Raw genomic sequence first — 67023 nt, 5'->3', positions numbered from 1 at the left:
ATTCAAAACGCAGCTCAGCTCCTCCCTGCTCTTTGTTCAGGCAGAGGTGTCACCTGCCAGTTGTAGCCCCAGGGTCATCCTTAGCCACTGGGAGCTGCTGCTTGCCTCGGACATCCAGCCTGACTCACACATGCACTCCCCCCACTCCATCACATCTCTCCCCCCTTCCAGACCGAACTGAGCGGGGTCACTTAGCCAGTGACCTGGGGAAGTTCGGGGCCCTCCCTGCGTGACAGGGCATCGGCTATGGTGTTGTTGTTCCCCTTGACGTGGACCACCTCCATGTCGTAGTCCTGCAGGAGCAGACTCCACCGCAGGAGCTTGGCGTTGGCCCCTTTCATGTGATGCAGCCAGGTCAGGGGTGAGTGATCGGTGTACACGGTGAAACGCCGTCCAAACAGGTACGGCTGCAGCTTCCCCAGCGCCCACACCATGGCCAGACATTCCTTCTCTATGGCTGCGTAGTTCTGCCCCCGGGGCAGCAGCTTCTTACTCAGGTACACGATGGGGTGTTTCTCCCCTTTGTCATTTACCTGCATTAGCACCGCCCCCAGCCCCACGTCTGAGGCATCGGTGAACACCAGGAAGGGCTTGTTGAAGTCTGGATTTGCCACCACTGGGGCCCTGACCAGAGCCTCCTTCAGCGCGCAGAGGGCCTTTTGGCACTGCTTGGTCCAGACCACCTTGTCAGGCTTTCCCTTTTTACACAGCTCTGTGAGGGGGGCTGCGATGGAGCTAAAGTGGGGCACAAACCTCCGGTAGTACCCCGCCATCCCAGTGAAGGCCTGGACCTGTTTCTTAGTCTGGGGTGTGGGCCAATCTCTGACAGCCTCCACTTTAGCTGGCTCTGGCTTTAAGCAGCCGCTGCCCACCTTGTGGCCCAGGTAGGTCACCTCAGCCATTCCCACCTTGAACTTCCCTGCCTTGATAGTCAGACCGGCCTTCTGGAGTTGGTCCAGCACTCGCTTGACCTGGGACACATGGTCCTCCCACGTCTGGCTGAAGATGCAAATGTCGTCCATGTAAGCCAGGGCAAAGCTCTCCATCCCTTTCAGTAGCTGGTCCACCAGGCGCTGGAAGGTAGCGGGTGCCCCCTTGAGGCCAAAGGGCAGGACCACGAACGTGTAGAGCCCTACAGGGGTGATGAAAGCCAACTTGAGCCGGGCATCTTTGTCTAATGGCACTTGCCAGCACCCCTTGGTGAGGTCTATGGTGGTGAGGTAAGGGGCTCCCCCCAGCTTGTCTAAAAGGTCATCAGGCCTCGGCATGGGGTAGGCGTCCGAGACAGTGATGGCGTTAAGCTTGCGATAGTCCACACAAAACTGAACAGACCCATCTTTTTTAGGGACTAACACCACGAGAGAGGCCCAGGGGCTGGAGGAGGGTTGGATCACCCCCAGAGCCAGCATGTCTTCAACCTCCTGCTCTATGTCCTGAGCCGTCTCCCCTGTGGCTCTGAATGGCACACACTTGATAGGGGCGTGGGTGCCTGTCTCTATTCGGTGGACAGCTAGGTCGGTGCATCCGGGTCTGTCAGAGAACAGCTGTTGGTGTGAATGCAGCACCTCCTTGATCTCCGTCTGCTGGGCAGGGGTCAGCTGGTCTGAGAGGGGAATAGACTCCAGCAAGGAGCTGGCTCCAGTCCTTGTGAGTAAATCCACCAAGGGATCATCCCCCTGCCCCTCCCAGTGTCTGCACACGGCCAGCACCAAGTTCTCTCTGTCCCAGTAAGGTTTCATCATGTTCACATGATAGACCAGGTGGCTGTGGGCCCAGTTTGACAGTTCCACCACATAATTCACGTCATTCAGCTATTTGACAACCTTGAAGGGCCCATCCCAGGCCGCTTGCAGCTTGTTCCGCTGCACAGGTACAAGGACCATCACTTGGTCCCCGGTGGCATAGGCTCGGGCCCTGGCGTTACGGTCATACCAGACCTTTTGCTTCCTTTGGGCCATGGAGAGGTTCTCCCTGGCCAGGCCCATGAGCTCGGTGAGTTTTTCCCGGAAGGTCAGTACATACTGTACCACTGACTCCCCTTCAGGAGAGGCCGTCCCCTCCCACTCTTCTCTGAGCAAGTCCAAGGGTCCCCGTACCCTCCTTCCGTACAGCAGCTCAAACGGGGAGAACCCCGTGGATTCCTGGGGCACCTCCCTGGATGCAAACACCAGGTGGGGTAAGTACTTGTCCCAGTCATGGGGGGTATTGATTCATGAAGGTTTTCAGCATCTGCTTGAGAGTCCCATTGAACCTCTCCACCAGCCCATTGGTCTGCAGGTGGTAGGCTGTGGCCCAGGTGTGCCGGACCCCACACTTGTCCCGCAAGCTTTGAAGCAGGACCGACATGAAGCTGGACCCCTGATCTGTGAGGCCTCCTTGGGGAACCCCACTCTGCTGAAAAAGGACAGCAGTGCATCTGCCACGGTGTCAGCGTCGATAGAGGTCAAGGCCACTGCTTCTGGGTATCGCGTGGCAAAATCTACCACCACCAAAATATATTTCTTCCCCGAATGCGTTGCCTTGCTGAAGGGTCCCACTATGTCTATGGCCACTTTCTGGAAAGGCTCCTCTATGATGGGCAGTGGCCTCAGGGCAGCTTTCCCCTTGTCCCGGCTCTTCCCCACCCTCTGGCAGGGATCGCAGGACAGGCAATACAGACGGACAGCTGCAAAGATCCCTGGCCAAAAAAAGTTCTGTAACAGCCTTCTCCTGGTGCAGTGGATCCCCTGGTGTCCTGCGAGTGAGATATCATGGGCTAGGTACAGCAGCCTGCGCCGGTACTTTTGGGGGACTACCAGTTGCCTCTGGACCTTCCATGGCTCCGCTTTGCATCTGGGAGCCCACTCCTGGTACAGGAATCCCTTTTCCCACAGGAATCTCTCCCTGCAGCCCTCCCCCAGCTGTGGAGCTGGGCTGAGACTGGCCAGTTCCCTCAGCTTCTGCAAGGAGGGGTCTCTCTGCTGCTCTGCCTGGAATTCTTCCGCTGGGGCAGGGGCGGAAGCTACTTCCCCATCCCTGCCTGGCTCCAGAACCCCTGGCCTGTGAGATCTGGTTTTTGGGGGCCCCCTTTCTCTCAGGGTTGGCCCCTGTGGCTCCTGTGACTTTGGCTGGGCCTGTACCACTGAATCTGGGGAGCGCACCCTTCGTTTTCTTTGGCTACGGGTCAGGACCAGGGCACGAGGGCGTTCACCTTGCAAGTTCTCCAGGTCAGCCCCCATCAGTACATCCGCCAGCAAATGGCTGTGCACGCCCACCTCCTTGGGGCCTTCCTTCTTCCCCAATTTCAGGTGCACCCTCGCCATGGGCACCTTGAAGGGAGTCCTGTCAATTCCTGTTACAGTCAGGTGGGAATTGGGTATCATGCGGCCTGGTGCCACCACCCCAGGTCGGGCCAGCGTCACGTCGGCACCGGTGTCCCAGAACCCTGTGACCTTTTTCCCATCTACCTCGAGGGGTGTGAGACACTTGCTCCTCAGAGGCAGTGCCCCCCCCCCCGGCTTTAAACTGACCTCTGAGAATTGGGTCCCCCTGAGGAGCTGGTCTGTGGGGTGGACTCGGCCCAATCCAAGAACACACTGGCAGCACCACCCGCCTTGGCCGCCAGCCCCTCTGGCTTCTGGGACTCCACCCAGTTGACTCCATGACCCCCCGGCCTGCTCAACCTGTCTGGGAGCTTGGGGCACTGGGCTGCTCTATGCCCCTTTCACCCACAGCAATAACAGCCTGGGTCTTGTTGTGTCCCTCGGGCCGGCTGCTCTGTCCAGGCTCTGCTTGGCTCTCTGGGGGGTGGGTGGCCGGCCCCTCTTTCCTGGGCTCGCCCTAGAGGTGGTCCCCTCTGTCGTACGGTCAGGAACCGGTCTCTCTGAGATTCTCGGTCTCTCCGGGACTCCCTCTCCCTCCGGGACTCTCTCTCTTTGTGGGGCTCACTTTCAAACATGGCCCGGCTATTTGTGAAGTCATCTGCCAGTTTCCCTGCATTGTGTGAATCCCCAGGCCTCCGGTCCATGAGCCGCACCCTCAGGTCAGGTGAGCACATCTCGTAGAATCGCTCCACGACCACCAGCACGATCAGGTGCTCTACGGACTGCGCTCCCATCCCGAACACCCACTTCTGGTAGTATTGCTTCAGGCGGGTGGTTGTATCTACATGGGTTTCCTCTGGCCTCTTCTGCGCCTCCTGGAACTTCTTTTTGTACATCTCCAGAGTCAGCCCGAACTTATGCAGCAGGGCCTGTTTGAACCGTTCATAGTCCCCAGGCTGCAGCCCCTCCAGCTGGCTGAGCACCGCTGCGGCCTTCTGGCCCAGCAAGGGGGTGAGGTGACGGAGCCACTCAGCTGGGGGAACCTCGTGCAGCTGAAAGGCTCGCTCAAAGGCGGTAAGGAACTCATCCATGTCCCCTGGGTCCTGACACTGGGCCAGCACACGTGTCTCCAAGTGACTGGCCACCCCGAGCCGTCTGTCCCTCTCCCCGCTTACCGCAGCTGGGGCCTCTTGGCGTCTCGCCTCTGCCATGGCCCACTCATGCTCCCGCTCTCGCTCTCTCTCCTTCCGCTCTTGCTCTCTCTCCTCCCGCTCTCGCTCTCTCTCCTCCCGCTGTCTCTTTTGTAGCTGGCGCTCGTGCTCGCGCTCTCTTTCCCGTTCCTGGTGCTCCAGTTCCTTTAATTTCACCTCGAGTTCCAGCCGTCGCAGCTCTGCAGTAGGGGACTCTGCCCGCGATGGACCACTGCTAGCTGAGCGCGACCTGGTGGGCACCGTGTGTGTCTGACGGCGTCGAGCCCCCGCTTCTGTCGGAGAATCCGAAATGCTTCCCGAGGGTGACCGGCCACTTTGTGCCGGGACAGGCTCTGCCCCCCTGGATCGGTCATTCTCTTCCATCTGGGCAATCAGCTGGGCCTTGGTCGCCTTCCCCACGGTCAGGCCCCTCTCTCTGCACAGCCCCGCTAGCTCTACCTTCAGGAGTCGGGTATAATCCATCTCCCCACCGTCTCCCGGGGTATCCACTCACCAGCAGCAGCTGCAGGAATTGCTCTGTTCCCCCTCTGGCTCTTGTGAGGCTCCTTCCTTCTCTTGCACTCAGTCAGCCACTGCTGGGAGCTCATCCGTGGGTGCAGTGCATCCCACTCCTGACACCAGTGTGATGGGGTTCAGGGTCCCCCTGCACTGCACCCCGTCCGCTGGCAGGAGTGACACTCACTCAGCAGGTACAACAGGAGGTTTATTAGACAACAGATGCCCAGTTTCTCACAGAAGCGTCAGTACAGCAGTCAGAGATAGTCCTTTCAACCCGTCCTGGGGAGAAGACCCCGAGGGGTGCCCCTCTGGGGTGTAGCTTCCCCCCTCGCCAGGCTGGCTGCCTTCCAGCTCTCTTTTCCTCTAGCCTCTAACTGCCACCCCCAATTCAAAAACCAGCTCGGCTCCTCCCTCCTCTTTGTTCAGGGCAGAGGTGTTACCTGCCAGTTGTAGCCCCAGGGTCATCCTTAGCCACTGGGAGCTGTTCTGCTTGTCTCTCACATCCAGCCTGAGTCTCGCATTTGCACTCCCCCCACTCCATCACAGCCTACACCTCCAATGTCGCTGCTGTTCTGCTTGTCCCAGCTGAAAAAATGATTAGCAATGGAGGCAGTAAGCCGAAGGGAAACACAACGTGTGTGGGAGTGGCACAGCTTCGACATGAGGAGGGATTAAAAAGATGGGGCCTGTGTCACGTGGTTGGACTTTTATATTGTGTCTGGTAGCCATGTTAATGCCCCGTGTGGCTATTGGCCCCAAATATTGTGCTAGGGGGCCGTGTGAGGTGTCTGTGGAAAGCTGATGATGTCCTGACTCTCTGTGTGCTTCTTATAAGCCTGTGTCACGCATGTAGGTAAAGTTCTAGATTTTAGCTGTGTAGCTGTGGTAGAAAACGTTTCAGGGCTAAGCTTCACAATAGGAGCAGTTCAGTAACACTTTCAAGACTAACAAAATAATTTATTAGGCGATGAGCTTTCGTGGGCCAGACCCACTTCTTCAGACCAGAGCCAGACCAGAACAGACTCTATATTTAAGGCACAGAGAACCAAAAATAGTAATCAAGGTGGACAAATCAGAAAAGTTATTTTCAAGGTGAGCAAATCAGAGAGCAGAGGGGCAGAAGGAGGCTGGGGAGTTAAGAATTAGATAATGCAAAGTATGTAAAAGAGCCACTATAATGAGCTAGAAAATTGCCATCCCGGTTCAACCCACATGTTAATGTGTCAAATTTGAATATAAAAGAGAGTTCAGCAGCCTCTCTTTCCAAAGAGTTGTGAAAATTCCTTTTCAGTAGAACACGGACTTTCAGGTCATTAACAGAATGGCCCTCTCCATTAAAGTGCTGGCTGACCAGTTTGTGAATCAGGAGTGTTTTATGTCTGTTTTGTGCCCATTAATTCTTTGTCTAAGGGAGTTTGAAGTCTGTCCAATATACAAAGCATCTGGGCATTGTTGGCACATGATGGCATATATGATGTTAGTTGAGCAACGTGAGAATGTGCCTGTGATTTTGTGAATAACCTGGTTAGGTCCAGTGATGGTATCTCCAGAATAGATATGTGGACAAAGTTGGCAACAAGCCTTGTTGCAAGGAAAAGTTCCAGGACTGGTGTTGCTGGGGTATAGACTGCGGTTGCGGGTGAGAATCCTCATAAGGTTGGGGGGTTGTCTGTAGGAGAGAACAGGCCTGTCACCTGGGGCATTCTGGAGTGTGGGTAGGTTGTAGGTCTTTAATAATTTGTTGCAGTGGTTTGAGTTGGGGGCTGTAGGTGATGACCAGTGGTGGTCTGTTATTGGCTTTTTTGGGCCGATCTTGGAGTAGCTGGTCTCTGGGTATTCGTCTGGCCCTGTTGATTTGTTTTTTTACTTCTCCTGGTGGGTAATTCAGGTATATGAATATTTGGTAGAGATCTTGTAGTTTTTTCTCTCTGTCAGTTGGATCAGAGCAAATGCGATTGTACCTAAGGGCTTGACTGTAAACAATGAATCTAGTTGTGTGTGTAGGATGGAAGCTAGAAGGGTATAGGTAAGTATAGCTATCAGTGGGTTTCTGGTACAGTGTGGTACTAATCAGGCCATCCTTGATTTGTACTGTAGTGTCCAGGAAATGTATCTCTTGCGTGGAGTAATTGAGGCATAAGTTGATGGTGGGGTGCAGATTGTTAAAGTCTCTGTGGAATTCTTCTAGTCTCTATACCATGGGTCCAAATCATGAAGATGTCATCCATGTATCGTAAGTAAAGGAGGCGTAATAGGGGATGAGAGCTGAGGAACCGTTGTTCCAGGTCAGCCATAAATATATTATCATGTTGTGGGGCCATGCGGGTGCCCATAGCAGTTCCACTAATCTGGAGGTATAAATTGTCCCCAAATTGGGAATAATTGTGGGTGAGAACAAAGTTACGGAGGTCAGACACCAGACTGGCTGTGGCGGCATCAGGGATGCCTGATTGCTTGTAATCTGTCTTTGTGTGGAATATTAGTGCACAGAGCTTCTACATCCATCGTGGCAAGGATGGAATTATCACGAACTTTTCCGATGTTTTGTAATTTCCTCAGGAAGTCGGTGGTATCTCGGAGATAGCTGGGAGTGTTGGTGGTATAGGGTTTGAGGAGGGAGTCCACGTAACTGGATAGTCCAGTGGTAAGGGTGCCAGTGCCCGAAATGATAGGGCGTCCGGGGTTCCCAGGTTTGTGGATTTTGGCAAGTAAATAGAATAATCCAGGCTGGGGCTCAGATGGTGTGTCTGAGTGAATAAGGTCTCGGGTAGCAGCAGGGAGTTCCTTAAGCAGTTGTTGTAATTTCTTTTGGAATTCCAAAGTAAGACCAGCGGAGAGAGGTCTGTGAAATGTGGTGTTGGAGAGTTGTCTGGCTGCCTCCTGTTCATAGTCTGACTTATTCATGATAACAGCAGCACCCCCTTTGTCAGCTGGTTTGATTATGATGTCTGGGTTATTTTTGAGACTGTGGACAGCATAGCGTTCAGCATAGCTGAGATTGTGTCTCATTTGGCATTGTTTGTGTGTAATGTCAGCCTGAGCATGGTTGCGGAAGCATTGTACCTAGAAATCCAGACTTTCACTATGACCTTCGGGGGAGTCCACAGAGAGTTCTTCTTCTTTTGCTGTTGGGGGTGGGGGGGGTGAGAGAGTCAGACTGCTCATAGGTGTGTTGGAAGAATTCCTTTAGACGGAGGTGGCGAAAGAAGGCTTCAAGGTCACCACAGAATGACATCAAGTTCGTGGAGGAAGTGGGGCAGAGAGAAAGACTACGGAATAAGAGAGACTCTTCTGCTGGGCTGAGTTGGTAGCTGGAAAGGTTGAGAGTATTGTTAGTGGAGCTGTCGTTCTTGTAGTCGTAGCATTCTGAGGTATGAAGTAATGTAGAAAGTTTACTGTCTCTTTTTTTGTAGGAAGTGGAAGTGTGGTTTATAGATTTCTTATCTAGTATAAGTAAAGCCTCATTCTGTGGTGTATTGCATGGATGCCTGGGGCTCTTTTACATACTTTGCTTTTTCTAATTCTTGACTCCTCCCCCCTCCTTCTGCCCCTCTGCCCTCTGATTTGCTCACCTTGATAATTTTTCTGATTTGTCAACCTTGATTACCATTTTTGGTTTTCTGTGCCTTAAATATTGAGTCTGTTCTGGTCTGGCTCTGGTCTGAAGAAGTGGGTCTGTCCCACGAAAGCTCACCTAATAAACTATTTTGTTAGTCTTTAAAGTGCTACTTGACTGTTTTTGTTTTGATAGTGTATAGTGTGGAAGTATAACATTGTATAAGTATAACGTTGTGTAAGGGGACATGCTGGATACATTGTATATGAGAGGGACATGCCAAAACATGTTACGAAGTATCTGAGGGAGCACACGTAGGGACAGTTAGCTTTTGAATGGAGAAGCAATTAAGATGGAGCCAGCAGGTCTAAGAAGCAGGCATCAGAATGGAAGGTGTGAAGGGCAATTAGTTAAGTTAACTGGAAGCTGTTAAAGGAGATTGTTAAGGGTGGCAGGTAATTGAAGATACGTGACTGGTCTCAGGGATCTCGAAGGGTGGTGACTAAACTCTTTTTCTTCTTTTGTCTGTAACTTGTCTGTAACTTGTTCTCCAAAAAACTGTATAAATTAAGAGACACAAGCCCCACTCGGGGGGCTCACTTCTAAATGTATTAGCAAAGTGGCTTTGCTCATAAAACAGAGTGGTCTGATAAATTGTGAGTCTGAGTCTAACTTTGACAATAGACTAGCACGGCTTTCTCTGTCTTACTATTCACTATGGGAGGTATGAACTCAGCCCCAGCCAGGACATTGGGCTGAACAATAGGGTGGAAGCCAGGTGCTCAGACACCAAATCCACATTCCAGATGCTTGGGACATGTCAAAAGGTGGAGCCCAATGGTCAAGTGACCTGGGCTGAGACAAAGGAACAGATCCAGTTCAGAAAGCTGAGACTGTCTCCTGGGATTCATGCACAGGCAGTTTGCCACAAGATCCCACCTGGGTCAGGTGGGGGCAGAACCTCAACGGACTATGGGAAGAAGAAAGGGCTTTGTCCCTGGACAGAGATGAGAAGAGACAACACAAGGGAGAACAATGGTGAGGACTTAGCAGTGTCCATCTTGGATCCTTTGTCTCGTGGACTCCAAGGGCCCATGCCCAGCAGGTGGACCCCAGCGGCCGGATCTACAACGCTCCAATGACTGGATCTATGTGACCTGAAATGAACTTTCAGAGACTTTCAGGAATCAGCAGATAACATCGCTGGCTGCGCCAGTAGTTCTGAATGATGTGTGTAAAGTATCGTTTTACCCATTCTTCTCTCTAACCCTGTTCTTTCTTTTGTACATTCATCCCTCGCTATACCAAGCACAATTGGTTCCCAAGTTTCTACTTGTAGGCGAAAACTCATAACAGCGACACTAAATTCCCATTAAAATACGCATACAAGTCTCAGATCCGTTGCAAGTGCTTGTAACTTGACATAAACCGGTTGAGTTTAGGTACCTTTCTGATGTATTTGAATCATTTGGCACCAGAAGGAGGATGTCGGGTATGTGTGTAGACCAGGGATTGCCAGCCTATGGGGCGGGACCCAAACGTGAGTCACCATTAGATTTGTTAGAGGTCGCCAGCTGGGCAGTTCCAGCTGCATGTGGCTGTTAAAGAAGCCATTTGCAGTTTCTTAACACTGCTGCCTCACGCAGATATCTATCAGTAGAGATAGCTGCCATTTCCAGCACCTATCTCTATCACTAGGGATAACAATTCCCTTATGCCTAGGTGCTGAAATCGTAACGCTTGAGTTAATTGGTTTTAAGGACTGTTACCTGCTAGGAGCAGGAGGGCTGGCAGAGTCACCCAGCCTAGCAGCCCCAGTGAAGAGGCTGCAAGAGGAGGAGGAGTGTCTAAGGCTGGGGCCATTTAGGGATTCAGGAAGGGTCTAAGCCTGGGGGCAGTGTGTGTCATCAGTGGAGTCTAAGGCTGAGGGTGGCTTGGGCCTGCTGGGGGGACTCTGAGGCTGGGGGTGGTATAGGGCTATTGGGGGTTATGTAAACCGGGGGGGCAGTGTGGGGCTGCAGGGAGCATCTAAGGCTGAGAGTGGTTTGGGGCTGCTGGGGGGTTGCAAGCCTGATGAGAGTGTGGGCATGCAGGGGGTTGGGGCTGCTGGGGGGAGTTTAAGTCTGAGGGCAGTTTGGGGCTGTGGATGGGGTGGTTCAAACCTGGGAGAGGGTGAGGTCTGTGGGGCAGGGGAACTAATACAGTAAACCCTGGAGTTACCCAGGGGTTGTTCCTGCAACTCCTGCATAACTCGAATTTTTCTGCAAGGGGAGTGGAGCCAGGAACCGCCAGGGCTGGTCAGTTTCCTGGCTCCCAGAGGGGCAGGAGCTGGGAACCAGGGTCAGGCTGGTTCCAGTCTCCCCATGGCTTGTGGGACCAGGAAACTGATCAGCTCATGGCTGGTCAGTTTCACATTCCACTCAGTGCAGGGGAGGGAACCAGGCTAAGAGCCTTCCCTCTCTCTGCTCCCAGCCACAGGGCTGTCAGACAGCTGTATGTCTGAGGGAAGGGACAGAGAAGGCTCCAGCCACAGGGCTGTGGGTCTCCCCGTCCCCCAGCCAGGGACCCCGCGGCTGGCTCATATAAGCGGGGGAAGTTCACTTGTTTAGTGAAAAAAAGTAGGGGGGTGTGTGTCCCTTGTTTTAGCGTGTACTCGTTAGTAAAGTGCTCGTTAAATGAGGGATGAGCGTATTAATACATCTTTAGATGTGAGATATAAAGAATTGGCGAGGGTGCTGCTTGGGTAAGATCCAAGTATATGTTGACCGGGGTGTGGGGCTGAGCCCTTTGGGGGCTGGAAGAATCTGTACTGTGCTGGTGAAACAGGCTTAAGAGCCTCTGACCCGCGTTTGGGGGCTGTTGGTCCGGGCTGGCAGAGCAGCTGGGCAGCCTGTGGCTTCTGGCTGGCCGGTGGGGCGGGCAGAGGTGCTGGGGGGCTGGCTGGATTTGCCCTGTGGGAAGGAAGCCCCAGCCGGGGGCTGTGCGTGGCCTGGATCCTGCGCAGTGGTGCCCTCGTGGCTGTGCGCCGGACCCCGGACCCCGGACCCCTGCAGCGCAGTGGCCGTAGGAGGGACACCCGAGGACGCGACTGAGCTCTGCAGAGCCAGGGCTGGTGCGGGCCGCTGGGGTCACAGGGAGCGGCTCCCCCCGGCGCTGCGGCACGAGAGCCTCCGGCCCGGCGGAGCCCGCGCGCAGCGGCTCAAGCAACCCAGCTGCGGCCGCCCAGAAGCCCGGGGCCCGCCGCGGGCGGGGGAGGGGCAGGTCGCGGGCGGGGCGGGGCGGGGCGGGGCGGATGCCCCAAACAAAGATGGCGACACAGGAGGCCGCACGGCGTCGGGCTGCTTCCGGTCAGGGCGTGGCGCAGAGGGTTGTGGGGCGGCGGGAGAGAGGCGTTTCCGGTGTGGGCGGGAGGCTGATGCCGAACGAGGGATTCGGGCAGGCGGGAGCCTCCGGGGCGCCGGAGCGGGGTGCGGGGCCGGCGGGGCCGGAGCGGGGTGCGGGGCCGGAGCGGGGTGCGGGGGCCGGCGGGGGCGGAGGGGCCGGAGCGGGGTGCGGGGCCGGAGCGGGGTGCGGGGGCCGGCGGGGGCGGAGGGGCCGGAGCGGGGTGCGGGGGCCGGCGGGACCGGAGCGGGGTGCGGGGGCCGGCGGGACCGGAGCGGGGTGCGGGGGCGGAGGGGCCGGAGCGGGGTGCGGGGGCCGGCGGGGGTGGGGGCCGGTGCGGGGCCCGGCGGGGGTTGCGGGCGCCTCCCTCCCCCTGCCCTGCGCTGCGCTGCGGGCGCGGGCGGCAGCGGCCGGGCGCTCTGGCCCGACAGGCGGTGCTGCGCCTCCTGCCTGGGGAGGTGTTTGCTCTGGCTGGGGCCCGGCACCAGCTGCCGCTCTTGGCTGCTCGGTGCGGGGCTGGGCTGCGCTGGCACCCAGCGTTTCTCCCGCGGCCGCGCTGGCTCACAGCCGCTGTCTCACAGGGCGCTTCCCCCATGGCTGCCTCACCCGGTGCGGCCCCGGCCCCGGCCCCGGCGTGGAGTACCGCGAAGGAGAGGTACGTGTCTGCTGCCGCTCCGCCTGCAGGGGAGCCTGTGGCAGGGGTTCTGTCTCCCAAGGGGCACGTGGGTCAGGCTCTGAGCCGGGCACGAAGGTCACAAAGCAGCTGGCTAGTCCCCAGGCTGGCCACCTGGCTGCTTCTGGGGCAGCCCCTTGAACACCGGCCGCGGTCCCTGGCTGCGCTGGCCTCTAAGATTTACTCAGGGTAGGTTGGACGGGTCACAGTTTGTTTGCTGTCCTTGATCTGTCCATAAGCTTTGCTAAAAGCACTCGGGCTGAAACATAGCCATAGTCATGGGGCTCCTACCTTCCCAGCCAGAGCCCTGGGTGGGGGACAGCTCCCAGACATAGCTGAGTCTCTCGGGCTGGGAGACACCTGTTGCCTGGTTGGCAGGAGGGGACCCAGGGCCAGCGGGGTGGGGGGGACCTCACCCTGTTGCTTCTGTCTGATTTGACCAGAGATTCAGGTTGTTTGGCAGTGAGCCTGGGGGGCGCTAAGGGACCCATTGGATGTGCTGTAATGGGGGGAAGGGGGCACGGCCCTGGAGGGGCGCTAAGGGATCCCCGCAGGGGCTGCTGTAATGGAGGACTAGGGGCATGGCAGTGAGCCTGGAGGGGCGCTAAGGGACCCATTGGGTGTGCTGTAATGGGGGGAAGGGGGCACGGCCCTGGAGGGGCGCTAAGGGACCCATTGGGTGTGCTGTAATGGGGGGAAGGGGGCACGGCCCTGGAGGGGCGCTAAGGGACCCATTGGATGTGCTGTAATGGGGGGAAGGGGGCACGGCCCTGGAGGGGCGCTAAGGGATCCCCGCAGGGGCTGCTGTAATGGAGGACTAGGGGCATGGCAGTGAGCCTGGGGGGCGCTAAGGGACCCATTGGGTGTGCTGTAATGGGGGGAAGGGGGCACGGCCCTGGAGGGGCGCTAAGGGATCCCCGCAGGGGCTGCTGTAATGGGGGGAAGGGGGCACGGCCCTGGAGGGGCGCTAAGGGACCCATTGGGTGTGCTGTAATGGAGGACTAGGGGCATGGCAGTGAGCCTGGAGGGGCGCTAAGGGACCCATTGGGTGTGCTGTAATGGGTGGGGGATGGTGCAGCAGTGAGCCTGGGTGACCCTTAAGAGACCCAGTGGGTGTTATGGCAGTGAGCCTGGAAGGACACTTAAGGACCCCAGTGCAGGCTGCTGGTGACCCAAATCACTGACTGTGATTTCTCCCATAGGATCTCAGCAACGTACTGGAGCAGCTGCTGCTGAAGGATCTCTACGGCACGCCCCCCAGTGCCGGGAAGGGTGGAGCTGGAGGAGTAGCAGGTGTGAGGACTTGGGGGCAGGAAGGGAGGGTCAGGGTAGACAGGGGCTTTCCTGGGTGGAGCTCGGGAGTCGGAGGCTCTTGGAAGCAGCATGTCTCCTGTTCCTGGCGAATCAGTCTGTCTCCTCAGGCAGCACGATTTCCAGCCTCTGCTTACTGGTCCACCTGGTACGGTTGTACTGAAAAGTCCTGGAAGAGATCTCTTCAGGGGAAAGGAAAAAGGCCACATTTATTGGTAATACCCACCCAGCAATCAACACTCATCGTACGCATGTGATATAACATGCACGCGCACGCACTCTCCTGTCTTGTTACCAGTAGCTGCTCCCCGAACTGCGCTGGGCAGGTGAGTTAGAGGGGGAGGGGTGGAGCCGGGCTTCTGCCGATCCGGATCGGCGCTCCAGTGCTGACAGGACAAGCCCGGGGTCCCTGTGCAAGATGCCGTCACTTATACTGTCCTTTTGTTCAGGTTGACGCCACTTAGCCGACTCATGCATATGCATAATCTGGAAGAGCAATCTTATGGATATGCATTTAGCACTTTCTTCTGGGAGGCACCTCTGAAGGTGGCACTTGCTGGTGACTCCCGAGGCCTCCATGTGTCCAATCTTCTTTCAATGGGCCCACTGCACAGGCTCCATTGTTCTTCTCACTAGGCTTGGACGTACCTTTTCCAACCCTGGCCAGTACCTGGAGGTGCTGGTCTCCCGCCTTCCCAGTCACACCTCATTCACTCCACAGGGCAATCAATTCAGCACGCCAAAACTCAAGGGTACAGAGGTCTCTCTTTACCTTGCCTACTTCTAGGACCTGCTCTACAAAAGAGAACCCAGTTTCTATAGAACAGGGCTTAGCACAGCGGTACGTAAAATGACCGGATACAGGATTTAAAACCTCCCCTGAGAAACCAGTTAAAAGTAGGATGTATCTACAGTACTGGTATGAGGCACTGCCGAGGACAGAGCTGGGGGCCCTGGCGCTGGGGGCAGGCACCAGGCTCTTTGCATGTCCCTCCTGCTGCCACAAGCCCAGTTTGATTGCTTGGCAGAGTGAGTGGCTACCCTGCAGGTGAGAGGCCGCTGTGGCCTGGAAGTTCTCTCCAAACAAGGCCGCTTCCCACACGCTGCCTCCTGACAGATCTCTCTCCCTGCCCTGTGAGGGGTTCCAGCAGATGAGTCGAGAAATCCTTGGCCTCAGAGGAGGCTGCCCGGGGGGCTTGTTTTAGCTGCTGCTTTCGGTATAGGAAGACTGTTGTTCCCTGCGTGCCATGCAGGTGGAGCGCTGCACTCTTGGCGTGTGGTCCTGGGGCAGGCGTTGCTCCCTGTACACTCAGATGGGCGCTCTTCCCCTTGAGGTTCGTCATGGATTCTGACACGTTTAGAAGCTAAGTGGGGCTCCAGCCCCTGCCAGTCAGTGCCCAGCATTCCCCAGCCAGTCCGTTGTGACATGACTGAGCAGCCCCGTCGTGGTCCCGGACTGCATTGTGCTCAGCACTATACGTGCACAGCCCCAGTGACCTCGCAGACAGAGGAGCAGAGCTGTGGCCTGGAGGCCTGTGTGGGCTGGGAGCTGTCAGCTGGTGGTGGGGGGAGAAAGTTCATCCATGTTCTAGGAGTATGGCTGTGCTGTAGAGCCCAGCTCACCTAACGCGGGTTTGCACTGCTGCGCTAACGCCAGCCTGAGTGGGAGGCTGGGATCGGAGGCCCTTGCTGGATTTCAGAGCCCAGGTTCCAGCACTGCTGGGTTTAGCCTCACAAGCCTGCTCCACTGCTTTAGGCTCTGCTTTGTGACCTGATGGTTTTTTGCAGTGTCCAGGTACCCAAAGGGACTGGTGAGTGACGCTTCCCCAGACTGAGAACCTCTCCCAGGCTGGGATTCTGAGCTCCCATCCCTTCCAGCTCTGACCAGACAAGAGCTTCCCCACCCTCCATCACCAGAGTCTGGGGATCTCCCCTGGCAGTTGTACGGCAGGCCTTGGGATCCAGGAGCCTCAGGCTTCTCCCTTGGGAGGAGGGCTTTGAGGCCAGTTGGTTTATTTCAGTGGTTTGGGTTGGGACGGGGCTGCTCCGTCCCTGGTCGCTGGAGGCTTGGGGGTGCAGGGAGCTGAAGGGTGCATACAGTAGAGAAGGGAGTGTGTTGAGAGCTGCGTTCCTTGGGAGACATGACTGGTGAGGTCTGGCACTGCACCCCCACTCTGGAGAGTGGCTGGGACCCAGCAGGGAGATGGCCAGGTGCTGGGAAGGTCGAACCGTCACTGAACACCTGCTGCACTGTCCTTGTCTAGACTCCAAGGAAGGGACCTGCTATTACTACGAGGAGGAGGAGGAGGACTACGAGTACTATGAGGATGAGGAGGAAAACTGGGACATTCCCAACCAGGAGTGCGATGCAAAGGCTGACAAGGACTCAGGCCCTGGCACTTTCTGTGGCTTCAAGAAATCCTTCCTGTGCAAGGACAGCTCGCTGCCTCCTCCACCCCTAGGCTCCCTGGCCTGTCAGCTAGTGGACCTGAAACTGCCCCAGAGGCAGCGGGTGACTGCAGAGGTGAGCAGTGCCCTGGGGTTGTCATCTTCCCCTCGTGTTCCCCTGGGCTGCCCGTCCTCACCCTACCTCTCCCACTGGCTGCCCTGGGTGGGGCAGGATGGGGCCCTCAGGCATTTTCTAGCACCAGAGAGGTAGCCATGTGCATCTGTATCTGCAAAAACAAGCAGTCGTGTGGCACCTCAGAGACTCGCAGATTTTTTGCAGCATGAGCTTCCGTGGGCACAGACCCGCTTCGTCTGTGCGCGGCTGAGGAAGTGGGTCTGCGCCCACGAAAGCTCATGCTGCAAAAATCCGTTAGTCTGTGAGGTGCCACAGGCCTTTCTAGTGGCTTTGTCCACCATGGCCCATCCTGCATCTCCGCCAGCCCTCTCAGGGGGAGCCTGACTGCAGGGGGGGCTGGGCAGAGCTTGGTGGAGGTCATCTTTAATCAGCATGGGGCGGGGCGGGGGGTGTTGTGGAGCTCAGCAGTACTGCTCTGCCAGGGGCTGAGCGAGCTGCCCTTTGACTGCACCAGGGTGCAGACCTGGCTCCCCACCCTGGATCAGCCTGGGCGTCGCGGTGCCCATTTCCAGCTGCTGCAGAGCACGGTGCAGGAGCCCCTGCAGTAGCAGGGTGAGAACCTGCTGGGGGAAGGCCAGAAGGAAGCACAGGACCATCGAGCCAGGGACTCACTCCTGCCTCCAGCCCCGGATGTTCGGCTGAGCGAGAGCCTCTCTCAGAGAGATGCGGTGTGTGCCGTGTCCCTGCTGAGAGGAGCCACGCTGGTCTCCTCGCTGCTGGCTCTGCCCGTGCCCTCTGTGCTCCTGCCCGGGTCTCCGACTTCGTCCCGTGGAGGAGCACTCACAGTGCTCTTGGGTCGGTGCCATAGGCTGAGCTGCTTCAGCTTCTCCCAGAGCATCTTCCCCTCCCTCCCCCCGAGTGCTCTTGCGTGGGCCCTGGAAAGGGGCTCGCTGGTGCTGCAGACAGGTGTTACACCTGCTGGCTCCTGCCCGTGGCCTGGCAACGCTCCCCTCTCAGCTCTGGCCCGGCACCAAGCAGACGCATTCAGCTGCCTGTCTGCCATGGCCCTGAAGCGTCTCTGTGCTCCAGACCTTGGTTCCACTCCACTGCTGTATGATTCCCTGGCGTGGGGGAGGAACGCATTGCGCAGCTGCCGTCCCCAGTCCTTCATCACCTGGGACCCTGGTGGTGGTGACTCTGGGCTTTGGCAGTGCACCCTGCTGCTGGGTTGGGGCTGTGCCAAGCCAGCCTGGTTCTCTCTCAGGAAGCAGAGCGGAACGCCAAGGAACTGGTGGCGGAGGAGGAGCGAGTTAAAAAGAAAGCCGAGAAAAAAAGACTTAAGAAGAAGGTGCGTGCCCAGGGCTGGGCTCTCCGCTCACTGCCAGCACATTCACTTCCTCCTTGGCCTTCTCAGCCTGGGCAGGGACCTAGGGATGGGGCATGCCAGTGGCACGGACCCTGCCGAACGGGTGACGGGGCTGCCTTCCGCAGCAGCACTCTCTCCTTTTCCCACCCCAGGCAGGGCCAGGGGCTGTGGCCAGAAACTGGGCCTGTTTGGGGCCGTCCCAAGTGGGGCTGAACGTGAGCTCTGCTGTGCAGGGAGGGAAGGGCCCTCTGCTGGCGCTGAAATCCGGGGTGTCCGAGCCTGGCCCATAACTGACTGGGTGCAGGGATTCCCGTTTTCCCAGCAATGCTGCGGAGCAGGTCCGTTCTCTCTGCTGCCAGGTTCCCTGTTTTGAGCCTGGTCTGCGGGAGGCGACCGAGTGTGTGGGGCTCAGCCCCTCCTTGGCAGCGAGCCGTGGGGGGTGGGTGTCAGGCAAAGTGGATGGAGTCAGGCTGCCCCAAGCTTGACACAAGGAGCCAGAGCTGGTGGTTGGCGTCTCTGGTCTGGAAGGGCTGGCCAGGCTGTTCTGGTGCCCAGGTCCTTCGCTCCAGGCTGCCCTGCTTCTGGGCTGGGCCGGAAAGTGCTGTCTCTGCTCTGCTGCCCTGGCCAGAGGAACCTGGCTGCCCATTCAGCTCCCTGGGTCTGTGGCGGGGGTGGAGCTGGGCACCCCGGCCCCGGGAAGGTGAGCTGCCTCTGCGCTACCAGCGTGTCAGCCGGGACTGGGTGGCCCGTGGGGCCAGAGCCCCTGGCTGGAGCTCATTGCTCTCTCTGGCTTCCAGAGGCAGAAAGACCGGAGGAGGCAGGAGAGACGAGAACAGGACTCCAAGGCCAGGCCTGCGCTGGAGGCGGTAAGTGGCTGGAGCGCGCCATGCTCGGCTCCCATGCGTCTGAGGAGAGGCGGCTCTGTAAGCTGTGAGCAGGAGTGCGGTGCAGAGCCCTGGTGTCCTGGGGAAGCTGCCTGCGTAGCTCTGCCCTCGCTTTCCGTGCAGATTGAGCCTTGTCTGAACGGGGCGGCGGCGGCGGAGAGCGTCATGACAGTGCCGGAGAAGGGGCCCCTGGAGTCCAGGCCTTCCCGGAGAAATCCTGGTGAGAGCCCAGCTGCCGGGAGAGGAGACGAGGGCACTGAGGAGGAGATGGAGGTGAGGCTCAGGTGTGCTGGTCTATGGCCCTGGCCTCCCCTGTGGGAATGTGGCTAGGCCATGGGAGTTTGCGGGGCTGGCTGGGTGGTGGCTGTGGGCCAGGGACCCGAGGCAGCCGCTGCCTGCTGGGCCACGTGGCTGCTGACGTGCAGCCTGTTGGGCGTGATGTGGCCCCGCCTGCCACCCGTGTCCTCTCCCCCAGGACGAGCTAGACCTGAGCAGCACCTTCGTCTCCAAGGCTCAGCGCAAGCTGGGCGTGAAGCTGCCGCTGCCGCCCCGCAAGCAGAAGGCCCCCAGAGGCGAGGAGGAGCCAGTCGGGAAGCCCCAGCGGGAGGTGAGCGTCAGGCTCCAGGGCAGGCGAGCAGCTCTCCCAGCCCAGCCTGGCTGCGTGCACGTGGCGGTCTGCAGCTGCCCGCCTCTGATGTCTGGCTCCGTGCCCCGCAGTGATGGGCTTGCCCCATGCCCTGCGCTTATGCAGAGGGCTCCATGCTGGCCCAGAGCTGCAGAGCCCCCCGCCCACAGGGGTCCCCAGCGCCAGTGCAGTGCTGCCGCTCCCCGCCCCCACCCCCAGGAGGGCTTTGGTCGGCGCTGCGCCTGGGGATGGGCCGGGGGTCAGCAGGTCTGTGAGGCCTGGCTGGCGCCAAGGAGGAGCTACCACCCCTGTAGCCCTCCAGGAGGGGCCCATGCCTCTTTAGGGCGGTGAGCTGGGCAAGGAGTGGCACCAGGTCGGGGCACCGCAGGTCAGCGTGGGACTGAGCGAGGTTCTGCCGTGACGGGGCTGCTCCCACCTAGGGATCTTCCTGCATGCCAGGGAGCTCTGCTGGAGGCGCTCGTGGTCAGATGGCTCCTGGGGAGAGGTGACTTCGCTCTGTGCCTGGGTCGGGGCAGCCCCTGCCCCCATCTAAGACCTTCTCCTGCAGCTGGCGGGTGGAAATGCCTGGAGTACCCAGCAAAGAGCCTCTCCGCTCCACTTCGGGCTGTGTCTGACATGTATTGCTGTAGCGCCACTCCTGGGCCGGGCTCCCTGGGGGGCTGTCCAGCCACAGAAAAGAAGCCGGCCCTGCCAGTCTAACTCAGGGTGGCAGGTGGCACAGAGAGGGGAGCTCGAGCAAAGGCAGGGCAGTGGGCTCAGCACGCCAGCAGCCTAAGCACACCTAGTGGAGGGCTGGTGGGAGGAGGCTGAGCTCTGCAGCTGTCTGGAGGATGGGGGCAGTCGGGGAGAGAGCTCCCAGGGGCGTGGCTGAATGTGTAGCAAGGAGGCGCTGGGGCTGGGGCTGAGCCTGAGCAGTGGTGGGAGCTTCCTTAAGGCAGGACTGAGGGTGGCTGCGAGGGAGACGGGCGCTCACGGAGACGGGCGGGGATCGTGGTCCTGGCAGCCGTGTTCCCCACAGCTCCGAGTGAGGCCCGGGGGAAGGCTGCGGCTCACTCGATGCAGCCGGCTGGGAGCGTGGGTAGGTGAGCCTGGCTCTCAGCGCTGTCCTGCAGGAGTCCGTGGCGGCGCCTGAGCAGCTCGCAGGGTGGAGGTGCTGTGGGCTCGGCGAGGACCGGGAAGATCAGCTGTTTTACCTCTTTACCTTGAACTGACAGCCCGGAGGAGGGGTCTGAGAGTGGCCAGCCAAGGCCTGTGGCAGCGGAGGGGGAGAGTCCCAGGAGGGGCTCACCAAGGGTGGCCCCTGCTCCTGGGCTATGCAAGGCTTCCTGCCTGCACTGTGTGGCTCTCCCAAGGCAGTGCTTGGACAGGTTCTTCCCAGGGCCTGTCCCTCTGCCTGCTCCTGGGGAAGGGAGCCTCTCTCAGGAAGGGTCTGGGGACCCCTCTGTTGCTGACTGCAGGCAGGGAGCGTTGGGTGCTGGGGCGGCAGGAGGGGCCAGGCCGTTGTGGGATTGTGCCTGGGCTGTTCTCGTGCGCTGGCTGAAGCTGCCTGTGGGGGCATCTGGGCTGGGGGTGTGGGGATGAGTCCTCCCTCCCTGCCTGGACTCCCAGAGCTGCCCAGGACTTTGCAAGTTGGATGTGGGGCAGACGTGCTGGAATGGCTTGTAAAGGCCCTCGTCACCACGGCCTGGCACTGCGCCTGAGCTGGCCTGTGGCAGGGCCATGGCCCCACCTGCACAGACGCCCGGCCCCCTGCACCAGAGGGACTCGCTGGGCGGGTGGCTCCCTGCTGGCTAGCTGGGGCGGGAGCTTCGGGTGGCTGCCCTGGGACCATCAGCTGTTCAGAGCTGGGGGTCCTGTGTGCGGAACACAGGCCCTGGGCTGGGGAAGGGCTTGGCGGGTGCGTGGCCCAGTCCAGCCCTGGAGATCTGGGTGTGGGGCAGGGCATGAGTGAGCTGCCTTTCGAGCCCTGTCCATGCCCTCTGCTACCAGGGCTGTCCCAGCATGGAGCTGGGCACCGACTGGGCCATGGCGAGATGGGCAGCGCCGGGGCAGGGGAGTGTCTTCCGGCTGGGGGGGGCGGGGGCCGGGCCCGTGAGCTTGGCCAGAGGTTCTGCTGGGCTGTACGTGGGGCCCTGCAGCAGCTGGGCTGGATGGCGGCCATTGCAGTGACCAGCCTCACGGTTCCCCTGTGTCGGGTCCATCCACGGTGCGCAGTGTGGCAGTTCTCACCGTGTTCTCTCGAGCCAGCCCCAGGCTGGAGACACTGAGAATGTCCTGCAGATGCCTGGTGCCGCCGGGGTTAGCTGGGCAGACAGGCCCCCGAGAGCCCTTCCACCCTCCTTTTGCTGCACCCTGGGGGGGTCAGCGTGAGAGCCCCCTGGGTGGGAGCCCAGACCTCCCTTGGTGAGACTGACTGGGCAGAGGAGCTCCTTGGCTGTAACCCTGTGTCCCTCCCTGCAGCCTGAGCCGGACACAGCACCTCCCCAGTCGGCGGCAGTGGCTGGGTGGCAGCCGTCACCTGAGATGTGCTGCGGCTGGCAGGGTGACTGCCCAGGGCTGGGCCGGGGGCGCTCAACTCCCATGCGGTCTGTTCCCAGCAAGCCTGTCTGCTGGGTGGCTCCAGCGGGTTCCCAGAGTGCCCTCGGCTCAGGCCTGGCAGCACCATGTACCCCAGGCTGCTCCCTGCCCTGTGCATGCCCAGCAGCCCCAGCCCTGACTGTTCCTTGGCTCCCCGTGCAGGTGCCGAGGCTTGGGCAGGATGTGAGTGGGCCGGATCCCAGCATGGTGCTAGCAGGTTAGTGTCCCTGCCCTTCCTTGCACCCAGTCCCCCTGCTCACGGCTGCTCTTGCCACGTGTTCTGGGGCCCCTCGCTCCTGATACACAGTACCCCATGCTGGGGGCCCCATTCCCTCCCCTAGGCTGCCCCTGCTGCACCTGGTAGCCCAGCCCTGAGCAGACCCTTCCCCTTCCCAGCCCTGGTCCCCCCTGCTCCTGAGCAAATGGCCTGTTCCTTGTGGATCCCGCCTAGCCTGTGGGGAGTGGGATGGGATGTGTAGGGCCCAGGCGGGGCTGGCGCCTGGCTGAGCTGCGTGCGGCAGGGTCTGCCAGGGTGACTGTCTCCTCTCCCTCAGGCTATGGGAACGAGGCAGCCAGGCAGGGCCGCTTCCAGGAGGCCGTGCTCTTCTTCACGGAGGCTGTCAAACTCAACCCCCGGGAGCACAGGTGGGCGCGTTGCGGGGCTGCGCCCGGGCTGGAGGTCTCTTGGGCGAGCTGCTGGGGTGGGTGTGGTGTTCTCTGGTTAGGGCAGCTGGAGGGTGGTGATTGTGGCTGGGGGTTGTAAAAGGTTTTGGGGTCCCCCAGGCTCTGCACCCGTCCCAGGCAGGAGCGACTCTCACTCGGCAGGAGGACAGCGGGTTTATTAGCGGACAGGACACAGTGTGGCACAGAGGGGTCAGTGCAGCCGGCAGAGACAGCCAGTCCCACCCATGCTGGGGGGAGGAGCCGGGGCCTGGCCCCCTCCTGTGTCTCTCTGTCTCCCAGCCCAGACTCACTGCTCCCAACTCCCAGTTCCAATTCAAACCCCTCCGGCTCCACCTCCCCCTTTGTCTGCAGCCCAGAGGGGTCGCCTGGGTTACCCTCCGCAGGAGCCCCCCCACGCCCCTGTCCCCCCCCACGCCCCTGTCCCCCACTCTGTCACAGGTGGGTGGGGTCCCCAGCCGAGGTCTGGAGGGGAGTGTTTGTGGCCGGGGGTTTCTCTGGGGCCGGAGGTGCGGCTGCAGCCTGTGCTGCTCCCCCTCTGCTGTGGCTTTGTCAGCTGTCCCACCCGCTCTGGGCCTCCACGGTTGGCTGGAGCACGAGCCCTGCGGATGCTGTGGAGCCGGCACGAGAGCGGGTGGCTGGGCCGGCTGCAGGGGGCAGTGGGCTGGACCAGCTCCCTGAGCACGCCGTCCTTGCAGGCTCTTCGGGAACCGCTCGTACTGCTACGAGAGGATGCAGCAGTACGGCAAGGCCCTGAGTGACGCGCACGTGGCCTTAAGCCTCCAGCCCGCCTGGCCTAAAGGCTTTTTCCGCAAGGGCAAGGCCCTCATGGGGCTGAAGGTACCTGGGCCCGGAGGTGGAGCCAGGACTGGAGTCCCAGCCTGAGCCTGCTGCTTGGGAGGGGGGCCTGTGGGGAGCAGCGCATGGGAGGGGGAGCCAGCTCTGCTGGGGTGAGGGAGGTGGGGAGGCGCTGGGCAGGGGAGCTGGGCTCTGGTGGTGGGGGTGGGGAAGGGGAAGGCCTGGCAGCGAGTGACTGTTTGGCTTTCCCTAGCGCTATGCCGAGGCCAAAAGCACCTTCCTGGAGCTCCTGCGGCTGGACAGCTGCCACGCCGACGCAGCTGCGCAGCTGGAGTTGTGCCAGATGCAGCTCGTCCTGGTGAGCGAGTCAAGACGGGGGTCCCAGTGCCCCAGAATGGGGGGCAGGCAGGCTGGCCTGGACCCCGTGGGAGCCCCTTGGGCGTGGGGGGTGGCTGGGCGTGCGAGGCTGTGGCACCGCCCATGTTCCAGGCTGCACGCTGTGAGCCCTGGTGCCCAGCGTGGCCTCGGCGCCTGCTGGGGATGAGGCTCTCCCCGGGGCACTCGCGGCTCCATCCCAGCCGCTGGCAGCCTGAGGGGCCTGGCACCCGAGCCCCAGCGCACCTGCTGGGAGTGGGGCTGGGCCAGGCCACTGACTTGCTCCCATCCCCACAGGAGACTGGCTTTAATGCAGAGAAGAGCCTGTCTGCGGGGCCGCCAGCGAGTACCCCGGAGCTCCAGCCAGCCGGCTCCAGTAAGGGCGCTGGGTGTGGGGAGCCTGGGATGCAGCTCCACCTCTCACACAGCCTGGCCCCGGCCAGCCTTGCTCGGGGGCCAGTGAGGGTGGGGAGTGGGAAGGCTGCAGCCTGGGCCGAAAGGCACCAGCTGGGCTGGCAGGGGCTGCGGGTCGGGAGTGAGGGGCACCGGCTGGGCTGGAGGGAGCCCAGGGGTGGGCTGGGCTGGCAGGGGCTGCGGGTTGGGGGTGAGGGGCACCGACTGGGCTGGAGGGAGCCCAGGGGTGGGCTGGGCTGGCAGGGGCTGTGGGTCGGGAGTGAGGGGCACCGACTGGGCTGGAGGGAGCCCAGGGGTGGGCTGGGCTGGCAGGGGCTGCGGGTTGGGGGTGAGGGGCACCGGCTGGGCTGGCAGGGGCTGCGGGTTGGGGGCGAGGGGCACCGGCTGGGCTGGCAGGGGCTGTGGGTCGGGAGTGAGGGGCACCGGCTGGGCTGGCAGGGGCTGTGGGTTGGGAGTGAGGGGCACCGGCTGGGCTGGCAGGGGCTGCGGGTCGGTGGCGAGGGGCACCGGCTGGGCTGGCAGGGGCTGCGGGTCGGGAGTGAGGGGCACCGGCTGGGCTGGCAGGGGCTGCGGGTCGGGGGCGAGGGGCACCGGCTGGGCTGGCAGGGGCTGCGGGTCGGGGGCGAGGGGCACCGGCTGGGCTGGCAGGGGCTGCGGGTCGGGGGCGAGGAGCATCTCGGGGTTAACGTCCAGTCCCGCTCTGCAGTGTCCCCGCTGTGTGGCCAAGTTCTCTGGGCAGTCTGCCCCTCTGCCCTGCTGTTACCTTATGCCCACCGGAGGCCACCTGGGTTACACCCGTGTTCTGCTGAGCGCCGCTGTTTGGACCTCACTGCCTCATGCCCCTCCTCCCCGCACTTCCCTGGGCCAACTCACACTGGGGCAGAGCTGCCCTGGGCAGCGGGGGAGCCAGGGCAGAGTTGCCCCGGGCTGGTGTGCCTGGCTGCAGTGGTGAAGCCAGGGCTGCGGGGCGGGTGCTGTCTCGTTAGCACGGTGCTTGGGAGCAGCGAGGCCCAGGGCCGCCAGCTGAGAGCAGTGGCGGCGGGAAGCAGCCGCCTTTTCACGTTTCCGTAGCGCTTCTCCTGCCCCCCGGCTGCGGCCGCAGCGTGGCCAGGAGTCCCCGGCTCGCTGCAGGTGGCACTTAGAACGCGCTCTTCCCCGGGAGGGTTCTTGGGCAGGGCTGCGCTCCCGGCACTCTCTGCCCACAGAGGTGTTGCTGGTGCTGGCTGTGCGTCTCCCCAAGGAAGAGCGAGGGCTTGTGACGCTTACGGTCCCTGCGAGTGGTCTCTGACTGTCCGACTGCGCTTCAGCCGGACCTTGCAGCCGCTTGCGAGGTTACGGCCTGAGCCCAGCAGCGGGCTGAGCAGGGGCTATGCAGGACACCTGTCCCCCCAGGTGTGCCGGCCTCGCGCAGCAATGGCTACGCTAAGAGGGACAAGGGCGGGGAGCGTGGCTTTGTGACCATCACTAACACACGGAGCCGCGGGAAAGGCTCCACCCAGCGCCCGTGCAGGGCCAGCAGCAGCGAGAGTCCAGCTGGCAACAGACACCCAGGGGCCACTGCACATCCGGCCAGGTAACGGGGCCTTGGAGATGGGACGTGAGGGGAAGGAGGCCAGCAGCCTGGCTGCCCGTCTGGCTCTGCTGGAGGGGTCCAGAGTCTGGGCGGAGACCCTGCTTGGCCTGGGCAGGGAGCTGGGGGGTGGGGGCAGACACAGGGGTGCTGGGTGCTTGGCCTGGGGATGGGTGCAGGTCCTGGACCTGGAGGGGCGGGGGGCTCTGGATCTCAGGAGGGAGGCTGGGGCGTGGGGGTGGGTCAGGTGCACGGGGGGTGGGTGCAGGTCCTGGACCTGGGGGCGGGGCTCTGGATCTCAGGAGGGAGGCTGGGGCGTGGGGGTGGGTCAGGTGCACGGGGGGTGGGTGCAGGTGCTGGACCTGGACGGGGGGGGCTCTGGATCTCAGGAGGGAGGCTGGGGCATGGGGCTGGGGGCAGGTGCATGGGGGACGGGGGTAGGTCCTGGACCTGGAGGGGTGGGGGGCTCTGGATCTCAGGAGGGAGGCTGGGGCGTGGGGGTGGGGCAGGCGCATGGGGGATGGGGGTAGGTGCTGGGCCTGAAGGGGTTGGGGGCTCTGGATCTCAGGAGGGAGGCTGGGGCGTAGGGGTGGGGCAGGCGCATAGGGGACGGGGGTAGGTCCTGGACCTGGAGGGGTGGGGGCTCTGGATCTCAGGAGGGAGGCTGGGGCGTGGGGGTGGGGGCAGGCGCATGGGGGACGGGGGTAGGTGCTGGGCCTGGAGGGGTGGGGAGCTCTGGATCTCAGGAGGGAGGCTGGGGTGTCGGGGTGGGGCAGGTGCATGGGGGACGGGGGTAGGTGCTGGGCCTGGGGCGGGGGGGGGGCTCTGGATCTCAGGAGGGAGGCTGGGGCGTGGGGGTGGGGCAGGCGCATGGGGGACGGGGGTAGGTGCTGGGCCTGAAGGGGTGGGGGGCTCTGGATCTCAGGAGGGAGGCTGGGGCGTAGGGGTGGGGCAGGCGCATAGGGGACGGGGGTAGGTCCTGGACCTGGAGGGGTGGGGGCTCTGGATCTCAGGAGGGAGGCTGGGGTGTGGGTGTGGGGCAGAAGCACGGGGGACGGGGGTAGGTCCTGGACCTGGAGGGCGGGGGGCTCTGGATCTCAGGAGGGAGGCTGGGGGCAGGCGCACGGGGGACGGGGGTAGGCGCTGAACCTGGAGGGGCGGGGGGCTCTGGATCTCAGGAGGGAGGCTGGGGCGTAGGGGTGGGGCAGGCGCACGGGGGACGGGGGTAGGTCCTGGCCTGGAGGGCGGGGGGCTCTGGATCTCAGGAGGGCGGCTGGGGCGTGGGGTGGGGGCAGGCGCACGGGGGACGGGGGTAGGTCCTGGCCTGGAGGGCGGGGGGCTCTGGATCTCAGGAGGGCGGCTGGGGCGTAGGGGTGGGGCAGGCGCACGGGGGACGGGGGTAGGTCCTGGCCTGGAGGGCGGGGGTCTGTGGATCTCAGGAGGGAGGCTGGGGCGTGGGGTGGGGGCAGGCCCTGGCCTGGAGGGCGGGGGGCTCTGGATCTTAGGAGGGAGGCTGGGGCGTGGGGTGGGGGCAGGCGCACGGGGGACGGGGGTAGGTCCTGGCCTGGAGGGCGGGGGTCTGTGGATCTCAGGAGGGAGGCTGGGGCGTGGGGTGGGGGCAGGCGCACGGGGGACGGGGGTAGGTTCTGGACCTGGAGGGCGGGGGGCTCTGGATCTCAGGAGGGAGGCTGGGGCGTGGGGGTGGGGGCAGGCGCACGGGGGACGGGGGTAGGTGCTGGACCTGGAGGGCGGGGGGCTCTGGATCTCAGGAGGGAGGCTGGGGCGTGGGGTGGGGGCAGGCGCACGGGGGACGGGGGTAGGTGCTGGCCTGGAGGGCGGGGGTCTGTGGATCTCAGGAGGGAGGCTGGGGCGTGGGGTGGGGGCAGGCCCTGGCCTGGAGGGCGGGGGGCTCTGGATCTCAGGAGGGAGGCTGGGGCGTGGGGTGGGGGCAGGCGCACGGGGGACGGGGGTAGGTCCTGGCCTGGAGGGCGGGGGTCTGTGGATCTCAGGAGGGAGGCTGGGGCGTGGGGTGGGGGCAGGCCCTGGCCTGGAGGGCGGGGGGCTCTGGATCTCAGGAGGGAGGCTGGGGCGTGGGGTGGGGGCAGGCGCACGGGGGACGGGGGTAGGTCCTGGCCTGGAGGGCGGGGGTCTGTGGATCTCAGGAGGGAGGCTGGGGCGTGGGGTGGGGGCAGGCGCACGGGGGACGGGGGTAGGTTCTGGACCTGGAGGGCGGGGGGCTCTGGATCTCAGGAGGGAGGCTGGGGCGTGGGGGTGGGGGCAGGCGCACGGGGGACGGGGGTAGGTGCTGGACCTGGAGGGCGGGGGGCTCTGGATCTCAGGAGGGAGGCTGGGGCGTGGGGTGGGGGCAGGCGCACGGGGGACGGGGGTAAGTGCTGGCCTGGAGGGCGGGGGTCTGTGGATCTCAGGAGGGAGGCTGGGGCGTGGGGTGGGGGCAGGCCCTGGCCTGGAGGGCGGGGGGCTCTGGATCTCAGGAGGGAGGCTGGGGCGTGGGGTGGGGGCAGGCGCACGGGGGACGGGGGTAGGTCCTGGCCTGGAGGGCGGGGGTCTGTGGATCTCAGGAGGGAGGCTGGGGCGTGGGGTGGGGGCAGGCCCTGGCCTGGAGGGCGGGGGGCTCTGGATCTCAGGAGGGAGGCTGGGGCGTGGGGTGGGGGCAGGCGCACGGGGGACGGGGGTAGGTCCTGGCCTGGAGGGCGGGGGTCTGTGGATCTCAGGAAGGAGGCTGGGGCGTGGGGTGGGGGCAGGCCCTGGCCTGGAGGGCGGGGGTCTGTGGATCTCAGGAGGGAGGCTGGGGCGTGGGGTGGGGGCAGGCGCACGGGGGACGGGGGTAGGTCCTGGCCTGGAGGGCGGGGGTCTGTGGATCTCAGGAGGGAGGCTGGGGCGTGGGGTGGGGGCAGGCCCTGGCCTGGAGGGCGGGGGGCTCTGGATCTCAGGAGGGAGGCTGGGGCGTGGGGTGGGGGCAGGCGCACGGGGGACGGGGGTAGGTCCTGGCCTGGAGGGCGGGGGTCTGTGGATCTCAGGAGGGAGGCTGGGGCGTGGGGTGGGGGCAGGCGCACGGGGCGCCGGTGTGGGGCGGGCGGCTGACCCTTGCCGCGTGCCTTTGGCAGGGCCTGGTTCGCCGTGTGGGTCGGCAACGTCACCCCCAGGATCACCCAGAAGGTGCTGCGTGGCTGTTTTGAGCTGTGAGTGGTCCCTCCCCGTCTCGCCCCCGCCGCCTGGGCCAGGCCGCAGTGGGCTCTGCCCTGCTCCGTTGGGTGCGCTGCCCACTGGGGCACCCTGGGGCTCCTCCAGGCCGTGCCCCACATTGCTGTGGCTGCTGCCGGGCCAGTCTGGGGGCACCGTCCTGCCCCAGCCTCCTGTCAGCTGCTCCCAGCGAGAGGCGGGGCTGAGCCCACCCCTTGCTTGGCAGGTTTGGGCCCATCCACTCCATCCGGCTGCTCCCGGAGAAGCACTGCGCCTTCGTCAACTACACCAGGAAGGAGGCGGCAGAGGCGGCCTACGCAGCCCTGCAGGTCAGGCTGGGCGGGCTGCGGCTTGGCAGGGGCCCCGGAGCTCAGCGGGGCCCCAGGGACCCACGCTCCTCTTGGGCTGCTCTCTGGCTGGGGCCCCCGCAGGCCCACCTGGGCCCTCCCCCTTGGCGTCTGTGGTTCCCCTGCTGCCGCCCCGGCGCTCTCTGTGCATGGGGCCTGGGCTGGTCCCCGCGCCAGCCCTCCAAGTGCCACGCTCCCGTCGCACCAGGGCACCCGCACGGGCCGGCGCCCTTGGCTCGTGGGCACCAGCCTGGGCTCGCCTGCTGGGTTCCCTCTCCGCCCTTACGGCCCCGGCAGAGCCAGCAGCGTGGAGGGGGCGGAGGCGTGCCACCCACCTTCCCTGGGGGCAAGTAGCGCAGATCTGCTGTGGCACCCCAGGACAGCCCCCCGCCTTCACAGCCCCCCGGCGGGTGCGGGGCCAAGGGGCTCCGAGCGTGGGCACAGGGCGGGGGTGCAGGAGTGTGAGGGCTCCGAGTGGGGGTGCAGGCTCTAGGATGGGGCTTGGGATGAGGGGTTCTGGGCAGAGGAGCTGGGGTGCAGGAGGATGTACAGGGGTTGGGGTGCAGGGGGGATCCAGGCTCTGGGCTTGGGGTGCGGGAGGGGCCCATGCTCTGGGCTGGAGGTTGGGGTGCAGGCTCTGGGGCTGGGCTGGAGATTGGGGTGCAGGCTCTGGGCTGGAGGTTGGGGTGTAGATGGTGGTATGATCTCTGGGTATAGGAGGCTGCTCAGGGCTGGGGAGGGGGGATCAGGGGGGCCTTGGCCCATCTGGGCAGCTCCCTGATGGGGGGAGAGGGGCAGTCTCCACTCTCCCTGGCGGCTTCAGGGTTGAGCAGCCGCCCCCTCCCGGCCGTGCCCCTCTGCCCCCCTCAGCTCAGCCACACGGCTGGGGAAGGTGGGGCCCGCACACGCGCACACAGCTGAGGGGAAGGTGGGGCCTGCACATACATGCACGCGCGCACACACACACACACACACACACACACACAGCTGAGGGGAAGGTGGGGCCTGCACATACACGCGCGCACACACGCATGTACAGCTGAGGGAAAGGTGGGGCATGCGCGCGTGCACACATACAGAGCTGAGGGGAAGGTGGGGCCTGCACATGCGCGCACACAGCTGAGGGGAAGGTGGGGCCTGCGTGCACACACACGCATGCACGCGCACACAGAGCTGAGGGGAAGGTGGGGCCTACATACACGTGCACACACAAACAGAGCTGAGGGGAAGGTGGGGCCTGCACATACACGCGCGCGCACACGCATGTACAGCTGAGGGGAAGGTGGGGCCTGCGCGCGCGCGCACACAGCTGAGGGGAAGGTGGGGCCTGCGCGCGCACACGCATGCACGCGCACACACGGAGCTGAGGGGAAGGTGGGGCCTACATACATGCGCGCACACAAACAGCTGAGGGGAAGGTGGGGCCTGCACACGTGCGCGCACACACAGCTGAGGGGAAGGTGGGGCCTGCACACACACACACACACACAGAGCTGAAGGGAAGGTGGGGCCTACACATGCACACACACAGAGCTATGGCGAAGGTGGGACCTGCACACACACACGCACACAGAGCTGAGGGGAAGGTGGGACCTGCACACGCGCACATGCGCACACACGCACACAGCTGAGGGGAAGGTGGGACCTGCACATGCGCGCGCACACGCACACACAGCTGAGGGGAAGGTGGGGCCTGCACACACACACACACGTGCACACGCACAGAGCTGAGGGGAAGGTGGGGCCTACATACACGTACACACACAAACAGCTGAGGGGAAGGTGGGGCCTGCACACGCGCGTGCACACACAGAGCTGAGGGGAAGGTGGGGCCTGCACATGTGCATGCACACACACACGTGTGCATGCGCGCACACACACAGAGAGCTGAAGGGAAGGTGGGGCCTGCACACGCGCGCACAGAGCTGAGGGGAAGGTGGGGCCTGCACACGCGCGCACAGAGCTGAGGGGAAGGTGGGACCTGCACGCGCGTGCACAGAGCTGAGGGGAAGGTGGGGCCTGCAGACACACGCATGTGCGCGCACACAGAGCTGAGGGGAAGGTGGGGCCTGCAGACACACGCATGTGCGCACACACAGAGCTGAGGGGAAGGTGGGGCCTGCACACACACACACAGCTGAAGGGAAGGTGGGGCCTGCACACACACAGACACGTGCACACAGAGCTGAGGGGAAGGTGGGACCTGCAGACAGGCGCGCACAGAGCTGAGGGGAAGGTGGGGCCTGCACACACACACACACGCACACAGAGCTATGGGGAAGGTGGGACCTGCACACACACGCACACAGCTGAGGGGAAGGTGGGACCTGCGCGTGCGCACACGCACACAGAGCTGAGGGGAAGGTGGGACGTACGCGCGTGCACACGTACACACAGCTGAGGGGAAGGTGGGACCTGCACACGCACGTGCGCGCACACATACACACAGAGCTGAGGGGAAGGTGCGGCCTGGACACACATGCGTGTGTGCGCACACACAGAGCTGAGGGGAAGGTGGGACCTGCACACACACGCACACAGCTGAGGGGAAGGTGGGACCTGCACACACACGCGCGTGTGCATGCACACACACACAGAGCTGAGGGGAAGGTGGGATCTGCGCACGTGTGCGCGCACACCTACAGAGTTGAGGGGAAGGTGGGACCTACACACACACACACACACACACACAGAGCTGAGGGGAAGGTGGGACCTGCACACAGACACACACACACGGCTGGGGAAGGTGGGGCCTGCACAAACAAACACCCCCCCACCCCCCCCCCACACACAGAGCTGAGGGGAAGGTGGGACCTGCACACAGACACACACACACGGCTGGGGAAGGTGGGGCCTGCACAAACACACACCCCCCCACCCCCCCCCCCCCACACACAGCTGAGGGGAAGGTGGGACCTGCACACAGACACACACACACGGCTGGGGAAGGTGGGGCCTGCACAAACGAACACCCCCCCACACCCCCCCCACACACACACACAGCTGAGGGGAAGGTGGGACCTGCACACAGACACACACACACGGCTGGGGAAGGTGGGGCCTGCACAAACAAACACCCACCCACACAAATCCCCCCCCCCCCACAGCTGAGGGGAAGGTGGGACCTGCACACAGACACACACACAGGGCTAGGGAAGGTGGGGCCTGCACAAACAAACACCCACCCACCCGCACACACAAACACCCACCCGCACACACAAACACAGCTGAGGGGAAGGTGGGACCTGCACACAGACACACACACACGGCTGGGGAAGGTGGGGCCTGCACAAACAAACACCCCCCCACCCGCACACACCCACACCCCCCCACACACACACACAGCTGAGGGGAAGGTGGGACCTGCACACAGACACAGACACACACACACGGCTAGGGAAGGTGAGGCCTGCGCACGCACGCACACACACCCCTCTCAGAGCAGGAGGGACCTTGGCAGGTCGTCGAGTCCCGTCCCCTGTTTAATCTAAATGGCCTCTCAAGGGCTGAGCTCACAGCTCTGGGCTTAGCAGGCCAGTGCTCAAACCACTGAGTAGAGGCTCGGGGGTGGGGGGGGTAGTGTCTGGGGTGGCAGATAAGGGGGTACAGGCTGTCTGGGGTGGGGGTGAGGTGGGGGAGGTCCAGGCTGTGGGGTTGGGGGTGTGGGGGGGTTACAGGCTGTCTCAGGTGTGGGGTAGGGGAGGGACGGGCTCTGGGTACAGGCCGGGGGACGGGCTGTGGGGTGGGCGAGGTCCAGGCCCTGGCGGGGGGCTGGGTGCTGGATGGGGTTGCAGTGGGGGAGGTCCAGGTGCTGGGGGGGGCCGGGCTGTGGGGTGGGGGTGCAGTGGGGGAGGTCCAGGCTGTGGGTTGCTCCTCGGTGGCCTGCGCTAACTGGTCCCTTTCTCCCTAGGGGGCTGAAGTGGAAGGAACCAAGTTAGTGCTGCAGCTGAAGCACCCCGCCCACGCCACCCCGCCCCCGGGCAGGGGGGGTCCTGGCAGCGCCCTGCAGCCGGGTGGGAGGTAGGTGTGGTGCGGTGCCGCCCGGGGAAGGAGAGTGCAGTGCCCAGCCCTGCTGAGCTGCGCAGCTGAGCGGCCGGAGCGGGTCCCCGCTGGCACCTCGGGGAGAGCTCTGCCCAGTGCCCCTCTGGCTCGGAGGGGGCTGTCCCAGCCCTTGATGCCAGCCTGCCTGACTTCCTGGGGCTCTGGGGGTGTCCCATGGCCTCGTGCTGCCTAGGCGTGATTCCAGCCCAGGGCCTGGGCTGGGCTGGGCTGAGCTGAGGGGGTGTGTGCAGGCTCTGGACCCTCTCTGTGCCCCCCAGGGAGCTGGTGCACGTGCCCCCCACCCTGGAGTGCCATTTCTGGAGGAACGCTGGCTGCGGCTACGGGCCTGACTGCCGTTTCCGCCACCTGCCCCAGAGCCAAGGGCTGGACAAGAAGCTGGCTCAGCTCTAGGCCCTGCGCTGGCCCGCTTGTCGCAGGCGCTGGAGACCAGAGGGCTGCCAGGCTGCACTGTGTGGAGAGCCCCGGTGCTGGGCCTTCCCAGGCTGCTGCAGCTGCTGCCTGAGGCCCCCGCCCGAGGCAGGGCTGCACTCGCTGCTGTGCGGGCTGTGGCTGTGCTGCGGGTTACCCCATGGAAGGAGCCGTGCGCGCTGCTCAGCTGCCCCCTCTGCCAGGGCAGCCTGGTGGCTGGAGGGAATCGCTGGGCCCCTGGGCGGGAAGGGCCGGGTTTCACACCCTCGCCCGTGGCCCTGCAGGGGCAGCGTGCCCCACACCTGTGGGGGTGCTGGAGCTGGCTGCAGCCCCCTTTGCCTTAGTGTGGAGGGAGACCTATGGGGACTACGAGTCCCAGCATGCACTGGAGCTACGCTGTTGGCAGGATTGGCAGTGTGGCATGCTGGGAGTTGTAGTCTCAGCCCCAGGATGCTCTAACGTTTCTGTTTTATACCAAAAATGGTCCTGAGGCTGGCTCCTCCCTCAGCTGTGCTCTCTGCCTGCTGATTGGCTGAGCTCCAGCTGCGTTACACTGGCTCTGCCCACCTGTGCGGTGCCAATGCGCCACCTCTACAGTAACGGGAGCAAGCCCCAGTCTGCAGGCGGGACACGGGGCCAGACAGACCAGGTCGCTGAGCGTCTTGCTGTTCTGGGTTAGCTCTTTGTGGGTGGCTGGCTGGGGGGAGTGTGGCCGAGCGCCAGGGCTGCTCTGCAGCCCCAGCTCCATTTACTGGGGCTTTTAATGCCTGTGATGGAGTGGGGGGAGGGCCTGTGTGAGACTCAGGCTGGATGTGAGAGACAAGCAGCAGCTCCCAGTGGCTAAGGATGACCCTGGGGCTACAACCTAGGCTGGCAGGTAACACCTCAGCCCTGAACAAAGAGGAGGGAGGAGCCGAGCTGTTTTTTGAATCGGGGTCGGCAGTTAGAGGCTAGGGGAAGGGAGAGCTGGAAGGCAGCCAGCCTGAGGAGGGGGAAGCTACACCCCAGAGGGGCACCCCTCGGGGTCTTCTCCCCAGGACGGGTTGGAAGGACTGTCTCTGACTGCTGTACTGTTGCTTCTGTGAGAAACTGGGCATCTGTTGCCTAATAAACCTCCTGTTGTACCTGCTGAGTGAGAGTCACTCCTGCCAGCGACGGGGTGCAGTGCAGGGGGACCCCTGACCCCCATCACACTGGTGTGCAGTGTGCAGTGCATGGGGACCTCTGAACCCCATCACAATGCCTCCGTTTGTTTACGGCCCGCCCCCTGCCCTGTGGCTAACCTGGGCTTGTCCCATGCAGAGCTTCCTTGGCACAGGGCATTCTGAGCCCCAGGCAGGCCCCTCCTGGCTAGTGTTCACCCCGTGCTGCCATTCCCGTGGGGCTCCTGCTGACCTTGGGCCAGCTCCATTCTTGGGCTCCGGCCCAGCCTAAGCCCTGGGTGCCCTCTGCCCTGGCCTGGCATGCAAAGCCAGCTGGGGGTCAGGGCTGCCCAGGGAGGGGCCTTGCCCTGCTGAATGCTCTGCTCGGCAGGGGCCAGGAGTGATGTAAATGGACCTCCTCTGGCACGTGGCCCAGGGAGTGCATTTGGCGGGAGGCTGCGGCTTCGGGGCACTGGGCCAGGGAGCTGTGGGGCTCCAGGCTGACTCCCGCTGGCCAGCCCTGGGTTTACAGTGGCTGCGGCACCCAGCTAGGTTTGTTTGGGGGTTTGCACCCGCCTGGGAATTTACGGACCGTTGTAATAAAAGCCGGGGCAGAGCCTGCCCCTCCTTTCACCTCCCTCCTTGGGCCCTGCTGGGGCCCGGCGCTGGGTGGCCTGTGCCAGTGAGGGGCACTGCTGTCCAGGGTTGGTGAGGAGCAGTCGCAGCCCAGCCTGGCTGCCTGCGGGTGGCCTTGGGCCTCCATCCCCGCTGCCTCTCATGGCTGGGCCCATGCTGCTTGCGCACCCAGGCTCTCTGGCCTGGCCCCCCATGGACAGGTGGCTGGGCCCTGGGTGAGAGGCCTCTTGGTGGAACAAGTTTGAGGCCACTTTGTAAGGTGCACTGGGCTCGGGGAGCCCACGGTGAACCCCCTCCACGGTAAAGTAAAGGGCCTAGGACTGCTCTGTGGGGCAGTGCTCCCAAAGGCGGGGGGCTGGCGCACCCCCCTTTCCCAGTCCTGCCCCTGGAGCCCCGGGTGCGAAGGGAGGCTGACCCCTCTGGTGCTGCCCGGGGAGACACGCGTTAACCACTCTGGCTGTAGGTGGAGCATGAGTGGGCCACGGAGGCCCCCTGACCCCATGGCATTGCGAGTTCCATAGGTGGGGCCCCTTGCCCCAGGACCCTTCTGCCCATGGCTTTGTGGCTGTCCTGTGGGGGCAGCTTGTCCTGGCTCCCTGCTGGGCAGAGGAGCTGTTCTTGCTGCCCTGGTGAGTGCGAGGTGGGCCTGCGTGCCGCCTGGGTAATGGCTGCATCTGGGCAGAGCAGGCACCGCCTGGGGGCCCGGCATTTCCAGCCCCTGCTACCACCCAGAGTGGGGAGCCAAGGCTGAGAGCAGTTCTGCCCTGCCTGCAGCCCTCGGGACGCTGCGCCCCTCCCTGTGCTGTGTCAGAGCTGGGTGTGGGGGGCGAGGTGCCCGTGGAACTCACCACCCTGGGGGAGGTACTGAGCAGTGGCATGAGCATGCGCCTGTCAGGATTTCTGCCGAGACGCACGCATAACTGCCCTGGGCAGGCCCGGCCTTGCGTCCTCCCTCGGAGCTCGCACGCAGGAATGAGGTGGAATTCAGCCAGGGCTGGGGCCTGGCTCCAGCTGCCTCATGCCCAGTGTGGCAGGGCACAGCGTGTTCTGCAGCCTGTTCTCCCGCCAGCCATGGCGCAGAGAGAATCCCTGCCCACACCCCTCCTCACCCCAGCTGTGCATGGGGAGCTGCTTGTCTGAGTCCCCTCTTGCCTCTCCTGTTCTGGAGGGGTGACACTGCCTGAGTGCAGACGTCTGGAGGGTTGTAGCTTACCAGGCAAACCCCACCACGCTGGGCGGCCACTGCTGCTGTCCTCATTGTGGGCTGCGGATTTGAGTGCAGGGGCTGGATATTTACAAGGGCGACAGCAGTGAAAATGGGGAGGCCTGTGAGGTGCTGTGGAGGCCCTGGCAGTTCCTAGCCCGACGGAGGGGGGCTCTCATCGCAGGGATGGTGCTCACGTTTCAGTCCCCACGGTGCAGGACTACGACAAACGCCATGCGGAAGTTCACAGGGGGGCGTTTCCACTATCCCCTTTGTCAGCCAAACGAGTCCAGGGCTGGGCAGCCTCAGCTCGCGAGCACAAGAGGCCTCCTTCCTGTCCGTGGGCTGCGAGTGTGGTAGCCAAGGTGCCTCCCAGGACAGGCTGGTTAACGCTGCTAGGCAAAAACCTACCTCGCTGGAAACCAGCAGAGCCTGTCACTCCCGCTCCAGCGGGTAGTACCCAAAGGGCTCCCGGTGCCCTCAGGCGTGTGCCCAGCACGGCCACCCTGCCAGCCACAAGCCAGAGCAGGTTGGTTTGACAAGACCAGTTTCTTCCATGGAGCCATGTTGGCCTGTCCCTGGTTAACGAAGCCCTGTGCTAGCTTATCCAGTGTGTCTGTGGGGCACTGTCATTGCCCCCAGCCCTTCCTGCTGCCTCTCAGACACACACACACAGAGTAGCTACTGTGGCCTCTGCCTTTCCTGCAGCGTGAGAGGGTCTTGCCTGGCCCTTGCTAGGGTAACTTCTGCACCCACAGGCTTTCAAACCAGCACATTGCGCTTTGCTGCAGCCGGAGCTTTGCCCCGGGGTTTTTAGCTTCTGAGCTCAGCTACCTGCTGTTCTGTAGCCACCGGCCCCAGGTGCAGCCTTTCCCCGTGCTGGCTGCTCTGCCTTGGTGTTAGTGAGTTATCTGAACCCACGCCTGGAGTTCTGGAACTGACCAGTGCCTGCCTGAGCTCTCTCCCAGCAGCAATCCACCGCGGCTTCCCGTGTCCGCCAGCACCGAGTAGCCCAGCCTGCCCCCCCCGCAAGCTCGCCTCTGTTCTCCCTCCCCCGGGGAAGGCCAGCTGCTGAGCTCGCACCCCTGGGAGCAGCAGGTCCCGTGGAACCCAGAGCCAGCCAGGCTCACACACAGCAGGGGCTGGGGTTGGCAGAAGCAATGGATGGGGGGCTGGGGCCCTGATTGTGCCAGGACTGCGGGCACCTGCTGTTGTCCTGTTGCTGAGGGCAGAGCTCCAGCAGGGAGAGCAGGGGCCTGGGCCCAGGGTGGGGGGTCGAGCAGCACATGGAGCCAGCCCCAGGGGCAGCCATCCCAGTGCACTTCCCAGGCAGAGGCCCCCTGACTGCACTGCATGGGCACAGGGCATCTCAGCCCCCTTCCCTGCGGCTCAGCACCCACACGGCCCTGCCAGCTGGGATCTCAGTTATGAGTGTTGCAGGCAGAGCGTGTCCATGTGTCCCACCGCAGCGGGGTTCAGCCTCCAGGCTCTGCCCCCGCCCGCAGCCAGCAGCGATGCCCACGCGGCAGGCGGCGAGCAGGTTTAGCAGGTGACAGATGCAGCGTGGTACAGGCTCGTCAGCACAGACCCCAGATGTATCTGTCTGACCCACGCTGGGGGAGGAGACCCCCGAGGGGACCCCGGGCCTGGAGCCCCTGGCTCTGCCCTGCCAGACTCTCTTCCTCTCCAGCCTCCCCCACACTAACTGCTGCCTCCGATTCAAACCCAGCCGGGTCCTCCCCGCCCCTTGTTCCAGGGCAGAGGTGTTACCTGCCAGCTTAGGTTCCAGCCCCCGGGGGTCCCCCCAGCCTCTGGGCGCCGCTCAGCCTGTCTGTCTGTCTGTCTGTCTCTCTGCCCCCCCCCCCCCCACACCTGGGCCTACCTCCATTTCTTCCGGCTGCCTCGTGATGGGCTGTGCCACCTGCCCCACATGTTCTGTGCTCCCTCTTTCCCCTCAGCTGCGCCAGGTGCCCAGGCTCAGCACCCCATGGGGACAAGTATCAGAGAGGTGACTCTGTTAGTCTGTCTTCGAGAACAACAAGCAGTCCTGGGGCACCTTATAGGCTAACATTTTGGAGCAAGACCTTCAAAGATCTGCCTGGCGAAGTGGGTCTTTGCCCATGAAAGCTCATGCTCCAAAATATCTGTTAGTCTATAAGGTGGCACAGGACTGCTTGTTCACCACATGGGGGTCCCGGCTGAGCTGGCCCCCGCATGCCCCCCGCATGCCCCAATTCAGCCCCTTTGGTAGCCGGGGCAGGAGCATTCCAGTTCCCCTGGTTTGAGGGTGTTCCCAGCCCTGGGACCCTGCCCACCTCTCTGGGGGTGGGGTGGGGTGTGGCAGGACCAGAGCGGGTTTCCCAGCCAGTCTCCAATGGGCGAGAGAACCTGTAGGCCAGTGCAGCTGGGCCGGCATCCCCCTCGCAGGGAGGTGGTTCAGAGTGTGGCTGCTGGGCCGGCATCCCCCTCGCAGGGAGGTGGTTCAGAGTGTGGCTGCTGGGCCGGTCCTCCTCGCAGGGAGGTGGTTCAGAGTGTGGCTGCTGGGCCGGCATCCCCCTCGCAGGGAGGTGGTTCAGAGTGTGGCAGCTGGGCCGGCATCCCCCTCGCAGGGAGGTGGTTCAGAGTGTGGCTGCTGGCCGGCATCCCCCTCGCAGGGAGGTGGTTCAGAGTGTGGCTGCTGGGCCGGCATCCCCCTCGCAGGGAGGTGGTTCAGAGTGTGGCTGCTGGCCGGCATCCCCCTCGCAGGGAGGTGGTTCAGAGTGTGGCTGCTGGCCGGCATCCCCCTCGCAGGGAGGTGGTTCAGAGTGTGGCTGCTGGGCCGGCATCCCCCTCGCAGGGAGGTGGTTCAGAGTGTGGCTGCTGGGCCGGCATCCCCCTCGCAGGGAGGTGGTTCAGAGTGTGGCTGCTGGCCGGCATCCCCCTCGCAGGGAGGTGGTTCAGAGTGTGGCTGCTGGGCCGGCATCCCCCTCGCAGGGAGGTGGTTCAGAGTGTGGCTGCTGGCCGGCATCCCCCTCGCAGGGAGGTGGTTCAGAGTGTGGCTGCTGGGCCGGCATCCCCCTCGCAGGGAGGTGGTTCAGAGTGTGGCTGCTGGGCCGGCATCCCCCTCGCAGGGAGGTGGTTCAGAGTGTGGCTGCTGGGCCGGTCCTCCTCGCAGGGAGGTGGTTCAGAGTGTGGCTCCTGGCCGGCATCCCCCTCGCAGGGAGGTGGTTCAGAGTGTGGCTGCTGGGCCGGTCCTCCTCGCAGGGAGGTGGTTCAGAGTGTGGCTGCTGGCCGGCATCCCCCTCGCAGGGAGGTGGTTCAGAGTGTGGCTCCTGGCCGGCATCCCCCTCGCAGGGAGGTGGTTCAGAGTGTGGCTGCTGGCCGGCATCCCCCTCGCAGGGAGGTGGTTCAGAGTGTGGCTGCTGGCCGGCATCCCCCTCGCAGGGAGGTGGTTCAGAGTGTGGCTGCTGGCCGGCATCCCCCTCGCAGGGAGGTGGTTCAGAGTGTGGCTGCTGGCCGGCATCCCCCTCGCAGGGAGGTGGTTCAGAGTGTGGCTCCTGGCCGGCATCCCCCTCGCAGGGAGGTGGTTCAGAGTGTGGCTCCTGGCCGGCATCCCCCTCGCAGGGAGGTGGTTCAGAGTGTGGCTGCTGGGCCGGCATCCCCCTCGCAGGGAGGTGGTTCAGAGTGTGGCTGCTGGCTGGCATCCCCCTCGCAGGGAGGTGGTTCAGAGTGTGGCTGCTGGCTGGCATCCCCCTCGCAGGGAGGTGGTTCAGAGTGTGGCTGCTGGCCGGCATCCCCCTCGCAGGGAGGTGGTTCAGAGTGTGGCTGCTGGGCCGGTCCTCCTCGCAGGGAGGTGGTTCAGAGTGTGGCTGCTGGGCCGGCATCCCCCTCGCAGGGAGGTGGTTCAGAGTGTGGCTGCTGGCCGGCATCCCCCTCGCAGGGAGGTGGTTCAGAGTGTGGCTGCTGGGCCGGCATCCCCCTCGCAGGGAGGTGGTTCAGAGTGTGGCTGCTGGCCGGCATCCCCCTCGCAGGGAGGTGGTTCAGAGTGTGGCTGCTGGCCGGCATCCCCCTCGCAGGGAGGTGGTTCAGAGTGTGGCTGCCTTTCCATGGCTGGTGCTTCAGGCAGCCTTTGCCTGGGGCGCTGGCCAGGGCTGGCGAGTCTGGCAGGGAGGGTGTGGCTGGGCGCTGCTGCCCCTTGGGCATGGTAGGAGGGAGATGGGCACACACCAAGAGCAAGGCGGGGCTCAGTGGGTGGACCCCTCTGCTCTGGGAGACCAGCCGTGAAGGGGGCAGAGCTGTGCTCCAGCTGGCCTCTGCTCATACCATCCCCCACCCCTAGCATGCCCCCTGCACAGTGGTGCGGGGCTGGGAGGTGGTCTGGGCCGGGGGGGGGACTTGGTTTCTCTCTGTATCTTTCTCTGTGCCAGGAAAGATAATGAAGCAGGTAATTAAAGGAAGAGACCGCCAGGGGGCCTCCACCCCAGGCACGGCACCACAGACCATGGTGCTGGGGACTCAAGTAGCGGTGCCAGAATCCTCTGTACCAGCGGGCTTGGAGGGTATATTGACCTCATCTTCGTCTTCTCCAGATGAGGCATTAGCTGGATCCTCTGCATCCCCAGTACTGGAGGATTGAGGCGCGTACCAGCAACTTTTGAGGATGGTCGCCCAGAGCCTGGGGGTACAGGCAGAAGAGGTCAGAGATGAAGTAGGCCCTGTTGCAAACATCCTCTCAACCTCTGGACCGCCCAGGGTGGCACTGCCCATTGTAAAGACAATTTCCAGCACAGCCAAGACAGTGTGGCAAACCCCAGCCTCAGCCTTGCCCACGGCTAGGAAAAACCAATGCTGGTATTTTGTCCCAGCCCAGAGGAATGAACATCTGTTCACCCATCCTCCCCCTGACGCCCTTGTCGTGGATGCGGTGAACAATAGGGAGAGACGGGGGGTTCAAGGACCCTCTCCCAAGAACAAAGACGCCAAAGGACTGGATCTGTATGGTAGAAAAGTTTACTCCACAGGTGGTCGACAGTTGAGAGTTGCTAACCAGCAGGCCATGGTTAGCAGGTGTGCGTACAATACTGCCAGCTCCATGGACCGTTTCGCTGAACTGCTCCCACCGGACGCCAAGACAGATCTTACGGCCCTGGTAGCAGAGCAGAGGCTCATATCCAGAGCAGCCCTGCAGGCTGCCCTAGATGCAGCTGATGTGGCCGCTAGGGTTATGGCCTTGGGTATTGCCATGCGAAGGGGACCATGGCTCCAGGTCTCTCAAAGAGGTGCCGCAGTCCATTCAAGACCTCCCTTTTGAAGGCCCCTCCCTGTTTTCAGAGAAAACAGGTGAGAGACTTCATGGCATGAAAGGCTCTCGGTCCATGTTACGCTCACTGGGGTCTCTACACACCGGCGACCCAGAGAAGACATTTTACTTGGAGGTCCCAGTTCAGACAGTTCCCCAGCAGCAACAGGATGGGAGCAGGAGAAGGGGTTGCCATAACAGGAGGTGTCAGGGTCGCCAGTTACAGGACTAGGGCCACCCTAAAACCCCTCCTGGGCCTAGACACCAATTTTGACAGGATGGTCGGGAGTGATGCACCATCCACTCCCATAATTCCAGCCCAGGGTTTATTTTCACTCCGCCTATCCCCATTCTACCATGCATGGTGCAGCATGACTTTGGACCAGTGGGTCCTCCGCACGGTAGAAAAGGGATATGTTATCCAATTTTCTTCTTACCCCCCTTCGGAACCCGCTTCCCCGTCCCGCTTCAGGGACCCCTCTCACGAGATAGCTCTCAGACAGGAGGTAGGAATCCTCCTCCAAAAGGGGGCTATAGAGGAAGTTCCCCAGGAATTCCAGGGACAGGGATTCTATTCCCGCTATTTCCTAATCCTGAAAGTGAAAGGGGGGCTGAGGCCCATCTTGGACCTATGAAACCTGAACAAATTTGTAAGAAAGAGAAAGTTTCCTGTGATATCCCTGGGAATAATTATCCCAATGCTGGAACAAGGGGACTGGTTTGCCGCTCTTGACTTACAGGACGCATATTTCCGTGTAGCAATTTATCCACCTCACGGGAGGTTCCTCCGGTTTGTGCTAGGGAAGGACCATTATCAGTTCAGTCCTCCCGTTCGGACTCTCCTCAGCCCTGAGAGTCTTTACCAAATGTATGTCAGTAGTGGCAGCCTTCCTACGTAGGTGGGGTGTGCATCTGTTCCCGTACCTAGACGACGGGCTGATCGGGGTCAGTCACAAGGACGGGTCGAAACACGTACGGCTAATAAGAACAACGTTCGACATGCTGGGCCTCCTAGTAAACGAGGCAAAGTCTGTGCTAGCCCCGACTCAAGTCATGGAGTTCGTAGGCGCGCGTCTAGACGCAGCGCAAGTGTGATGGGGTTCTGGGGTCCCCCAAGCTCTGCACCCTGTCCGCAGGCAGGAGAGTCTCTCACTCAGCAGGAAAACAGCAGGTTTATTAGCCGACAGGACACAGCATCATACAGAGGAGTCAGTACAGCAGGCAGAGACAGCCAGTCCAATCCATGTTGGGGAGAGGAGGCCCCGAGGGGCCCCCAGAGCTGGGGCCTTGCCCCCTCCTTTGTCTCTCTCTCTCTCCCAGCCCAGACTAACTGCTTCCAACTCCCAGTTCCAATTCAAACCCCTCAGGCTCCACCTCCTCCTTTGTCTCCCGTACAAAGGTGTTACCTGGTCGTCAGGGTTACCCTCAGCAGGACCCCACACCCTCTGTGAGCCACTCACATACACACAGGTATCCCCCACTCCATCACATCTCTCCCCCCTTCCAGACCGAACTGAGCGGGGTCACTCAGCCGGTGACCTGGGGAAGTTCGGGGCCCTCCCCTCGTGATCGGGCATCGGCTGTACCCTCGGTGCTTCCCTTGATGTGCACCACCTCCATGTCATAATCCTGCTGGGGGAGGCTCCAACTCAGGAGCTTGGTATTGGCCCTTTTCATGTGATGCAGCCGGACAAGTCCCTTTAGTTCCCTCAGGCTGGTTGGTCTCCCTGCTTCGGCCCCGGTCCGTCAGCCACGTTCTCAAGTCGGGCAGGCAGAGCCCATACAGATGCTGCAGCATCAACAGATCAAATAGTTCTTTTCTGGTCTGGGCCCTGCCCTGTGTGACCACCAGCCCATACAGCTGCTCCGGCAAATGTTTGGAATTCAGTTACAGTCCAGTAAAAGAAGGTACAAATGCTTCCACCCTTGGCATTTAGCCAGACCACCAAAATGGTTGTGTGCCTCAGTTTCCCCTTCCATGCCACACAATAGGTTTGGAATGTTCCTCCTCACGTGAGAGGTTGCAAGACTAGTTACAGGGAACAACGGTGACATTTCAGAGTTACAGACTCCTTCAACATACAATTCATGCTTCTACATCAATGTCATCATGTCACATGGCTCTTTCCAAACCTTCAGTACATGGTACAATTCTACAGCTTTTGGTAGCAGCACCCCTTGGTTACAGCAGTCAGCGTGAGTAACAGAACAAACCCATTGCAACTGTACATTTACGTTGCTCTTTGGTAGACCACAACCTTTGTGCAACAGCCTTGAGAATCTGGTATTTTGGGGATAAATGGCTGAGGCCTTTCTTAGCACCATCAAGTTCTAATCTTCTCTCTTGCCCCCTGGGGTGGAAATTTGATCTCTCTGGCTGTGCCCTCCCTTCTAACAAGAGCTGGGCCATTGATGATCTCAGGGAGACGGCCCCCTCCCAGCCAGCCTGGAAATTTGCAAACCAAACTGCTTTCTGAGAGTTGTTTTGTGAGTCCCAGACGCAGAATCCACATGAAGGAATCCCTGTTTATCCCTTACTGGCCCACCAGGCCCAAAGCTCCTTTGTCCTTCCACCTCCAACTACTGCCTCCCCATGGAATCAGAAGTGGAGTCCAGTGTGAGAATATAAGTGTTTCTAGCATCTGGAGATGGGGAATTGCTGAACCTCTCCTGCATCCTACAGAGACTGACTGTGCAGCTGTTTTACTTGGTTCTCACAGGGCTGCTCACACTAGCTGATAGTTTTCACTTTACTTGCACCAGCTTCCAATTCCTGAGAAACTTTTACACTGCCTGCTTTGGACCCTTGCAGAGCACAGCCAGTGGTTTCACACTCAGGCAGGTCCTGGCCATCAGGAGCTGAAACAAACTTCTCCCCAGGCAAAGGGCTGCTCTGGCTCTCACAGACAAGCACCTTTCCTGTTCACTCTCCTCCACCTCACTCCCATTTTCTGCAGTCCCCACAGACGGGTCAGGAAAAGTTTCAGGGACATTCTCTTCCTCAAGAGCTCCCCCAAACAACAACTCACCCCTGTCTTGCTCCACAGCGGCACTGCTCCCTTGAGCCACAACCAGCTCCTGGGGTTCACCTACACCCAGGATCACTTCTGGCCCATCAGGCAGATTCCCACATAATCCCCCTCCAAGCAGACAGCCAGTACCACCGGACAGAAGGTTAGGGTCCCTTTCCTCCCTTCTGCTACCAGCTCCTTTATCTTCATCAGTCAGCGTAACTCCATTGCCCGTCTGTTCTTGTGTCCTGGCGAGAGGATGACTCTGGTAGGACAGAGTCCTCTCACCCCCTCCCAATAACACCTCAGCATCAGGCAAAAAACAAGTACCAGAATCGTCTGGTCTCTGGGATTCCCTGATGATACTAACTGGATTAGACCAAGTTAAAGCATCATCCCCCCTGAGAGACACAGAGGCAGGCCCACTTCCCATCTGGGCTTCAGCTGCCCTCAGATCCAGCTCTGGGATCTTGGCTCCATCTCGAGCCCCCACAGGCTCAGGCAAAGGATTCACTTCCCCAGAAGCAGAAGCACTTTTCTTGCACCAAGGACCAGCGTCCTTAGCAGGGATACCACTGCCCATCCCAGAGCCATTCCCTCTGCTCCAGCCCCCATGGCTGGATTCAGAGACACACCTGGAATGCTCTTTTCTGGTGGATCCTTCTCCAGCCACCCCAGGCTGGTGAATCTTCCTCAGACAATGGGCTAGTTTCCTCATTGGCACCTTTTCCAAACGCAGGCTCTGCTCTCTCCCCAGGCTGCTGCTGCTGTTGTTCAACACAGACAGACAATGGGAGACACTCTCTCCTTTGTCCCAGCCCCCGGCTGGTCTCCACACACACAGAAGGTGAAGCAGCTTCTCTCACAGACAACTTGCCATTCCCAGTGTATCAGCTGCTTTCCTGCACAGACACACAGGCACCTTCCTCGGCCCAGGCCTGGAAAACTTTTTGCAGGTCTGTCTTGGCCACTAGTAGATGATGGGTTGGAATCGCTCCTTCCCTCCTTGAGCTGCGGCAGGCCACTCGGTTCAGAGCTCCATGCAGTCCAGGGTTCCCTGCCCCGATCCGGGCTCACCTCTGCAAGATTTTCCTTAACCCTCGCCTCTGCCACTGCACATCCACGCTGCCTTGTCCAGCTTCTTTAATCTTGATTCGGTTTCCAGGTGCTGCCACTTCACAGTGGAGTTGCTCAGCGTGGTTGCAGGCTCTCAGGCTGATGCCCTCTGCACCCCACGATTCCTGGAAGAATCCCTTCAGTGTGCCAGGCTCCTTGCGGGTCACAAGCTGCCCGGGGTTAGGCCATAGGCCCCTCTGCCCTCTGGGACCGACTCCAACAGACTCCCAGCGGAACCCCTTCTTCAGTGTGACACCCGCTCTCAGGGACCATGAGCACCCTGTCTTGGGAAGGACTCATTCAGCGTCAGCCTCCTCAGGGGTCACTTGTTCCTGGGGGTTGGGCTCTCGGCCCCTCCACCTTCTGGGACCGACTCCAACAGATTCCCAGGAGTAACCCCTCCTCGGGTGTGACACCCCCTCTCGAGGACCACAACCGCAGTTGCTTGGGTTCGGCCGCAGGCCCCTCCGCCTTGGGGAACTGCACCTCACTGCCCTTCAGCACACCTGGGTCTCGCAGGCCCCACTTCTTCCGGGGCCCCGGTCACTTACTGCTGGATGCTCCATCCTCGGGGTGCAGAACATCCCACTTCTGACACCAGTGTGATGGGGTTCTGGGGTCCCCCAAGCTCTGCACCCTGTCCGCAGGCAGGAGAGTCTCTCACTCAGCAGGAAAACAGCAGGTTTATTAGCCGACAGGACACAGCATCATACAGAGGAGTCAGTACAGCAGGCAGAGACAGCCAGTCCAATCCATGTTGGGGAGAGGAGGCCCCGAGGGGCCCCCAGAGCTGGGGCCTGGCCCCCTCCTTTGTCTCTCTCTCTCTCTCCCAGCCCAGACTAACTGCTTCCAACTCCCAGTTCCAATTCAAACCCCTCAGGCTCCACCTCCTCCTTTGTCTCCCATACAAAGGTGTTACCTGGTCGTCAGGGTTACCCTCAGCAGGAGCCCCACACCCTCTGTGAGCCACTCACATACACACAGGTATCCCCCACTCCATCACAGCAAGCCAGAGCGTTTCTGCCCCACAGCAGGGTCCAGGCAATGGCGGCTTGCATACAAGTCCTTATCAGGTTCCCAACCACAACAGCCAGGGGATGCCTCAGGTGGTTGGGACACGTGGCGGCGTGCACGTTCGTAGTCCAGCATGCCAGGTTACGAATGCCCCCCTTCAGACGTGGCTCGTCTCCGTACACAGAGCTGTCAGGGACAGCATAGACGTGTTAGTCACCGTCTCCCCTGAAGTGCTGACGACACTGCACTGGTGGCTGGAGGCCGGGTCAGTCTGCATGGAGGTACCCTTCTATCCCCCACAAGCCTCCCTCTCCCTGGTCACGGACGCATCAGACCTGGGCTGGGGAGCACCCTTGGGGGACCGCCAGACGCAGGCCCTGTGGGGCAAAACCGACGCTCATCTCCACATAAACCTGCGAGAGCTCAGAGCAGTTCGTCTGGCGTGTGAAGTGTTTCAGAACGAGCTGGGGGGGGCACTGTGTGGCAGTCAGCACAGACAACACTACAGCAGCGTACTGCATAAACAAACAAGGGGGTGCCCGCTCGTCGCCCCTGTGTCTAGAGGCCCTCGCGCTTTGGGATTTCTGCGTCCAGCACCAGATTCTCCTGAGAGCGTTCCACCTGCCTGGGACTCGCAACTCTCTGGCGGACCACCTTCAGCAGGTCCTTCATGGACCACGAGTGGCCATTACACACACAGAAGTACTGAGTTCAGTTCCCCAGAGGTGGGGACGTCCCCAGGTAGACCTCTCCGCCACACATCTCAATGCAGAGTGCAGGACGTTCTGCTCTTACCAGAACTGAAGTCCAGGCTCTTGGGCAGACGCCTTCAGCATCCGTTGGTCGGGCCCATTGCTGTTCTCCTTTCCACCGATACCGCTCATCCACCCAACGCTGTTGAAAATTCGGTCGTACCGAGCGTCAGTTATCCTGGTGGCCCCAGCCTGGGCTCGACAACATTGGTACTCGGCCCTCTTGGAGATGTCCACTCACGCCCCGGCGATGCTTCCGCTGCGCCCAGACCTGCTGACACAGGAGGAGGGGAGGCTGCGGCACCCCAGTCTCCAAGCGCAGCATCTCACAGCGTGGGGGCTCCATGGCTGAGACCGGTCGAGCTGGCCTGCTCCGAACCTGTCAGGGAAGTGTTGCTGAACAGCAGGAGACCCTCTACAAGGGTAGCATGTGTAGCCAATGGAAAAGATTTACCATTTGAGCCACCCAAAAGGGGAAGTCCCCGGGAGAGGCCCCAGTACCAAGTGTCCTCGACTACTTGCTGGCTCTGAGCCAGACGGGGCTGTCAGTATCCCCCCTACAGGTGCACCTGGCGGCCATTTCGGTGTTTCACCCAGGGGACGGGAGGTTCTCGGTCTTCTCAGACCCGGTGGCAAAAAGGTTTATGAAAGGAATGGAGAGAGTTAGACCACAGGTTTGGGCCCCCCTGCCAATGTGGGACCTTAATTTGGTTTTGTCTAAGCTGGTGACTCCCCCATTTGAACCTCTCGCCTCTTGTTCTGTGTTGTTCCTCACCTACAAGGTGGCATTCCTGGTGGCCGTTACCTCAGCCAGAAGGGTGTCAGAGCTCAGGGCCCTGACGGCGGACCCAGTTTATACGGTGTTCCACAAGGGCAAGGTTAGACTAAGGTGGTCTCCCCTTTCCACATTAACCAAGACATCACCTTGCTGGCGTTTTGCCCAAAGCCCCCTGCCTCCCCAAGGGAGCAGAGTCTACACACCTGCGATGTCCGGAGGGTGCTGGCCTTGGGTACGGACAGGACCACACCCATCCGGCAGTCGCAGCAGCTGTTGGTTGCAGTGGCAGACAGGATGCAGGGACACCCAGTCTCCTCTCAGCGGATCTGCTCCTGGATAGTGGCCTGTATCAGTGAGTGTTAGACTGGCGGGGGTTCCCCCTCCGCCGATCAGGGTGCGCTCCACAAGGGCACAGGCGTCCTCTGCGGCGTTCTTGGCCAACGTCCCTCTCCAGGACATCTGCCGCGCGGCCGCTTGCTCCTCCATTCCCACGTTCGCAGCGCATTACGCACTTACGCAGCACGCACGGGAAGGCGCTGCAGTGGGCAGGGCTTCGACCCCGCCTCCGCGGCACTGGCTTGCATTCGCCCACACTGGAGTGCACATGAGCAGTCACTCGCAGAAGAGAAGACAGTTCCCTGTTCTGTAACTGGTGTTCTTTGAGATGTGTTGCTCATGTCCATTCCAAAACCAGTGGATGGGGTGCAGTGCATGGGGACCCCTGAACCCCATCACACTCACGTCCACCCCAAAACCCTCCCACCTTCTCCTCTGTCGGAGTAGCCGGCGAGAAGGAACTTAGCGGGGGCGGGGCAGGCGGTGCATATATGGGTGGCCATACGGGCGCCACTCCAGGGGGTGTTGCACTGACCCGAAGGCTACCAGCTAGGGCAAAAAGCTTCCGGCTACGGGGCATGCGCATGGCACACACCCGAACTGGAATGGACCTGAGCAACACATCTCGGAGAACACCAGTTACAGAACAGGGAACTGTCTTTTTTCTTGTCGTCTGTCTCTGGAGTGTGTTTCCCCCTTAGCTACAGCATCACACAGCGGCTTGTGTTCAGCTAGTCTCCAAGAGTCGGGCTTTCCATGACACAGCCCCTAGCTGAGAACTGGGACCTACAGTCGTCATGTCTAGGTGGTTGTAAAGTGCACTCAGATGAGCCCACCTTACCATGTCCAGTGTGGTCTGCATATCTGTCCCCTTGGTCATTTCCCACTCCACCGGTTGTAGAGTCATCTGCAAATTTTATCTGCAGCACTTTTATATTCCGGCTCCTTAATACAGATGTTAAATCGCATGGGGGAGCATGCATCCCTGTGGGACTGCGCTAGAAATACCCACTTGGGACAGTGCTGGTCAGCCAGAGGACAGACAGGATGACACGTCTTCTCAACCTAATGAGGCCCCTGCACCATCGGACGAGGCTGCTCCACCCCCATTGCCACACACAATGGATGATTATACCCATTTTCAGGACCTGTTTAACCAGGGAGCAGCAGAACGGGCATTGATAGGGAGGAGGTGGCAGAAACCCAACACAAGCTGACGGACGCACTACAGCCACCCTCCTCAGCTAAGAGTTCTTCTTCTTCCAGTGGTCCCCAGGGGTGCTCCACATCAGCTGGCGGCCCAGCCCCAGTGCAGCAGCTCAGGGATTTTCACTGCGGTGGCTGGCCAGGCTGCGCCTGCGCGGACAGGGCCTCTGGCTGCTCATGCTCTCCTGATCACATGCGCAGTCCGACTGACACCAGCTCCTGTCAGGCAGCCGTGGCCACAAGCAGAGCGAACGTTGTTTCCTCGGACCACGTTTAAAACTGTCCCTCTTTCGTCTGGTTCTCGTGTGTTCCTGTTTGGTAGCTCCAGGTGGCTGTCATTCGCTGCAGATCGTTTCTAGTAGCTTTTACAGTTACCATTCAGAAAAGAAATCTAACAGCGACAACCACGCCAGGATCGCCTGCTTTTGTGGTTGCTGCCCCGAGGCCGTGCCCGGTGTCGGTGGTGGCTGGGCGAGGGGCACGTCCCACAGCAGTGCCCACTGCCTGCAAGAGCCAAAGGCACAGAGAGGTGCGGCTCTGCATGAGTCCGTTCGAAAAGGCTCTTCAGCCCACAGGTGCGGCGCCCACGGCACCTGCAGACTCAATGGCCCGTGGAAAGCAGAGAGCCTGCTCGCCGGGCTCTGCTCTGCAAAAGAAAACTGGAGCATCACCAGCTCGATCCTTGCCGCCTCCAGCTAAGGGCAGGACACCTGATACTGAGGACAGCGGCACCACCGCAGCCACCTCCTCTTTGGATAAGCAGCCAAAAACTCAGAAGTTGTCCACTCTGGTTCCAGCACCAAAATCTTGATCGGAACCGAGAACTGCTCAGGTGCTGGCAGCACCAGACACGGAAACCTAAGCCCACCATGGTGGCACTGCCATCTGAGACCTCAGCTCCAGCTGGTAGACCTATGGCGCCAAGTCCCTCGGCACCGGCAGTTAAATCTGCAGCACCCAGCTCCTTGGCACCAAGCGGAGATTCACTGGCACCGATCTCTGTCGGCACCACACACCTCGACACCGGTGGGAACTGCTTCTCCCCCGGCACCGCAAAAGCCAACCTCAAAATCCTGGTGGCACCGTAGGCCTACCCCAGACTCCCCTCCAGTGACCCCTTCTCCAGAGCCCTCAGCATCACCTCCGCAGCCTCGCACGCCTGCTGTGCTGCCTGCCAAGGAATGATCCAGACCTATTCCAGCACAATTTCCTTCTCCTTTCCTGGACCAGCCTGAGCGTGTCTGTCGCCGCTTTCACCACGTTTCAGTCTCCTCCACCTTCCTCCAGAAGGTCTACTGCTCCACACTCGCTTCATTGCCACAGTCACAGGCGTCCCTTGCCCCCGGATGCTCATCCCCAGACGGGCACCACTACTGTTATTCACCTCACTAGTCCCCCGGTGCACGTTGCCATCACTCCCAGCGCTACCGCCCACGCAGCTCTTGCCTCCAAAACGCTCACTCATCCCTTCAGCACCTGCACCTGAGCTCGACCACCGTCTCCTTCGCCTCATCGCTGTGAACTGGAGGAGGGTCAAGTGCCGCAGCCAAGGACATTCCTCCTGAGACTTTCCCCATGGATTTGTCCGCATCCTTGCCGCACAAGGTGGTTATCCCAGGGGCTGTTTCTCCTCCAGACGATCTGAAGCAGTGCCAAGAACTGTGTAAAAGGTGGCAGCTAAGCCAAGATATCCAGATTGCTGAGGTTCAAGCGAAGCACCGTTGACTTCTTAAGAACTGGGAACCTTCCCCCTCTTCAAAAATCGCCACCCCCAGACAGGTCACGCAAGGGTGTGTGGGGACACAGCCCTCCCGTGACTCAAGGCACTACTGTGGGTGGCCGGGGCAAAATAAGAGGGCCCTTGAGGACTCCAGACTCACCACAGCCGATTGGTGCAACTCGTGGCCAATCAGAGACAAAGGTGTGACCAATTCAGGTTTAGAGCATGAGCTTTCGTGAGTTAACTCACTTCTTCAGAGCATCTGATGAAGTGAGTCTGTGCCCACGAAAGCTCATGCTCAGAACTTTTCTGTTAGTCTCTAAGGTGCCACAGGACCCTTCGTTGCTGCTACAGATCCAGACTAACACGGCCCCCCCTCTGATACAATTCAGGTTGTGTAACTGGGAAACCAGAACCCTTCAGAGACTTTTTACAGGCGACCAGGTACCAAGCTGCAAAGGCCGCGCAACAGGGAAACGCTGGAAACACTCGGAACATGGACTTGGCTGACTCAGAACCTTGTACTCGGTGGAGCACAGGTCGGCCACGTCTCCTCCACATCGCTCTGCCTCAGGACGGGACGTCCAGCTGGCTCCAGGAGAACCCCAGGTGTTGTCCTTCAGTCTCAGCAGATCGTCCCCACGTTGGCCGAGGTCGTCCTTGTTTGCGCTCTCCTTGCGGGTCCCAGGGAGAGCTTGACACGCTCGGCTGGAGGTTGGTTTTCTGAGGCGTGGCCTGGTCAGCCCCACTTTGTTCTCTTGATTGAACGTCCAGCGGTTCTTGTCCTGCTCTGTTCCAAAGCTCCTCGCCTGGGACCCAGCCTTGCCATCTGAGGCGCAGGATGCGCACGAATGTCTGCAGCTGGTGAGCTGAAGGCTCTTTAGGCCGCCAGGTCTCACGTCCATCCAAGAGCCCACTCTGCATTTGTGTTGAGCTGCAGTTTCTGAAAGAAATTTTAATCTGCACTATATTGGTCCGCCACGAGGTGGCTCTGTGGGTAAAAGACCTAATTTAACGGCATTTCAGCCCGACCTGTCAGGGCATTAAAGGCTCCTCTGGTGGAGGCAGCTGCTGTAGACAGGCAAGGACTGTGACAGTCCAGATCTGGGGCAGAAGCACAGGAGGGAGAGCCTTGAACCTTGAAGAGCCTTGAAGTGAAGCCAAGTTGTTTCTGTCTGATGTGACCTAGAAGTGGAAGACGGGAAGGCAGGAGCTCTGGAAAAACTTGTAGATGCAAAGAGACCTTCAGTCACCTGACGAAGTGGGTCTCACTCCCGAAAGCTCCTGGCCTAGCAAATTGGTTAGTCTCTAAGGCGCCACAGGGCTGCTTGTTACATGTCAATACAGCCTGCTCCTGATCTGCTACATTCGTTAGATAGATGATGCGGTGGAGTTTTGCTCATTGTAATCAGCTTGGCTGGTGTCGGGTCACAAGCTGTGCTAACGCCGATGGTAATGTTTCTAATTACTGTGGGGGTACAGAAAAGCCAGAAACTTGTTTCAAAAAGAGAGATGCTGAGTGGACAAGGGACCCTTTGCCCACACTCTGAACCTGGAGGGGCAGGGCGGGGCTCTGAGCCAGGCTCCATGCGAACAGGAATCAGAGGCTGGTCCCTGTGGGTGAGCAGCGTCTGGGGTGGGGAAGGGTGAGGTAACAGGAGGAGAGTAGGTAGGTGGACGGCTGCTCTGTGCCTGCAGCCCTGTGTTCCCAGCTGGAGCTGTTGGGGGCTGGCGATTGCCAGGCTCGGGCTGTGACACGCAGCGGCAGAGACAGAGCGCAGGGGTGCCGTGCTTGCTACAGTTCTGCAGCCAGGGAGCCTCTTGCCAGCTCCCTGCAGCACCACTGGATCTCAGTGGCTGTCGCAAGGTGGGAGCTTCTGGTGGGCTTACCAAGAAAACTTGCAGAACGTGCCCGAGCGTGGCTCGCTGAAGCCCTGGCTGGTGGACAACACCCACCTCAGAGGCAGGAGCTGCCCCCTTCATCTCAATGGGACCCTAACTCCGACTTGCCAGATCTCTCGGTGTAATATCTGCAGCCAGGCTGTCCCCAGTGGGGATGCAGGACCTGGGGCGACCCCTGACCTCAGTGGCCTAGGTGTGGGTGTGGGCCTGGGCTTGGGCACCCCCCTCATGCTACCGCCCCCTTATTGCCCCCGCCCGACCAGCTGGGCTGGAGATTACCTGAGGCACGCGTGGCCTCCCCCGGCACTCACCCCCAGGCAGTACAAGCAGCAGCTGGTCCATGCCATTGCGCCCTCCCAGCCCGCTGAGACCTGCCCCTCTGTGGGGGTGCGGGGGGGGGACGCTGCTTACCACTGCTGCGAAAAAGCAGGGCTCAGCACCCAGGAGGGTGGGGGCAGCGGAGGGAAGCAAGTTGCTGCTCACACCGCCCGGTGGGTGAGTGCTGCGGGGTGAGGAGAGGGGATCCCTGCCCTAGGTAATCTCCCCCCGTCCTCTCCACAGGGTGGATGGGGCCCCTCGCTGGGGGGGCCCGAGGTGACCATCCCCTTCTGCTGCAAGGCTCTAGCTACAGCCTTTGCTCTCCACGTGAGCCACTAAGCTCTAGTCCAGGCTCTCACGCTCTTGTGTCTCAGGCTGTGCAGCAGCTTCTGTCCGGCCTTGACCAGGCCAGGTGCATCCAGCAGGTATCTTCCGATCACACCCTGCTTGTGGCACCGACGGCCTGGCCCTGCCTCCCCTGCTCTCGCATCCAGCACAGGCTACTGGGCTGTGGGTTCAAGGCCCTTTGCAGCCTACCCCCGCCCCTTTCCTAGACCAGAGCTCGCCGGGCAGAACAAGCGGCAGAGCTCTGCAAAGCCTAACAACTCATGGAGCAGGCAGTGAGCGGTGCTGGGACGGACCCACTTCTGCAGAACCTTCCTGCTCTCATTTGCGGGTGAGCGGGTCAGATGAGCCGCCTGCACCGCTGGCTCATTTTGAACACATGTCCCTGTGCGTTCGCCCGCTCTCTCCCGCCGGGGCACGCCCTGCAGTCCCCTCAGCCTCCTCCCAGCCCCTTTGTGCGCTGCCTGGCCATGGGGCCACCAGAGAAGCAGCAGGAAGGTTTGGTGGCTGGGCTGTGGCCACGGACCAGCACTGTCTGGTCTTGCGGGGCCAGCTGTTGTCCCGCAGGAGAACAGGAGGTTCTCGAGCGACGGGGACCCAGGGCGGCACAGAGGTGTCAGTACAGCCGGCAGAGACAGTCATTCCAACCCGTCCTGGGGAGAGGAGCCTGAGGGGTGTGCCTCTGGGGTGTAGCTTCCCCCCTCACCAGGCTCGCTGCCTTCCAGCTCCCTCTCCCCCAGCTTCTCACTGCCGCCCCCATTCAAAAACCAGCTCGGCTCCTCCCTCCTCTTTGTTCAGGGCAGAGGTGTTACCGGCCACCCTAAGTTACAGCCCCAGGGTCATCCTCAGCCACTGGGAGCTGCTCTGCTTGTCTCTCACATCCAGCCTGACTCACACATGCACTCCCCCCACTCCATCACACCTCTCCCCTCTTCCAGACCGAACCGAGCGGGGTCACTTAGCCAGTGACCTGGGGAAGTTCGGGGCCCTCCCTGCGTGACAGGGCATCGGCTATGGTGTTGTTGTTCCCCTTGACGTGGACCACCTCCATGTCGTAGTCCTGCAGGAGCAGACTCCACCGCAGGAGGTTGGCGTTGGCCCCTTTCATGTGATGCAGCCAGGTCAGGGGTGAGTGATCGGTTTACACGGTGAAACGCCGTCCAAACAGGTACGGCTGCAGCTTCCCCAGCGCCCACACCATGGCCAGACATTCCTTCTCTATGGCCGCGCAGTTCTGCTCCCGGGGCAGCAGCTTCTTACTCAGGTACACGATGGGGTGTTTCTCCCCCTTGTCATTCACTTGCATTAGCACCGCCCCCAGCCCCACGTCTGAGGCATCAGTGAACACCAGGAAGGGCTTGTTGAAGTCTGGATTTGCCAGCACTGGGGCCCTGACCAGAGCCTCCTTCAGGGCGCAGAGGGCCTCTTGGCACTGCTCGGTCCAGACCACCTTGTCAGGCTTTCCCTTTTTACACAGCTCCGTGAGGGGGGCTGCGATGGAGCTAAAGTGGGGCACAAACCTCCGGTAGTACCCCGCCATCCCAATGAAGGCCTGGACCTGCTTCTTAGTCTGGGGTGTTGGCCAGTCTCTGACAGCCTCCACTTTAGCTGGCTCCGGCTTTATGCAGACGCTGCCCACCTTGTGGCCCAGGTAGGTCACCTCAGCCATTCCCACCTTGCACTTCCCTGCCTTGATAGTCAGCCCGGCCTTCTGGAGTCGGTCCAGCACCTGCTTGACCTGGGACACATGGTCCTCCCACGTCTGGCTGAAGATGCAAATGTCGTCCATGTAAGCCAGGGCAAAGCTCTCCATCCCTTTCAGTAGCTGGTCCACCAGACGCTGGAAGGTAGCGGGTGCCCCCTTGAGGCCGAAGGGCAGGACCAGGAACTCGTAGAGCCCCACAGGGGTGATGAAAGCTGACTTGAGCTGGGCATCTTGGTCTAATGGCACTTGCCAGTACCCCTTGGTGAGGTCTATGGTGGTGAGGTAACGGGCTCCCTGCAGCTTGTCTAAAAGGTCATCAGGCCTGGGCATGGGGTAGGCGTCCGATACAGTGATGGCGTTAAGCTTGCGATAGTCCACACCAAACCGAACAGACCCATCTTTTTTAGGGACTAACACCACGGGAGAGGCCCAGGGGCTGGAGGAGGGTTGGATCACCCCCAGAGCCAGCATGTCTTCAACCTCCCGCTCTGTGTCCTGAGCCGTCCTCCCTGTGGCTCTGAATGACACACACTTGATAGGGGCGTGGGTGCCTGTCTCTATTCGGTGGACAGCCAGGTCAGTGCGTCCGGGTCTGTCCGAGAACAGCTGTTGGTGTGAATGCAGCACCTCCTTGATCTCCGTCTGCTGGACATGGGTCAGCTGGTCTGAGAGGGGAATAGACTCCAGCAAGGAGCTGGCTCCAGTTCCTTTGAGCAAATCCACCAAGGGATCGTCCCCCTGCCCCTCCCAGTGCCTGCACACGGCCAGCACCAAGTTCTCCCTCCTTCCATACAGCAGCTCAAACGGGGAGAACCCCGTGGATTCCTGGGGCACCTCCCTGTATGCAGACAGCAGGTGGGGTAAGTACTTGTCCCAGTCATGGGGGTATTGATTCATGAAGGTTCTCAGCATCCGCTTTAGAGACCCATTGAACCTCTCCACCAGCCCATTGGTCTGCGGGTGGTAGGCTGTGGCCCAGGTGTGCCGGACCCCACACTTGTCCCACAAGCTTTGCAATAGGGCCGACATGAAGTTGGACCCCTGATCTGTGAGGACCTCCTTGGGGAACCCCACTCTGCTGAAAATGGACAGCAGTGCATCCGCCACGGTGTCAGCGTCGACAGAGGTCAAGGCCACTGCTTCTGGGTATCGCGTGGCAAAATCTACCACCACCAAGATATATTTCTTCCCCGAACGCATTGCCTTGCTGAAGGGTCCCACTATGTCCGCAGCCACTTTCTGGAAAGGCTCCTCTATGATGGGCAGTGGCCTCAGGGCAGCTTTCCCCTTGTCCCGGCTCTTCCCCACCCTCTGGCAGGGATCGCAGGACAGGCAATACAGACGGACAGCTGCAAAGATCCCAGGCCAAAAAAAGTTCTGTAACAACCTTTCCCTGGTGTGGTGGATCCCCTGGTGTCCTGCGAGCGGGACATCATGGGCTAGGTACAGCAGCCTGCGCCGGTACTTTTGGGGAACCACCAGTTGCCTCTGGACCTTCCATGGCTCCGCTTTGTGTCTGGGAGCCCGTTCCCGGTACAGGAATCCCTTTCCCCACAGGAATCTCTCCGTGCAGCCCTCCCCCAGCTGTGGAGCTGGGCTGAGACTGGCCAGTTCCCTCAGCTTCTGCAAGGAGGGGTCTCTCTGCTGCTCTGCCTGGAACTTTTCGGCTGGGGCAGGGGCAGAAGCCACTTCCCCTTCCTTGCCTGGCTCCAGCACCACTGGCCTGTGAGATCTGGTTTTTGGGGACCCCCTTTCTCTCAGGGTTGGCCCCTGTGGCTTCTGTGGCTTTGGCTGGGCCTGTACCCCCAATCTGGGGAACGCACCCCTCGTTTTCTTTGGCTACAGGTCAAGACCAGGTCACAAGGGCGTTCACCTGGCCAGTTCTCCAGGTCACTCCCCATCAGTACATCCACCAGCAAATGGCTGTGCACACCCACCTCCTTGGGGCTCTGTCCAGGCTCTGCTTGGCTCTCTGGGGGGTGGGTGGCCGGCCCCTCTTTCCTGGGCTCGCCCAAGAGGTGGTCCCCTCTGTTGTACAGCCAGGAACCGGTCTCTCTGAGACTCTCTCTCTCCGGGACTCCCTCTCTTTGTGGGGCTCACTTTCAAACCTGGCCTGGCTGTTTGTGAAGTCATCTGCCAGTTTCCCTGCATTGTGTGGATCCCCAGGCCTCCGGTCCACGAGCTGCACCCTCAGGTCAGGTGAGCACATCTCGTAGAATCGCTCCAGGACTGCCAGCTCGATCAGGTCCTCTATGGACTGGACTCCCCTCCCGAATGCCCACTTCTGGTAGTATTGCTTCAGGCGGGCGGTTGTATCTACATGGGTTTCCTCTGGCCTCTTCTGCGCCTCCTGGAACCTCTTCTTGTACATCTCCGGATCAGCCCGAACTTACGCAGCAGGGCCTGTTTGAACCGTTCATAGTCCCCAGGCTGCAGCCCCTCCAGCTGGCTGAGCAGCGCTGCGGCCTTCTGGCCCAGCAAGGGGGTGAGGTGCCGGAGCCACTCATCTGGGGGAACCTCGTGCAACTCACAGGCTCGCTCAAAGGCGGTAAGGAACTCGTCCATGTCCCCTGGGTCCTGACACTGGGCCAGCACACGCGTCTCCAAGTGACTGGCCACCCCGAGCCGTCTGGCCCTCTCCCCGCTTACCGCAGCTGGGGCCTCTTGGTGTCTGTCCTCCGCCATGGCCCGCTCATGCTCCCGCTCTCGCTCTCTCTCCTCACGCTCTCGCTCTCTCTCCTCTCGCTGTCTCTCTTGTAGCTGGCGCTCGTGGTCACGCTTTCTTTCCCGTTCCTGGCGCTCATGTTCCCTCTGCCGTTCCTGGGCTTCCAGTTCCTTTAATCTCACCTCGAGCTCCAGCCGTCGCAGCTCTGCGGCGGGGGACTCTGCCCGCAATGGACCACCGCTAGCTGAGCGCGACCTGGCGGGCACCGTGTCTGTCTGACGGCGTCAAGTTCCCGCTCCTGTCGGAGAATCCGAAACGCTTCCCGAGAGTGACCGGCCACTTCCTGCCAGGACAGGCTCTGCCCCCCCGGATCGGTCACTCTCTTCCAGCTGTGCAATCAGCTGGGCCTTGGTTGCCTTCCCCGTGGTCAGGCCCCTCTCTCTGCACAGCCCCGCTAGCTCTGCCTTCAGGAGTCGGGTGTAATCCATCTCTCCGCTGTCTCCTGGGGTATCCACTCACCAGCACCAGTGGCCGGAATCGCTCTGTTCCACCTCTGGCACCTCCAGCTCTTGTGGGGCTCCTTCCTTCTCCTGCAGTTAGTCAGCCACCACTGGGAGCTCATCCGTGGGTGCAGTGCATCCCACTGCTGACACCAGTGTGATGGGCTTCGGGGGTCCCCAAGCTCTGCACCGTGTCCACAGGCAGGAGTAACTCTCACTCAGCAGGTAGAACAGGAAGTTTATTGGGCGACAGAGGCCCAGCTCAGCACAGAGGGGTCAGTACAGCCGGCAGAGACAGTCATTGCAACCCGTCCTGGGGAGAGGAGCCCGAGGGGTGCGCCTCTGGGGTGTAGCTTCCCCCCTCCCCAGGCTGGCTGCCTTCCAGCTCCCTCTCCCCCAGCTTCCAACTGCTGCGTCCAATTCAGACCCAGATGGGCTCCTCCCTGGTCTGTGCTCAGGGCTGAGGTGTTACCTGCCAGCCTACATCACAGCCCAGGGGTCATCCTTAGCCTCTGGGAGCTGCTCTGCCCGTCTCATACATCCAGCCTGAGTCTCACATGCACCCCCCCCACCATCACAACAACCCATGATGGGGAGCGGGCCCAGAGGGGGTCAGAGCTGGGCCGAGGCTGTCCCTCCAGCCAGACACAACCGCACCACCCCCCAGCTGCCCAGTTCAAATTCACAACCCACCAGGCCCCGCCCCCAGCTTTTGTCCCGTCTCCCAGGCAAAAGGGGGCCCTGGTTGCAAAGGCCTGGAGGCCCCTTGTCTGGTCTGACAAGTCATCACACCCACACTCCCATCACCGCTGCGCACTGACGCTGCGCTGAGGGAAACTGAGGCGCCCCCAGTGTTATGACACATGCAGCCGAACCAGGGGAACCAGCTCCCCACCTTATCACACCTTTGCTCCCCAAGCGCAGTACAGCCGGGAGAGGCTGAACGTCTGGCTCGTCTTGGCCACAGCTGGCAAGAGCCACAGCCTTCTGGCCACGGGTGACGGGGAGCAGGATTTCTGGCACCGTTCCCGGTGATTCAGGGCCGGGGGCTGGCTTCACCAGCAGGGGCCAGGGCCTCCCCCGCGGGCACTGCCCTTTCAGCAGCTCGCGACACTGGCCGACTGCCGTCAGCACTGCTCCTGCGGGCAGAGGGCCACTGCCTGCCCGTTCCTCCCCTGGGCCATGGCTCAACCCGTCCAGTGGGGGGGATCGTGGCCCCCTCCGCTGTGCAGCCCGGCCAACCCCCAGGGAGACTAGGAAGCGCAGCTGCTCTGCACTGGGCTTCATCTTCTGGATGCGAAGCCAAGCGAGGACCTGCCCTTGGGGCCCCCTGCGATGCGCTGGTGCTCGCCCCCAGCACCGGGGGTCCCTGCGTGCCCCTCCCCAGAGGTGGCTGGGTTTCAGGGAGCGCAGGAAGGCCTGGCTGGGTCTAGGGAACAAGGGAGGCCCCAGGGTTGAAGGGGTGAGGCATGCAGCACTCAGCTCACACAGGACCCCGATGAGCCCCGTGTCCCAGGCTCGTGGGCGCCCTTCCTTCTCCTGCTGAGAAGCGTTTGCATGAGAAACGCAGGCTCGCTCTCCAGAGCCCAGCCACCGGACAGGCAGCCCACAGCAGAGCCACAGGCCTGGCAGACCCTGGGCTCTAACCTCGGCCCTGACCCGATGCTCGATCCCAGGGTCTTCCCCAGGCAGACTCTGACAGGCCAGTCCAGTCTGCCGGCCCATGGACGGCCAGAGAGTCGAGCTCCGACTCTTGTGCAGCTGGGTGCCTGGGCAGTGGCCCTGCAGCCACCAAGGGGCGTCCCTGGTTTGCTTTGCTTTGCTCAGGTGCAATTTCCCAGCAGCTCCGACCCAGCCCAGGTGTTGGCTGCTGCAGAGATCCGTTAACCCCCTCCCCCCCAGGGGCCTGCTGACAGGTCTGGCAGGAGGTGCCCTGAGCTCAGCCCCAGTGGGAGAAGAGTCCAGGGTCTGTCCCTGTGTCACGCAGAGATCGGAGCAGGAACACGGGGCGTCTCCGCTCCCAAGAGCCAGGTTGGATTCCACAGAGGGCTGAGGTTAGAGTCCAGGCTGCTCCTTTGCCAGGGTCTGCCAGGGCAGGCCCGTTCCCCTGGGCAGGCTGAGTCCGGGGACCTCCGCCTTGCACCAGCCACTTGCTGCCAAAGAGGAAGCAGCTGGAGGGCCTGGGCCACTGGCTGGAACGTGGCGCCTGTTCGCAGCACTTTGCCAAGTGTACCAAAGTTTTCATTAAATAATGGTCCTGATGCTGCGGATCCTGCTGAGCATCTCACCGTTTTGTCATGTTGCAGGGCTACAATGAGGCGGGGGGACCCAGCAGGCCGGGCTACAGCAGTGCAGGATGTGGGGGCACCTTGGTGGGGAAGCCGGGGGGGTGGTGCAGGACCCAGTAGCCTGGGTTACAGCAGTGCAGGGTGGTCCCTGAGGGAGAGGATGGGGGGAAACTGGCAGGGCAGGGTGGGGGGTCCCTAGGAGGAAGGCCGGGGGGACTCTGGAGGGGAGGGGTGGGGGGTCTCTGGGGGACAGGTAAGGTGGGGGGGACCCTGGCGAGGCAGGGTGGGAGGTCCCTGGGGGACAGGAAGGCCGAGGGGGGACCCTGGTGGGGCAGGGTGGGGGAGTCCCTGGGAGGGCAGGGTGGGGTGGGGTGGGGGGTCCCTGGCGGGGTGGGCAGGGGGGTCCCTGGGAGGGAGGCCATTGGGAGGGAGGGAGGGTGGGTGGACCCTGGTGGGGTGGGGGGGTCCCTGGGGAACAGGGTGGGCGGGGGGATTCCCTGGGAGGGAGGCCAGGGGGACCCTGGGGGGCGGGGTGGGAGGCCCCTGGGGGACAGGGAGGGTCGGGGGGCCCTGGGAAGGAGGCCGGCGGGACCTTGGCGGGGCGTGGCTAACGTAACAGAGGGGGCGGGGTAAGGGGCGGGGCTAAGCTAAGGAGGGGGCGGGGCTCCTGCCCTGCAGGGACGGTGCTGGGCGGCTCCCAGACGCTGCCCGCCCGCCCGCCTCGGGCCGCGGATAGCTGCCGTGACGTCACCGAGCAAGGCGCGAGGCCCGCCGGACAGACCGCAGCTCCCGGCATGCACCGCGGCCAGGCCGCAGCGGGGCACGCTGGGAACTGTAGTCTCCGCTGCCCTCGGAACTGGGGGTCCCTGGGCCGCGCCTGGACTGAGCTGTGCCACGCGTGGGAGGGGGGCGCGCCCTGCCCCCGCCGCTCCCCGCCCCGCCCCTTCTTGGGGGCTGCCCCCGCCGCTCCCCGCCCCGCCCCGCCCCTTCTTGGGGGCTGCCCGCCCGGGGGGCGCGGGGGGGGCGGGGCGGGCTGAGCGCCGCGGGAGGACGTGCAGGGCCGGGGCTCCGCCCCGCCTCAGTTTCCCGCTGTCGGCAGGGGGCCGCGGGGTCGCAGAAGGGTCGTTGCTTTCCCGAGCAGCGGCAGCGCCCCGGCCCCGAGCAGGGACTCACGCGCCTGTACCAGCCCCAGCCTCTGGCAAACGGCGCTAGGGACGCTCCCTGCCCAGCCCGGCCGCACCCCCCGCTCGTGTCCGGCTCGTCCGGAGCCTCCGCCTCCTGCGGCGGGGAGTTCCGCCGATCGCCCAGCGCTGCGCGCAGCCCCTGCTTCCCTCTGCTGCGCCCTGGTCCCTAGCGCCGGGAGCGAGCGTACAGCGGTTCGCCGCCGCCCTGCTCGGCTCAGCACTCCCTGCGGTCTGACTCTCTCCCGCCGCCTCCGGGCCCAGCCCCCGCAGGTCCTTGCCCTTTGCGGCGCAAGTGTCTCTCTCTGAGACGAGACCGCCACAGCGGCAGCGGGGTACTCCCCCGTCCCTGGTCACTGACGCCTGACACCCGGGCTGAGCACAGCGAGTGGCTGTTCCCAGAGAACGGGGGCAGTGACTCCACTAGCGCTCTGCCTTAGTCCCCTGTCGATTGGATGACTCTTCCGGTGGGCATTGCTCTGCATTTATCGGCATTACAATCCATTGGCCGCTGTGTACCCAAACACTGGGTTTTGTGAGACCCTTTGGTCTGCCTTGGTCTGAGCTGTCCTGAGCACTTAGTAGCATCAGTTATTTTTGCCATCTCGCTCTTTACCCTTTTCTCCAGATGGCTTCTGAATAGGACGGGTCCCTCTTGTGATGGAGTCGGGGGGGTGCATATGTGAGTCAGGCTGGATGTCTGAGGCAAGCAGAGCAGTTCCCGGTGGCTAAGGATGACCCTGGGGCTACAACTGGCAGGTAACACCTCTGCCCTGAACAAAGAGGAGGGAGGAGCCGAGCTGGGTTTAAATCAGGGGCGGCAGTCAGAGGCTAGAGGAAGAGAGAGCTGGAAGGCAGCCAGCCTGAGGAGGGGGAAAGCTACACCCCACAGGGGCACCCCTCAGGGTCTTCTCCCCAGGACGGGTTGGAAAGACTGTCCCTGGCTGCTGTATTGTCGCTTCTGTGAGAAACTGGGCATCAGTTTCAGAATCCCATTGAACCTCTCCACCAGCCCATTGGCCTGCGGGTGGTAGGCTCTGGCCCAGATGTGTGCCGGACCCCACACTTGTCCCATAAGCTTTGCAGTAGGGCCGACATGAAGTTGGACCCCTGATCTGTGAGGACCTCCTTGGGGAACCCCACTCTGCTGAAAATGGACAGCAGTGCATCCGCCACGGTGTCAGTGTCGACAGAGGTCAAGGCCACTGCTTCTGGGTATCGCGTGGCAAAATCTACCACCACCAAAATATATTTCTTCCCCGAACGCGTTGCCTTGCTGAAGGGTCCCACTATGTCTATAACTACTTTCTGGAGAGGCTCCTCTATGATGGGCAGTGGCCTCAGGGCAGCTTTCCCCTTGTCCCGGCTCTTCCCCACCCTCTGGCAGGGATTGCAGGACAGGCAATACAGACGGACAGTTGCAAAGATCCCTGGCCAAAAAAAGTTCTGTAACTACCTTCTCCTGGTGCGGTGGATCCCCTGGTGTCCTGCGAGCGGGACATCATGGGCTAGGTACAGCAGCCTGCGCCGGTACTTTTGGGGAACCACCAGTTGCCTCTGGACCTTCCATGGCTCCGCTTTGCATCTGGGAGCCCATTCCCGGTACGGGAATCCCTTTTCCCACAGGAATCTCTCCCTGCAGCCCTCCCCCAGCTGTGGAGCTGGGCTGAGACTGGCCAGTTTCCTCAGCTTCTGCAAGGAGGGGTCTCTCTGCTGCTCTGCCTGGAATTCTTCGGCTGGGGCAGGGGCGGATGCTACTTCCCCATCCCTGCCTGGCTCCAGCACCCCTGGCCTGTGAGATCTGGTTTTTGTGGACCCCCTTTCTCTCATGGTTGGCCCCTGTGGCTCCTGTGACTTTGGCTGGGCCTGTACCCCTGAATCTGGGGAACGCACCCCTCATTTTCTTTGGCTATGGGTCCGGACCAGGGCACGAGGACGTTCACCTGGCCAGTTCTCCAGGTCAGCCCCCATCAGTACATCCGCCGGCAAATGGCTGTGCACGCCCACTTCCTTGGGGCCTTCCTTCTTGCCCCATTTCAGGTGCACCCTCGCCGTGGGCACCTTGAAAGGGGTCCCATCAATTCCTGTTATCGTCAGGTGGGAATTGGGTATCATGCAGCCCGGTGCCATCTGTGATGAGGTTCAGGGGTCCCCCTGCACTGCACCCCGTCCGCTGGCAGGAGTGACTCTCACTCAGCAGGTACAACAGGAGGTTTATTAGGCAACAGATGCCCCGTTTCTCACAGAAGCGACAATACAACAGCCAGGGACAGTCCTTCCAACCCGTCCTGGGGAGAAGACCCCGAGGGGTGCCCCTCTGGGGTGTAGCTTTCCCCCTCCTCCCAGCTGGCTGCCTTCCAGCTCTCTCTTCCTTTAGCCTCTAACTGCCGCCCCCGATTCAAAAACCAGCTCAGCTCCTCCCTCCTCTTTGTTCAGGCAGAGGTGTTACCTGCCAGTTGTAGCCCCAGGGTCATCCTTAGCCACTGGGAGCTGCTGCTTGCCTCAGACATCCAGCCTGACTCACACATGCACCCCCCCCACTCCATCACACCACCACCCCGGGTCGGGCCACCGTCATGTCAGCACCTGTGTTCCAGAACCCCGTGACCTTTTTCCCGTCTACCTCGAGGTGTTTGAGACACTTGCTCCACAGAGGCATTGCCGCCCCCACTCTGTAAACTGGCCTCTGAGCATTTGGTCCCCCTGAGGAGCTGGTCTGTGGGGCGGACTCGGCCCAATCCGAGTGCCCACTGTCAGTGCCACCCGCCTTGGCCGCCAGCCCCTCTGGCTTCTGGGACTCCACCCAGTTGACTCCACGACCCCCCGGCCTGCTCAACCTGTCTGGGAGCTTGGGGCACTGGGCTGCTCTATGCCCCTTTCGCCCACAGCGATAACAGCCTGGGTCTTGCTGTGTCCCTTGGGCCGGCTGCTCTGTCCAGGCTCTGCTTGGCTCTCTGGGGGGTGGGTGGCCGGCCCCTCTTTCCTGGGCTTGCCCAAGAGGTGGTCCCCTCTGTCGTACGGCCAGGAACCGGTCTCTTTGATACTCCCGGGCCCTCTGGGACTCTCTCTCTCTCCGGGACTCCCTCTCTTTGTGGGGCTCACTTTCAAACCTGGCCTGGCTGTTTGTGAAGTCATCTGCTAGTTTCCCTGCACTGTGTGAATCCCCAGGCCTCCGGTCCATGAGCCACACCCTCAGGTCAGGTGAGCACATCTCATAGAATCGCTCCAGGAACACCAGCTCGATCAGGTCCTCTACGGACTGGGCTCCCATCCCGAACGCCCACTTCTGGTAGTATTGCCTCAGGCGGGCGGTTGTATCTACATGAGTTTCCTCTGGCCTCTTCTGCGCCTCCTGGAACTTCTTCTTGTACATCTCCGGAGTCAGCCCGAACTTATGCAGCAGGGCCTGTTTGAACCGTTCATAGTCCCCAGGCTGCAGCCCCTCCAGCTGGCTGAGCACCACTGCGGCCTTCTGGCCCAGCAAGGGGGTGAGGTGCCGGAGCCACTCAGCTGGGGGAACCTCATGCAACTCACAGGCTCGCTCAAAGGCGGTAAGGAACTCGTCCATGTCCCCTGGGTCCTGACACTGGGCCAGCACGCGCGTCTGCAAGTGACTGGCCACCCCGAGCCGTCTGGCCCTCTCCCCGCTTTCCGCAGCTGGGGCCTCTTGGCGTCTCGCCTCTGCCATGGCCCGCTCATGCTCCCACTCTCGCTCTCTCTCCTCCCGCTCTCGCTCTCTCTCCTTCCGCTCTCGCTCTCTCTCCTCTCGCTCTCTCTCCTCCTGCTGTCTCTCTTGTAGCTGGCGCTCGTGTTCACGCTCTCTTTTCCGTTCCTGGCGCTCGTGCTCCCTCTGCCGTTCTTGGGCTTCCAGTTCCTTTAATCTCAGCTCAAGCTCCAGCTGTCGCAGCTCTGCAGCAGGGGACTCTGCCCGCGATGGACCACCGCTAGCTGAGCGCGACCTGGTGGGCACCGTGTCTGTCTGACGGCGTCGAGCCCCTGCTCCTGTCGGAGAATCCGAAACGCTTTCCAGGGGTGACCGGCCACTTTCTGCCGGGACAGGCTCTGCCCCCCCGGATTGGTCATTCTCTTCCAGCTGGGCAATCAGCTGGGCCTTGGTCGCCTTCCCCACGGTCAGGCCCCT

The 67023-nt window shown here is 61.9% G+C and overlaps 1 protein-coding gene across 2 annotated transcripts; it reads left to right on the top strand.

Annotated features, from left to right (window-relative positions):
- Positions 1–11953: 11953 nt before the first annotated feature.
- TTC31 (tetratricopeptide repeat domain 31) lies at positions 11954–44109 on the top strand. Of its 2 annotated transcripts, none has more exons than XM_074992129.1 (18): positions 11954–12034; positions 12530–12603; positions 13824–13914; positions 16197–16456; positions 17721–17804; positions 18620–18688; positions 18830–18979; positions 19182–19313; positions 22092–22146; positions 22484–22574; positions 23309–23450; positions 23662–23766; positions 24081–24159; positions 25590–25770; positions 28893–28967; positions 29195–29297; positions 33226–33335; positions 41336–44109. In XM_074992129.1, exons 1-18 carry the CDS (start codon positions 11983–11985, stop codon positions 41337–41339), a joined length of 1857 nt encoding a protein of 618 aa, XP_074848230.1. In that variant the 5' UTR covers positions 11954–11982; the 3' UTR covers positions 41340–44109. The 2 variants fall into 2 exon arrangements, with proteins under 2 accessions (XP_074848230.1, XP_074848229.1); XM_074992128.1 differs by lacking the exon at positions 41336–44109 and adding an exon at positions 33635–34909.
- Positions 44110–67023: the final 22914 nt, after the last annotated feature.

This window comes from Carettochelys insculpta, chromosome 4 (assembly GCF_033958435.1).
Source record: "Carettochelys insculpta isolate YL-2023 chromosome 4, ASM3395843v1, whole genome shotgun sequence".
In the NCBI taxonomy this organism is placed as follows: domain Eukaryota; kingdom Metazoa; phylum Chordata; order Testudines; family Carettochelyidae; genus Carettochelys; species Carettochelys insculpta.
Note: the sequence above shows the minus strand (reverse complement) of the source record. Positions and strands in the feature narration are given on the sequence as shown.

What these genes read in the sequence shown, in the direction of transcription:
- TTC31 (XM_074992128.1), top strand. Translation starts at nt 11,983, where the DNA reads ATGCCGAACGAGGGATTCGGGCAGGCGGGAGCCTCCGGGGCGCCGGAG. An exon ending in GCACTGAGGAGGAGATGGAG is followed by an intron (nt 18,980 to 19,181) that starts GTGAGGCTCAGG and finishes CCTCTCCCCCAG; the next exon opens with GACGAGCTAGACCTGAGCAG. An exon ending in GCCAGATGCAGCTCGTCCTG is followed by an intron (nt 23,767 to 24,080) that starts GTGAGCGAGTCA and finishes CCATCCCCACAG; the next exon opens with GAGACTGGCTTTAATGCAGA.